The sequence below is a fragment of the Carettochelys insculpta genome, chromosome 9 (assembly GCF_033958435.1).
Source record: "Carettochelys insculpta isolate YL-2023 chromosome 9, ASM3395843v1, whole genome shotgun sequence".
NCBI lineage: Eukaryota > Metazoa > Chordata > Testudines > Carettochelyidae > Carettochelys > Carettochelys insculpta.
This window is the reverse complement of record NC_134145.1, coordinates 47,759,533-47,831,621: the sequence shown is the minus strand read 5'-3', so window position 1 is coordinate 47,831,621 and position 72,089 is coordinate 47,759,533. Positions and strand designations below refer to the sequence as shown.

Genomic DNA, 72,089 nt, shown 5'->3' with positions numbered 1-72,089 from the left:
TCTACATTAATGATGCCTCTTTTGAACCCAGCCCTGAGTGTTCTGTATTTTTGAGCTTCTCAGCCAGCATTCATTATTGCCATGTCTTGAACCAGACGTATGAGTGAATTAAATGTCTTGATGGCCTCTCTGTCTTTTAAGAAGTTTTGTGGAGATAAGGCGGCTTTTAGACTTGGTCTTAGGCTTTTGCCAAAATGATGTTCTGGATTTCACATCAGTCGTACAATTAATTTCCTGAGGTTTTTCCAAAGCTACATATTAAGAATGGGGAACTTGTTTTGTATACTTTGAATTGAAGAAGAGCCTGAGGAAGAAGGGGCTTCTGAAGAAGGGTTTTCTTCCAGAAGATCCCCAGGGGCTGCGCATCTGCACATGTATTCTGCAGTCCAGAAGAGCTTCTTCCGGACTCTGAATCCTGTGCCTATATGCTAATGAGGATGGGAAATTTACATCCATGCCTTATAAGCATCTTCCGGACAGCTCATTACCATGTTGCTTCAGAAGAAGCAGCACGTGAAGACACAGCCATAAGGCTCTGTGCCCTTCTCCAGCTTATTTTCAGCACTGATTTTCAAATGGCTCCTAAGTACTAATATGCAAAGGCACTGGAAGAAGAAATCTGGGTTAAATACTTGTAAAATGAGAGTTTGAAATTGCCCTTCATATTCACACTTCCCACTGACTTTACCCATGAGCACCCATGGCAACAGACCTGCAAGCAGCTCACCTTCTGCCCAAATCCTACACATCCTGGGTCTGGCACTTGCCATGTCCCCCACAGGAAGGACTCCTATCCATGCCTCCTGGAGGGAGGATTGGGAGAGCTGTGTGAGCAGCAGATGTCACATGCCAGGGATAGCCACTTCCCCCCCGCCCCACAGGCTTCCCTGCATGGCATCAGTCTCCCCATGCAGTATCGTGTAGCATTGAGAGTGTCTGCTGCCTGACTGCAGGTCTGACCCTGAGCCATGAGAGGCACTGCCATGTGGGTCATTGACCTCAGACAACTTAGTGATGGCTTGCTGCAGGAAGGAGGCTGGAATAAGGCAGGCCTCTGCAGTAGAGCTGGCCAGAGGTGTGCCCAGCATGGTCAGGTTTCCAGCTCTGTCAGGTCCCTCGAGGCCAATTATTTCGAAATACAAGCCCCTGCCCATGCACACTTGCACTATTTCAAAATAACTATTTTGAAGTGGGAGCTTATGTCTCTTAAAACCAGGACTACATTTTTTTAAAATAACTCCCAGTTATATCAAAATAACAAATTGTCTCATACGCATGGACAAGCTGTTAATCTGAAATAATAGGGGTTATTTTAAAATAACCCCTTTAGTGTAGACCAGGGCTTTGAGAGAAGGGATAGAAAGTGTTGGAATGAAAGGAGAAGCAGGCCAATACTTTTAGGAATGAAGGAGTATACGAGCCCTTTACTGCCATCACACATTTACCTCAGACCACCAACACACATTCTGAATGGCAACGATTTGGAACCAGTTACACTCTCTTACTTGTCTTAGTATGTAAATTCACAAATCTACCACTACTTCCATAATGCCCCTGTTATGCAATGTTAATTCTCATGCAATGAGGCCCCCTGTTTCGAAATAGCCCCTTCTCCCTGTCTCCACAGCACCTTTCCAAAACAGCTATTTTGAAATAGACACATTTCTGATAGAATTAAGTTTACCAATTTCTAAATGTCAACTTTTATTATTATTATTATTATTATTATTATTATTATTATTTCAAAATACAGGTGTGTCATGGAGACGCTAGGTTAGTTATTTCAAAATAGCTCCTTGTAACTGGTTTGGCTACTGGAGGGGTTCCTCCCTGTCCGGGTCAGGGGGTAGCCATTCCACCCCACTGCTATAGGTACTAAAAAAAAATCCCAAGTCACTAGTTCCTAAGTCCAGTCTTACTACTGGTGAGCAAAAGCAGCAATTCAAAACCAGGCCTTGCAACTGTTATGTGAGAGGCAGCAGTTCAAAAAGCCTCAGTCAGCGAACCTGTTGGGGGCGGAATGCAGACCCACCCACTCCACTGCATCACAGCCCATGGGCCCTGGTTGCAGCAGCATGGTGTGCTGCGAGGGTCAGCGGGGAATCCAGACAGGAATACACTGACCCAAGGCCCTTTAACAGTTCTTGCTATCCCCTGGGCCACTCCAGGTCTCGCCCTTGGCACATACCCAGGTGTCCCATCAGTGTCTTAGTGTTGCCAGGGTCACCTGGGGTCCAAGAGGTCCAGGCCAATCGGCAGCTGTCTGCAGGTCCTCAGCCTGTCAGTCAGGGAACATGGGGCCAGCCTCTGGCTTCCTTGGAGGCTGGCTTCGAACTGAGCCCAGAGGCTGGGCTTTTATAGTCCTGGCCGCGCCTCCTGACTTCTGGTCAGGTGAATGAGAGGGGCCAGGCTCTGTCCAAAATGGCTCCCAGAGAGGTTTCACCCCCTCTGGGTCAGTGGGGGGCCACTCAGCCCCACTACACTGCTGTTAGACATACCCTCAGAGAATTACCAGGTCCTCTATTGCTAAAGGGAGAGGACACTACAGGTTGCCAATTACACCAGAGAACACAGTTCTGCTTAAAATACAGCACTTAAATTTATATAGAGAGAAAGCAATTTAGGGTTAGTTAATAAAAATCAGTTTCAAGTGATGGCAAGTTAAAATACTAGAATCATAATAACTAATATTATATCTCCTGTCTACTGAACATTGTCTCAGTCAAAATTCTCTGAATATTTAACAACCTCTCTCTGATCCTTTTTTTTAAAAAGCAAACCACTTGTCATCTTACTTACTAAATGAAAGATGCTGAGTTAATCTCTGTACCTACAGCTGCACATCCAAATTCATGATCTTCATTTGTAAATTATATTCCCTCCTGCTGGATTATTTTCTGCTGTAATTTCTGCAACCGTCCCCCGAAGATTTCACAATCCCATTATTATCTCTAAAATCAGATTGCAAGCGGGCAGGCATTCTGAACAGTACAGCTCTCAATTTATTGACTAACAGACTGCTAGATAAACATCTGCCTGAAGTAAACTTGGTTTTCAACTTCTGGTGACTGGCTTTAACTCACAGACCATAATATCGTAATTTTGTCAGTGTATATACACATATAAAAAAATCTCCTTACACATTATCGATCCATGTGTGCATGTAATGACGACGATAACAATTGTGATATAGACTTTCAGTAGAGGTTTTACACAACATTTTTGTGCACGCTAGTAGGTGGATCAGACCCAGAGGGATTCCTGTAATCCTTACATGCGCTTATGCTATCGATCAAATGGCACCAAGAGGTCACTGTGCCTGCATGACTAATTTTAGCTTTCTAAGAAGAGCTGTTGCAAATTGAAAAAATAATTATTAGGCTCAGAGGGGTAAACTTTACATGCTTTCAATGCACTTACAACAGAGAAGGCAGCCATCCACATTCCGGTTTGCCTAGAGCCTTTGCATTGTTTTTATATTCAGCTTTATACTCAACAAATTATAAGTATGATGAGGCTCTATAGAGGATATCAACCTTTGATCACTGGGAGCAGGCGCCAATCTGGGAGGAAAGGGAATGCATTTTAGACTTCACTCAATGACCTCTCAAGGTCCCTTCCAGATCTATGAGATCAGTATATCTCATTTTTAAAAATCTTTCACTTGAAAATGGAAACAGAAATGAAATAGGCAGCGATGGACGACATATTGCACTGATCCATACAAAGCACAGTTGGACCCAAGTGTCTCAGAGAGACTGATTGAAGAACTGAAAGAGATATCTCCCCCAAGCATCGAGAGCGAGACCGATATTTCAACGGAGGAAGTAGAAAAAGCAGTGAAACGACTAAAGAACAACAAGACCCCTGGAAATTACAAGATCATGGGAGAGGTGATCAAATATGGCAGAGAAAGCACGATTCAGCAAATACACCGTCTATGGAATATAGCATGGAAAGAAGGGAAGGCACCAAAGGAATGGAAAAGATCTGTGCTAATGACAATACCCAAGAAAGAAAGTACATTGGAGTGCAAGAACTACCAAACGATTCCCCTAACAAGTCATCTAGGTGAGGTGCTCATGATGATAATGACTGAGAGATTAAGATCGCAGATCGAAGAACATACAGCAGACAAGCAAGCAGGGTTCAGAAAAAGAAGTACCGTACAGCAGATATTGGCACTAAGCGGAGAAAGCTCGACAAAAGAACAAAAACACATACATTTGCTTCATCAATTTTCAAAAGGCATTTGACAGTATAGATCAGAAAGTGACTTGGGCGGTGTTGGAGTCATACGGAGTGGATAGCAGACAAGTACAATTGTTGAAAGATATCAGTGATAATGCAGAGGCAGCGGTGAGAACATGCGGGGAGTTGGGAAGTTGGTTTAAAACAAGTAGAAGTATGAGACAAGGAGATCCGATATCGCCAAGTATCTTCATCGCACATCTGGAGAAAGCAACGGACAAGGTCAAGGAAGAGGTAGAAGGGATATCTGTGCACACGAAAAGAATTAACAACTTGAGGTTCGTAGATGATATAGTTATCATTGAGGAAGATGAGGAGAAGCTAGCGAAAATGGCGTGGGTGTTAAATGAGGAAGAGAAGCGGTACGGACTGCTTATGAACATCAATAAAACAAAAACAACGGTATTTGGAGATAAGGAAATAGAAAGGAAGATCAGTGTGGATGGTATTGAACTAGAAATGACAATGAAATTGAATAAAATGGACCATGAATTTGGTATGGCCCTAGTCATCACCAATTGTTCGGTGTAGAAAAAACTATATATAAGAAATAAAGTGTTGAAAAATGAAATGAACAAAATACTCAGAACAGTAATACTGGACTATTAGGGTAACAGATTTGATTTCTTATATACAGTATGTTAATAATGAATTTAAAATTAGCTAAGGTTTGAAAAATAACTAAAGTCAACAGGTATATTCTAAATCGTAAATGGGACTTTTGATATGTATGCAATAAAATTATGTTCTAGGAAAACTCTGTGTGTGTGTGTGTGTGTGCGTGTGTGTGATAAAAATTTTAAAAATTTAGGTTGCAAAATGTAATATTAAAAAAATTAGGAGAAATGAGAATTATGGTTGGCCGTGCAACCTTAATTTAATTCCTATGTTTGTATTCATTATGATTCTATTAAATTACATGATCATACACTTTGACACCTCTCACCTCCACCACCATCCCAGATTCTTTCCACACTCAGTACAAAGGAGACATACTCAATGAGTAGTCAGTGTTTTGTTTCATCCACATCATTAAGTAGCTGGTCCTAAAGTTCACCTATTGCACACAAGTCACACCCCATTTTGAATACACCATTTGTTATTTACTCCTGGGATTTCCTGTGAAGCTTTTCACTTATATAAGCTGTGTGCGCTGCAATTATACATTCATTTATTTTCATGAGAGCCCTCAGAAATGTTTAAATATATGTGAGTGGATATATAAGAGCAATCATGAAGACATAATTAAGGTTGTGCATTGATATTTGCAAATAAAAGGGAATGTCTACAAGACAAAGTTATGTTGAAATAACACCCTTTATTTCAACATAACTTTGCAAGCATCTACAAGACACAACAGCTATTTTGAAATAACTTTGAAATAGCAGAGAGCTTATATTGAAATAGGTAAACATCATTGTATGAGGGATCACACCTCTTCTGAAATAAGTATTTTGAAATAGGGGCTCTGCAGACAGGGGATAGAGCCTATTTCAAAATTAGCTACAGCATGTCCAATGGCTCTATTTTAAGATTGGTTCTATTTCAGCTGGATGCTCTATTTTGAAATAGCACTCAGCTATTTTGAAATGCATTTTGTGTGTAGCAATGTTAATTCGAAATGAGATATTCCAGATAATCTCTTCTGGAATAGTTTATTTAGAAAGAGTGCTGCTGTGTACACACATACAAACAAGTTTAAAAATCCTGTATTTCATAGCTTAGTTATCTAATTTCACCAGAAAATTTAAGTGATTTCTCAGAGAAAAATGATTTTTCGATGATTCCATAAAGATTGAGGAAATATTTACTAACATTTGGAGAGAGAACATTCATGCAATTTATTTGTTCTTTCAAAATTGTCCCAACAAAATTCAATCCGCACATACAAAATGATTAGATCAGAGTTATGTCACTTTTCATGGTTGTGCCTTATACACAAGAATTTATTTATTCCCTTATTCCTCACAATTTAAAGTAACTTTGTGGGCTGGGAGGAATGGAGGAAAATGTCCATGTCCACCCAGTAAATTCTACTCTGCAGCAGAGCCTTGCTGAACTCATAACACTTCTTGCTCTCTTTCTAAATCTCTACTTGAGATTTTTTTCTTTTCAAAGTTTGAAAATTTTGGAGACTCGTGGGCCTCTTTAGTCTTTCCTCTCTCCTTGTTCTTTCTTTTCTATGTGTCTGAAGGATAAATGTATTTCTCCTGTTAACTGGTGAAAATTTGAAAATATTTCTAAAAATAAAAAGCAAAAGAGGTGTGAGATTCAGATAGTATTATGTTAGAGTCACAGTCAGGGCTTCTGGTATGTTCACGTATCGGTTGAACCTCTCTAGTCTGGCACCCTTGTGACTTGACCAGTGCCAAATGAGAGAATTTGTTGTACCATGGGAGGTCAATACTGTCTAGCACATTATCAGTACTTCCACTGCTTACTGGGTTATTAGAAGACATTTAGGAAAAAAATAGAGCTAAATAACAGCAGAGAATACTGAGAGCCACACTCGGGGCTGTAAACAAACTTTATGGGATCATGGGAAACTTGGCATGCACATTAAGAGTGATCATGCCATGAATTAAAATCATGCTGGATTCCAGATGTTATTCAGTAAACGAGTTCTGTATTAGAGATGTTCAACCTCTATCACTTTCAGAGTGGCAGTTGTGTTAGCCTGTAACTTCATAAATAGCAAGTGGCCCTGTGGCACTTTAGAGAATAACAAATTTATTTTAGGTCATTAGGTTTTGTAGGAAGCACACACATCCTTGCTATATAAACCCGGATTCTGTTTTTCCACTGCATTCATCTGACGAAGAGGATTTTTTCCCATGAAACCTCATGACCTAATAAATTTGTTAATCAGGACTTCTTGTAACATGTACCACTTTATAACGCATTGTGTTCCATAGAAACACAGGACCCAATCTCTTTTAGAACCATAGTTCAACAGATCCCATTCATTTTCTGTCAGTGAATCAGATTCTGAGAGGTTAAGTCAGATTAAAATCCAGTCCTATTACATCTTAAAGACTAACACTTTTATTTAATAGGTACTTGTTAGTCTGTAAGGTGCTACATCACTGATTGTCTTTTTTGTTTGTTTGTTGTGAAGCTACAGACTAACATGGCTACCCCTCTGATCCTAATGTCCTTTCTCAAGTTCTTAATCTCGTTTGTTTCTTTTTAGAAATTACATGTGATCCTCCATCAGTGACTAATGGAAATTACATGCCTCAGGAGAAATTTTTCAGAGACCAGGATGTTATCACCATAACCTGTAATCCAGGGTTTTACTTTATTACAAACAATAGGAGGAACACAGCACAATGTGCACAGAATGGGTGGTTACCTTCTCCACGCTGTACCTGTAATTTGGTTTTAATTTAACACATTTTTAAACTTTCAACAATAATACAAGGATTATTAGAAATGACAATGTAAACAGAAATGAAATAGACATATTTGCACATCTTACCTTGATGGAATTGGATAAAACTCCTTTGAAAATAAGATGATATGGTATAAGTTGGTTAAGCAGCAAATTATACAGCCAACAGCAGCCAATTATACAGCCAACATATACATCATGATTTGTTTGACAAAATGTGCAAGACTCAGCCTTCTACAGGCAAGATTTGTAGCTGTGTATATTAGTTATCCAAGTGGTAGAATGCCTGGAAGAAGGTCGGTATGCTATACGAATGGTAAAACAAAACCTACAGGTCATAATTGGATTCTGAGTCATCACACACACCATAGCCCTACTTATGAACCATCTTTTTCTTCCCTCATTAACAATTTCTGAAAGTGTGAGATCTTGCTTGGTAGGAAAAGTTTACTGGTGTCAGAGATAACATGAGTCCGATCATCAGACAGTACATGTCCTGAAACATCATTTCACTTAGGGTAATGTTCAAATAATAAAGTATGGAAGCTGAAAAGAGAACTAGAATGTGAATATTCAGAACTAAGCAAACTGGAGTTTTCTTGCATGTACTTTGCAATAATATTATATTTTATTTTAAACTCTTGTTTTAAAAGTGAGACCCTGTGACTACCCAAATATAGAAAATGGAGAATTGCAATCCCATTATGAATACTACAGAGAACAATATTTTCCATCACAGATAGGACAGTCAATTCGATACACATGTCACCATGGTTATCTGTCTAAAAACTGGGATAGAAATGTCAGATGTACTAAAGATGGCTGGGATCCCATGCCTCAATGCCTCAGTAAGTAAAAATACATTTATATTTTCTCTAAAAACTCTACTGTACTATAAATGCCAAGAATTCTATAGCGCAATGGGGTCACTGGATTTCACCAGGACTTGGGAGTTGGTGGGTATTACTACATCACTGCTCCATTCTGGCTCTTGCTTTTCCCGAGCCATGACTCATCCAAGGAAAAGTGTGCTTCTTTGAACACATTCTCTCTACACCAGGAAGCAGCAGCATTAGAAGGTACCAGGAGGGGGAGCAGGCCTGGTTGTAGGATTTGAGGAGGGGTTTGTTGGTTTTTTGTTCCTTTGTTCTCCTTTTCCTTCCTCCTCATTGCTGGTCCCTCCACAACATATCTGAACTTCTTGCAAGGGAATAGTCAAGGACTTGGTATTCTTCTGAGAGTGAGAGAGTGAGCAGAAGGTGCTGAGTCTAGCAGGTTTAGGAAGGGTGAACAAAGATCAGTAATAACTTGCACTGGGAGAGACCTATCAGGAGGAGTATTTTGTGTTGTAGATTGTTCCTGAGATGGAGAAGCTGAGATGGTCCTTTTGCCTTGAGGGTTTTCAGTTGTCAGGAAACAGTCTGTGAGTGTGAAAGACTTCGGAAGATTATTTTCGCTTATGTGCCATTGCCTATGCATGTACGTGCCTACACATATACACCCACTCACATGCATGTACATGTGCGTACATACACTTTCTCCTGCTGCTTTGTAGGTAACTTGTTTATTAGGGCATGTCTACACTACAAAGTTAAATCAACTTAATGTAAATCAACATGTGACCAACAGGTAATTAAGTCGGTGAAGTGTGCCCTTGCTAGTAGGGTTTACATTGATGCAGGGAGCAGTGCACTATTGGAAACTCTCACACTGCAAGTAACTTCAGGGGAAATTGGGAAGGGCTTGCTGTGCTTCTTAGGACTAAACATGGTTGTTGTGTGAAATGAGAGCTAGACTTTGATCTCCCAGGTTCCTGTTTCCTCCCCTTTTTCCTTCCTACCTTGATATCAACAGCAAATAATACATACATTCTTGTACTTGTCTTTAAAAGTCTGGCTTGGCACAGCATATGCTATAGCTTGAGAAGCCACCAGAACCTGCTTTTCCAGAGGTATATAGTTTTCCTCACTTCCCTTCCACACTCTGTTTCAGAAACCCACGGTGATTCCTTGAGATTCTCCTGTGATCTTCTGCCAGAGGCTTTAAATAGGGTCCAGCCTTGGTTTAACTACACATTCTATTAGCTTGATCCCTCCAGGATCCCAAAGCAATTTGTTTGGCAATTGCCTGTTTCAGGCTTTGAAAGGCTTCCTGTTGTCTAGCTTCCCACAAACACTTATTATTTTTCTTTATCACCTGTTGCAAGGCTCTAGTACTGTGGTCTGCATTTGGGATGTGGTGGTGAGTGCATTCCATCTTAACATTTTATATACTACTGCATTTGGAATTACCCACTTTCCACTTATCAACAAGACACCCAAGAAGGTAACCTCCTGTGTAGGCCCCTGAATCTTGCTAGCTTTAAACTTAAACCAGACTGCATAAGATGCTGCAAAATGGCCTGGCCCACTGCATGAACTTTTTCAGGGCTATCTCCTCTGGTCAGAATGTCATCAACATAATGCCACATGGTAAGCCCTTCAGGGTCCATGAAACCCATCAGTCCCTCTGTAATAATGACCTGGCATACAGTGGGGCTGTGCACCCACCACTTCGGGTATCCAGGTGAACAAATACTACACTCCTCCCCAGTGGATTCCAAACTGTCCCCATGATTTATTGTGCAATGGAATGGCAAAGAATGAATTTGCTACATCCAACACTGCCATCTCCTGGAAATTTGCACATTCTATAATGCCAAAGATTTCCTTAATTTGGAGGGCAGCAGCAGTAAAGGTCTGCAGCAGCTCAGTAAGACCTCTAAATTCAACTGTTAATCTCCGGGTATGATCAGGCTTACACACTGGCCAGATAGGACTATTACACTCTGCCAATTGCCTTATGATTACCCATTCCATTTCCAGCTCATGAAGAATGGCCTGGATTCCTCTCTTAGTATCTGAGGCCAGTTTATATTGTTTTAACTGAAGAGTTTGTTTGGAAAGAGGGACAAAGGCAAGGCTTCTTTTTACATGTCCAAACATGCTGCCTGAGTGGGTCATGGTTCAGTGGGTAAGGTAGTGATTTAGGTATTAGCAATCATGGGTTCTAGCCTGTGCCGAAGTGGGATAGATGGTTCACTCAGTGGTTTGTGCGTTGATCTTATAAAACCAGTGTTGTGAGTTCAGCCTGAAATGGGTGATTTAAGGATCTGGGGCAAATAGATTAAGGAAAAAAATATCTGTCAGGGATGTTGCATGGTCCTGCTGTAAGTGTGGGAGATGAGACTTGATGACCTCTCAAGGTTCTTTCCAGGTCTATGAGATATATGTATTTCACTATAATATTATTATTTCCTTTTCCTTGATATCTCTACTTGGTTCAGTTGGGGCCCAGCAGTGACACTGGCAATAGCCTTTTCAAAAGCCCAAGTTTGTCCATTTAAAATCCATTATCTTCCTGCCAATACATCAATTCCTAAGACATTACCAAGGCCAGGTGCTTCAACGGCATGTAGCTGTACCTTTTCCCCATTTTCTAATTTCACTGCTACTGGATGGAGGGTCCCAGTTCCCCTCCCCTACTACCCTGTTTAAATGTAAGTACTTGGAGGCCTGAGAACATGTGTGGCCCTCCAATATTTTAATTTCTGCACCCTACTGAAGGTTGCCCTGTTTTATTCCACTTGCAACTTCAGGTCATCCATCATATAACTTCATTTCATAATTGTCTATAAAACATTCACTCTTATTCTAACTTGTCAAATTCTGATGGTTTTCACAATCATACAAAATTGATAAACAAAAGATGGTTTAACAAGTCAAATTTTGCAATGAAACATGGCCTGTCTTTAAAGCATATTACTACAATAAAATTTTGCCAGTAATAATCTCTATGCCTCTAACTAGACACTTGCCATTAGGTACATAGCTAGTGTGTAAACAAAGCCTAATTCTGAATCTTATTAAAAATCTTAAAATTATTTTATTTATATGAATAATCAACTATTCCTACCATAATGAACAATTGCATGTACTTCATGTACAATACAATATGAAAGAAATCTTTTTTTTTTACTTTTCTTGGAAATTAGTAATAATACTCTTTGGAGGATTCCAGTAGTGATGAGAGATGCAGCTAAAATTGTGTCCCAACCCTTTGCATTTACACACTGAAAAAATAAGTATTGTTACTTTTGGCCTCAAGAAATTTTTGCCTTCCAATACAGCTACACATTTTATGGTAGGACTCATCAACACCACTTTCCATTTTTTTTGCTTGCTCTTCAAAATCATGAAACTGAAACATTAAGCTTAACAAATATCTGCAAAGAAGACCACGAATTAACAGCAGCAAGAAGATCCAGACCTACCTTTTGAAGTGACATGCTAGTTTTGTCAAACATTTCTTGAATCATATTACATAAGATACTCAAATTCAGTTTTCACTCAGGACATTTTCTTCTATGATTGTGCTTGTCCATCATTTCTTTCAAACAATGTTGAATGGTCTTGTGTCGTGGGGCATCTGCATCCCATTCCCACCTGGAGTGGGGAAGGGGTAGTTTTGCTCCCTGTGGTCCCACTTTCTCATCCAACACAACATAGACCAACAACCAAAGTTTGTTTCTATGGTCTGTCTGAGTCAGTTAGAGTGGCCCTCGCCTCAGGACAGTATGGCCCAATAACCAGAATAAACCACAGTGGCCTTTTGCCCCCATAGGTCCCCACCCCAGGTACCTAATGATGGAGGTGTAGCCCACCACCAGGTCAGCACGGAATCTGACTGCAACATGCTAACTCTGTCCAATGGGAGATACCACTCCCTTGTCCTCTCTAGATTTCTTTCTACCCTTTGTTCTGGGACTGCCATTTGTGGGTTGCTGTGGTTGCTTGGCTCCTCCGCAAATCAGACCATCTTGGTCTCCCTGATCTCTGGGCTTCATGTGCAAGCAGGACTTCCTGGCCAAAGTATCAGGAGTTCTTCTGAAGGAGCTTTTGATACGTGCCCTTCCTTTAAGGCTGTCTATCCTGATTGAGCTGGGTCACTGCCTTTTATGTCTGGTCCCCAATTTGAGCATACCCAGGAGGATTGTGGGGGTTGTGGCCCCCTCATCCCAGAGGGTGGGATTAACATTCTCAGTACTAGTGCAGGGCTGGTGTGCCTCATCACACTCTGTATTTATTTTACAACATTCATCAAGACAGGGCCATCTCACATCTGACATCAGTTTTAGACATGGATTGTTCCTTGCTCACTCTTGGTAAGATTGTTTCCCAGAAACTGCCATTACCTGGGCAGAGCCACAAAAAGAATTTCTGAACAAAACTGAAAAAGCAGCAGCTCTGTGCTGGGGCCTGTGGAGGATGGGATGGCAGAGTAGTGGTGCCTCTCCTCTGGCAGTGGCAGCTCTGTGTAGGAGGGTCATTCCCCTTCCCTGGCCACAGCCCCAAACCCAGAGCTGCCACTGCTGGGGAACAGGTACCCCTTCTCTGAGCCACACACATCCTCACCTGGCCCTGCCTCAAATAGGGAACATGTGCCGCACCCCTGATTGTGCCTGCTGGTGCTGCAGTGACCATGGAGAGACACCTCTCACCTGGCCCCAAAGTGCTATGGTGAGAGAGGGCTGAGGTATTTATAGAATGTCTTCTTGTTACCCTTTATGTCTCTAGTTAGTTTGAAGTCATTTTATGCCTTTGACCCTGCATACATACCTGTGTTGTTTGCTTATATCCATCCTTCATAATTTGTCTTAGTCCTTTGCCATATTTTCTATCTTTCCTACATAGTGGAATAGCTTCCTTTTCATAGACTCATACACTTATAGAATCCTAGGACTGGAAGGGACCTCAAGAGGTCATCGAGTCCAGCCCCCGGCCCTCACAGCAGGAGCATCTACTGTCTAGACCATCCCTGATAGATATTTATCTAACCCGTTCTTAAATATTTCCAGAGGTGGAGATTCCGTCACCTCACTAGGCAATTTATCCCAGTGTTTGGCTATCCTGACAGTTAGGAACTTTTTCCTAATGTCCAACCTAAACTTCCCTTGCTGCAGTTTAAGCCCACTGCTTCTTGTGCTATCCTCAGAGGCCAAGAAGAACAAGTTTTCTCCCTCTGCCTTATGACACCCTTTTAGATACCTGAAAACCGCTGTCATGTCCCTCCTCAATCTTCTCTTTTCCAAACTAAACAATAATTCTTTCAGCCTTCCTTCATAGGTCATGTTCTCTAGATCTTTGATGATTCTTGTTGCTCTTTTCTGGACCCTCTCCCATTTCTCCTCCTCTTTCTTGAAATGAAGTGCCCAAAACTGATCACAATACTACAACTGAGGCCTAGGGTTAAGGTCAGTGTTTTGGGCCCTCAATAATGTTCCTTTGAAAAACTGCCAACTCTTTTTTGTTTCTCTTATTAGTCTTGCTTCTCTTGGGACCTTGCCTACCAGCTCTTTGAGTGTACCAAAATCTGCCTTCCTGAAATACATTTCCTTTATTTTGCTGCTGTGCCCTTTACCATCCCCTCAAATCATGAACTCTATGATTCTATGGTTACTTTCTCTCAAAATGCCTTCCACTTTCAAATTTTCAGTCAGTTCCTCCTTCTTTGATAAAAACAAATCGAGAACATATTCCCCACACTAGCCTTTTCAACCTTCTGAAATAAATTTAAAAAGTCTTCAACACAGTTCAAAAAACTTATTGGATATTTTGTGTATTAGTTTCCCAACATAGAACTGGACAGCTGAATTTCCCTGTCACCTCCAAATCCTGTGCTTTGGATGATTTTGTTGTTTAGAAGAATCGGTATCCATTTTTTCTACCTAGTTTTGTGGGGTCTGTAGTATACCCCTAGGCTGTCTACACTAGCCCCAAACTTCAAAATGGCCATGCATTCCCTATGAGCAGATGGGAATAAGGGGACTTTGAAGGAGCTGGGGTCCTTTCGAAAAAGAGCCCCATCTGAATGAGCTGTGCGGCGGTGAGCCGCTTCAATTTCGAAGTGCCGCGGTCGCCTGCATGCTAATGAGACACTGATGAGAAATCTGAAGGAATGGCTGACATAGAGAATGCTAGTGAAAAAGGGGTAGGTTTAGAAGTTGAAATAGGAAAAGAGGAAATTAAAATTTACTTAGAGAAATTAGATGTCTGCAAATCACCAGGGCCTGATGAAATGCATCCTAGAATCCTCAAGGAGCTGATAGTAGAGGTATCTGAGCCTTTAGCAGTCATTTTTGGTAAATCGTGGGAGATGGGAGAGATTCCAGAAGACTGGAAAAGGGCAAATATAGTACCCATTTATAAAAAGGGGAACAAGAATAACCCAGGAAACTACAGGCCAGTCAGCTTAACTTCTGTGCCAGAAAAGATAATGGAGCAGGTAATTAAAGAAATCATCTGCAAGCAACTGGAAGGTGGTAAGGTGTTAGGGAACAGCCAGCATGGTTTTGTTAAAAACAGATCATGTCAAACCAATCTGATAGCTTTCTTTGATAGAATAACGAGTCTTGTGGTTAAGGGAGAAGTGGTGGATGTGGTATACCTAGATTTCAGTAAAGCATTTGACACGGTCTCACATCATATACTTATCAACAAACTATGCAAATACAACTTAGATGGGGCTACTATAAGGTGGGTGAACAACTGGCTGGATAACCGTACCCAGAGAGTAGTTATTAATGGTTTTCAATCCTGCTGGAAAAGTATAACTAGTGGGGTTCCGCAGGGGTCTGTTTTAGGACCAGTTCTGTTCAATATCTTCATTAACGATTTAGATATTGACATAGAAAGTACACTTATTAAGTTTGCAGATGATACCAAGCTGGGAGGGTTTGCAACTTCTTTGGAGGACAGGGTCATAATTCAAAAGGATCTGGATAAACTGGAGAAATGGGCTGAGGTAAACAGGATGAGGTTTAATAAGGACAAATGCAAAGTGCTCCACTTAGGAAGGAACAATCAGTGTCACACATACAGAATGGGAAAGGACTGCCTAGGAATGAGTACAGCAGAAAGGGATCTCGGGGTTATAGTGGACCACAAGCTAAATATGAGTCAACAGTGTGATGCTGTTGCGAAAAAGGCAAACATGATTCTAGGATGCATTAACAGGTGTGTTGTGAACAAGACAAGAGAAGTCATTCTCCCGCTCTATTCTGCGCTGGTTAGGCCTCAGCTGGAGTATTGTATCCAGTTCTGGGCACCGCAGTTCAGGAAGGATGTGGAGAAATTGGAGAGGGTCCAGAGGAGAGCAATGAGAATGATCAAAGGTCTAGAGAACATGACCTATGAAGAAAGGCTGAAAGAATTGGGCTTGTTTAGTTTTGAAAAGAGAAGATTGAGGGGGGACATGATAGCAGTTTTCAGGTCTCTAAAAGGGTGTCATAAGGCAGAGGGAGAGAACTTGTTCTTCCTTGCCTCTGAGGATAGAACAAGAGGCAATGGACTGAAATTGCAGCAGGGGAGGTTCAGGTTGGACATTAGGAAAAAGTGCCTAACTGTCAGGGTGATCAAACACTGGAACGAATTGCCAAGGGAGGTGGTAGAATCTCCATCACTGGAGATATTTAAGAAGAGGTTAGATAGATGGCTTTCAGGGATGGTCTAGAAAGTGCTTGGTCCTGCCATGAGGGCAGGGGGCTGGACTCGATGGCCTCTCGAGGTCCCTTCCAGTCCTACTCTTCTATGATTCTATGATTCTATGAATATGTATTTCAGCGCTTCATTAGTAAACTTCAAAATGGCCATTTGCATGGCCATTTTGACGTTTGGGGCTAGTGTAGACATAGCCCTAGAATGATATCACCCTTGTTTTTCACCCCTTTTAACCTACCCCAGAAACTCTCAACACATCTGTCTCCTATGTCCATCTCCATCTCAGTCCAGGTGTGTACATTTTTAATATATAAAGCAACACCTTCTACTTGTTTACCCTACCAATCCTTCCTGAGTAAGCTGTACCCTTCTGTACCATTATTCCAATTGTGTATTATCCCACCCATTTCTGGGATACCAACTTTGTCATAGTTCTGTTTATTTATTAGGACTTTATTTTCTTCTTGCTTATTACCCATACTACTTGCAATTATATATCTGCATGTATGATATTGATCTGATTTGCCTCCCAGTTCTGCAACATCCTTCCTTTTTCGCTGCTGTTATAGTCCATGTTCCCTCCCATTTCCAACCCAACTCCCAGGTCTATATTTTTTCCTCTCCTGTAGGCTTTGATTACCTGCCCCTTCAAACCCTAGTTTGAAGCTCTCCTAAATAAGTGAGCCAGTCTGCATCTACATATGGTCTCCCCGTTCCTCAAAAAGGATGCATATAAACTAATAACACAAGTATGTAGGGGTAAAACTCATAGAATCCTAGGACTGGAAAGGTAAAGGTAGGTAAAGGGCGCTGGACTCCTTTACCTCCTGAGGTCCTTTGTAATTTGACCTACTTTCCACTTTTTGTGGACTCCTTTCATTTTTTTACCTTCTGGTTAAATTATGGTGGTCTCCTTATATACTTCATATATTTCCTACTTAGTGGATTAGTTTGCTCTTGTACTCTTAACAATATCTTCTGCCTGACCCGACCAGCAGGTAGTTGGTGGAATGCACTCAAAGTTAGAGTTCTGCTGGGCCCACCTTTTATACCCCTTTAGGTTACGTATTCTCTTTCTTATCTATGGTGCCAGATCGTACTTGTCTGTCTTTTGTGACACCAGTTTGTTACAAGGGCAATTCTTACTTAATTTGCACTTGTAAGACAGGAGATAAGCAATTTAGGAGTACAGGACATTCTTTTGTGTGGGCGGAGACTTCCTCTTCTGGGATGTCTGTGTGGTCATCATATCCATCAATGCCAGCTGGGGTGATTTCCTGAGGTCCCCCCCACCTTGTTGACAGTTTGGCCTGTTAGCCTTTTATCTGTACTTTCTGTTTCTCAGGGTCACGATAAGCTAGCACATCTGGGCCTCAATGAAAGGCATCAAAGACAGTGCTGTCAGCAGCCATTTCTGTGCCCTGTGTGCTCCTCAGTGGGGGAGTGGCAGCGAGCAAGCTGGCTTGTAAGGGGGAGACTTTGTCTGGCTACATCAGACTTCCAGATGATCCTTGACAAAGCCTCCTTAATGTCTCACATACTGGCTCCTAGGAGGTAGCATACCTCCTGAGATGCCATGTCTGGCAACAAACGGGTGATTCCATCTCCCTCAGAAGAGATTCCCCAACCTCCACTACCATATGCTTCCTTCTGAGAGTAGTGGCTGTGAACATCCTAGCCTTGGGAGAACATGGTGTCTCCTCCTCTTGCTTCAGGGGTGATTCCTCATCCATTGTTTCCAGAGCAGCATACTGATTTTCCATTATCATTGTGGATGGGTTTGAAATAGGAGTGGAGCATTGTCTGCTGTCAGTGGTAACCAGCAGCCAGTGTCCTCCCTGTGATAGAAACATCTCCTTCCCAGCTGATGTGACAGCAGTCCTCTGGAGCTGGATAGCTTCCTCAGCCTTGTATGTCTCCATATGATATGATATGATATGATATGATGAAGCTTTCTTGATGTTAATGAGGTTATGATATAAATAAATCCATGCAGTCACCTCTCCTTCAGAGGCACACTGGGCAAGGTATTTTGGCTGATGTAAATCCATATATCCTCAGTAATTTCAATGGAGTTTGCTGTTTCATGCCAGCTGACAATTTGGTCCAGATAGCCAATTCTTTACTGGCATGTGTTGTCATTTATATCTTTACACAAGTGATGTCACAAAGTCATGGCAGAGGAAAGGTCATGGTCATTCATGTTCAAAAATAATTTTTTTTCAATAAAATGTGCTTCCACACCATGCAGCATGTGCTGTTATTTGAAAGATTTTTTTTCAATTATCTACATTATGTGGCACTGAAATGACTGGAACCCTCAGTTAACTGGCAGTTCTAGCTGGGGCTGGCTGCCGCTGGGCCAAGGGCATGGACGGAACTGGCTCTGCCACTGGTTGCAGCAGGGCTAGTGGCCCAGCCTAGGGTGGTTGCCCTGCTGGGCCCATTGGAGCGGGGCTAGCGGCCCTGCTTGGCTATCCAGAAAATATGGTTATCCTGTAGCCCCTGTTCCCCAGTGATACCTGAAAATCAAGCCTCTACTATAGCTAGTGTTGAAGAGGGTGGTTTGTTTGTTTTTGTTTTCTTTGTTCTTTCTTAAATGTTCACTTCCGTTTGATACTTGAATGTAACCTTTTTTTTTTTTGTTTTCTTTAGGAGTCTGTTCTACAGATCATTTGGAAAACGGTCAATTTTCAGCTAGTTACTGGAAAACCTACATAGAAGGTGATGGAATTGACTATAGCTGTGACCATGGATATATGCCTGAAAATCCAGAAGCCAAAGCTAAATGCACAAGGAATAACTGGATACCTCCTCCAAAATGTATCGCTGAAAGTAAGCACTATTTATGTTCTATTGAGGGGTTGGTTAAAAATTCGTAAACATGTTTCTGTTATTATCTGCCTGTGATAAATGCAAAAATTCCAGCCCTAGCAGGTGACTTGTCATGACAATGTACGTTTCTGACCTGAATAACTGTGTGATTGTGTTTCTGCGACACTGAGAATTCTTCACCCCGCTGCTTCCCACTGCTTCCCACCCCCATTTGCTGTGTCATTTTTTCAAAGTTGGATTGAAAGCCCTTGGGAAAGTTACCAGCTATGTCTTTGTCTTCTGTGATGAGATGAGCACATTTTGTGAGGTGTAAGAGAACATAATAGTTCCCAATCCTGTTCATCCTTACCCCAGTAGCATAACCTTTCTTGCTCCCTTATTCCCACCCCTCAGCACTTAGCACTGGGAGAGACTAGCCTCCCTACATACAGTCCTGTCCAAAACCTTAGATGCCTGGTGGCGTGGCTAGCTATTTACACCACCTTAGCTGAAACTCTATTTTTAGTGTGCTAGTTTCAGCAGTTGGTGTGGAGCTAGTCTACAGAAACTAAACCACTCCATACTGGACAGGGAAAGATGGAAAGGAATAGTGAGACAGGCATCAGATGCCAATGGGAGCTGAGCCCACGGTTATTGATGCTGCTGCTGCTGAGTTTGATCAGACCTAAGCAGGTATTCCTTCTGCAATTTACGTTTTCCAGCTCAAACGTAGACATAACTAAAATCCTAGTGCTTGACATGAGAGTCACCCCTAGGTATCAGGAGAAGTGTTTGCAAAGAAAGTCCTGCTCTGCCCCTGCCATCTTGGGACTGACTGTGTTCAGCACAAGTGGAATCTTCAGAAAATAGCCAAGCTGCAAGAATCCAAACTCACTTGTCTTCATAGATTTATAATTTAGCCAAATTTGGGGGGCATTTTTCTGAAGGCAGCAAAAGGCACGGCTTCGACACCAGGTGGGCATCACAGCCAAATTCTGGCTTTTTGCTTCAGACCATGAATATGCTAGTGGTTCCCAACAGAACTGCAACTGCAACTTGGCTTGGACAAAACATCAGTCTCCAAAACAGCTAAACCATTTCATCATAAACTTTTCAAAACAAGTAAAGAGATGATGCCAAGGAAGACATGATACATGGAAAAGTTGCAAGCAGTTAAAGGGGGTGGTTATCTGTGGGATCATAGGCAAATTTAATAAGCGATGTCACAACTAGCTCTTTCTGAGATGGCCAATGGTGACAGACACTGGTCTTGTGTGTGTTGGGGATAGTATGGAGGCAAAGAAGTCCAGAGAGCAATTGTGCCCCAGGAAATCCTGTCCTATCTCTGCTTCCTGCCAGGTAGGAGTTCTTTGTGCATTGGTCTGACTTTGGGGCTGATGCAGCATGTTCCTCTGTCTATGCCTAATCTATACTTCTGACTGCTGCAATGCTGGTTAAAGCCATGTCTCCACCTTGGTCCTCTGACTGCCCTTCCTCCATGGAGTGGCTTGTACAGTTTGTCTGGAAACTCCAAATATTTGAATGACAAGCAACAGAATCAAGTCATCAAACTCCACAACAAAATTCTCTCTCTCTCTCTCTCTCTCTCTCTCTCTCACACACGCACACACACACACACACACACACACATCCTGCCTTATAACCTCACTCCTTCTCTGTCTCAACTCTCCCCAAATGCCGAAGAAAATGGATGAACTGTGCTGTGTATCCTGGAGATAAACAAATTCAGGCACACAGGGAATCCCAAAATGAGAGTTTCCCTTGGGGATATTGCCTTGGCAGAAACACTGTTTCCTTCCAACTGAGGGAATCCACCATGCTGTAGTGAACACAACTATGAAAGACTGCATTGGGAAAGGCTGTCCTTGAAGAAAATGGATTAAGTGATAAAGTATGTGTGTTGTTTCATCACCGTCTTTCTCACTGGTGAGCCCTTTATGATTTTCAGGTACATTAAACTATGAAGCTGCTTCTCCAAATTATGTATACATACAGCTCATGCAATGAAAAGAGAACTTTTTTACAAAATAACAGCTGACAGTGTTGGAATCAAAACTACCATTTTCTGTCCAGCCATCTTTGAGACTGGCTTTCACACATCTCTATCAGGAACGATCATGAGCAATAACACTGCAAGGCACACTGATGATTTCTTATCTTCCCCTCCCGCTCACTGAAAGTCTGAAGGAATGTGGTGTTCAAACAGTTTTTAAATAGCTGTCCTCTATTTCATTTCAGGGGCACTTCTTCTCATGGTCACCTAATGTTTGCAAAAAGCTTATAAATTATAAACTTATAAATTATAAGCTTATAAATAAACCCTATTTATCTTCAAACAATGCTATTCTCTATTTTAGAAACGTGTACAAAAGTTACGATACAAAATGGCTTTTTCTCTGATCAAAAGACCGGATACAATTTAAATGAGAAAGCAAAATACAGATGTTACACTGATTACATGACTCCAGAAAGAACTGAGGACGGGACTACAAGATGTCGCAAACAAGGATGGTATCCCCCTCCAAAGTGTATCAGTGAGTACTTTAATGATTAAAGAACTCTCTGCTTCCTCACACTGCTCCTTTCTTCCTGACTAAAGGGTGACAAACTTGGAATTTAATGTTGAGAAATTCATAGGGCTTTGGAAGGCCAGAGAGCTGCAAACTGCAGCAGGGCTAGCAGCCTGCAGCCTGGGCTGTGAAGAATGGGCCGAAGCCAGGGCCAGGGCCAGGTCGAGGCTGCAGAGGGAGCCTGAGAGGGGGCTGAAGTGCTTGACATGAGAGTCACCCCTAGGTATCAGGAGAAGTGTTTGCAAAGAAAGTCCTGCTCTGCCCCTGCCATCTTGGGACTGAATGTGTTCAGCACAGGTGGAATCTTCAGAAAGTAGCCAAGCTGCAAGAATCCAAACTCACTGGTCTTCATAGATTTATAATTTAGCCAAATTTGGGGGGCATTTTTCTGAAGGCAGCAAAAGGCACGGCTTCGACACCAGGTGGGCATCACAGCCAAATTCTGGCTTTTTGCTTCAGACCATGAATATGCTAGTGGTTCCCAACAGAACTGCAACTGCAACTTGGCTTGGACAAAACATCAGTCTCCAAAACAGCTAAACCATTTCATCATAAACTTTTCAAAACAAGTAAAGAGATGATGCCAAGGAAGACATGATACATGGAAAAGTTGCAAGCAGTTAAAGGGGGTGGTTATCTGTGGGATCATAGGCAAATTTAATAAGCGATGTCACAACTAGCTCTTTCTGAGATGGCCAATGGTGACAGACACTGGTCTTGTGTGTGTTGGGGATAGTATGGAGGCAAAGAAGTCCAGAGAGCAATTGTGCCCCAGGAAATCCTGTCCTATCTCTGCTTCCTACCAGGTAGGAGTTCTTTGTGCATTGTTCTGTCTTTGGGGATGGTGCATTATGTTCCTCTGTCTATGCCTAATCTATACTTCTGACTGCTGCAATTCTGGTTAAAGCCTTGTCTCCACCTTGGTCCTCTGACTCCCCTTCCTCCATGGAGTGGCTTGTACAGTTTTATGCTAGTGGACCCAAGAACAAAACATCCTGGTGGGGGTCCCATTTCATCCTGCTCAACCAGCCCAACAAATTACATCAGATGTGTTGCTTCTCAGATGGGGAGTGCATTGCCAGCAGTACCATGTTCAAGGTCGATGAATCAAGGATGAACAGAGACTACATATCAATCTCCTCAGACTACGTGTGGTCTTCAATGCTTGCAAATATTTTATCCTGCATATTCAAAACAAAACCATCTAAGTCCTTATGGACAATCCCACAATGATATTTTATATCAATTGTCAGAGATAAACTGGATCATAATTGCCTTGTGCAGAGGCCATAAAATTATGGATGTGGTGTATTGTGCACAACATTGTCCTTATGGCATCATATCTGCCAGGCACAAGAAATACACTTGCAAACTCCATCAGTCATCACTTCTACCTAGACCACGAATGGGAGCTCTATCACAACATGACCCGACACCTCTTTAAGACATGGGGTCACCCAGCTATTGATCTCTTTGTAATGCCACAAAATCCAAATGCAGGTGAATTTTCGATAGATTCAGCATGAATCATCCCCATAGCTCTGGCTTGGCACAGGCAGATCTGGTTTCACTTAGTCTATCACCTATCTCTTCCTCCTCCTTACCAGCCCTCTGGACCTACTATCTCAGAACGGGGATTTGACGCTCCACCCCAAACCACATATCTGCCATCTGATGGCCTGGTTTCTGTGTGGTTCCCAGAAGATGCACAAGTACTCTCAACAAGTGTGCAATGTTCTGTTATAGAGCAGACGAGAAACAACCTGCAAGACCAAACTTTCCAAGAGGAACCACTTTTCAGTCTGGTGTTCTGAAAGGGGCGTGCAACCTACAAAATCCCCATTGCACATGATTCTGGACTATATTCTTCCCCTAAAGGATACTTACCTGTCACTTTCCTCACTACAAATCCACCTTTCTGCAATAACAGCCTTCCACCCACCTTTAGAAGGCTTCTCGGTGTTCACCCACCCAATTGTAAAGAGGTTTTGGAAAGGCCGACAAAACTTTATTCCTTCATGTAAATCCATATTTCCTACTTGGGACTTGGAACTTGTCCTTTATACCTGGATGGAACCACCATTTGAGTCAATGGCCACATGTTCACTAGCCTAGTTAACAATGAAAACCCTGTTTCTAGTTGCTATAACATCAGCTCATAGAGTAAGCAAGATAGCTGCTTTGACTGACTCTCCACCAGATACAATTTTCCCTAAACACAAAGTAGTTCTATGACTCCACACTTCCTTTCTTCCCAAAGTATGTTCCCCCAATTTCACATCAGTGAACCCATAGGCCTCCCGACCTTTGATCCTAAACCTCATGCCTCTCATACAGAAGCCAAATTACATGCATTAGATGTCAAAATGACAACATCCTTCTACACAGACAGAATGGGATTGCTTAGGGGATCTCAAAGGTTATTTTTATCTGTCACCAAGAGGTCAAGGGATTCCCTCTTTCATCCCAACATATATCTAGACTCATATCTGCATGTATAATACAATGGTACGCTATCCAAAACTGACCTTTCCCATCAATGGTAACTGCACTCACTTTTGATTAACTTTATTTTCATTTACTTTCCAAAAAAGGCTAAAATAATCCAGTTAGAATTTTATGCAATAGTCTTGAAATCAATATCCTGTTTCTTTGAGAGACTCTTAGGGGTTTTGTATGTAATATTCTTTCAAAACTGGACATGTAGTAAAATAATTTTCTAGTAATAGTTTTCTCTCTAACAGGTTCTTCAAAGAAAGAAAAATAATTTTAACCCAGATCTCAAGATCAAAACCCATTGACCATTATCCGTAATGTTCAGACCTGATGTCCTTTGCCAGTGTTTTAGCATTGATTGACTGATACAAGTAATCACTTTTTTATCTTTCTTCACAATGATATTTTAACTAAATTTTGAACAGTAATGACAGATGGACACATAGGTTCAAACTCAGACTGAACTACATATGAAAAAGCAATTGCCGTCCAGCACAGTTGTACGGCCAATATTGACTGCTCTGATTAAAGTTTAAATTCATACTAATTATTTTTCCTTTTAAAAATTAAATGTTTGTATATTTCATTTACCACTGTCTGCTCGTTCTTTTTTTTTTATTAGGGGGGCATATTATCACCATCATCCTGAAGTTAAGATGGCTTTGTAGGTTTGCATCCATTTTTTTAAATGTTTCAGTCCATAGCTTTTGTCTTCCTCCACTGTCTCAGGACTCTGTGTGAGAATGAGTCATCAGCGAACACCAGATGGGACTGTGGTCTCATTTCTCTTTCTTGAGTGGGTTCTTTTGCAAGGTCAGCTCCTCCTGTTCTCTGGCCCTCAAAGTGCTGCTGGCAGATGGTCATCCAAACAGGGTCTGAATCAATAGCACACACACACTCACATTCACACTAGCCGTAGTTCACTTCAGAGAAAGCAATTTCTTTTCCAAAGAAACAACCAGGAGTTCTTGCAGATTCATGGTGTCTGAAAACAATTACTTACTAACTTTTATACTTAATGTAGACCGAGCAGCTGCAACAAAATTACAGGATTTAAAACCAGTGATGACTGAAAGTTACAGTATATATGATTTTTATGGGACTGAGCAGAGGATTTATACAACATGGACTCCACCCCAGGGATCTCTAACCTTCTACCCCAAACCCCTGATCTCCAGCTGACCCTGCCCTCCCACTTTCCCTCCAGCAACCCCCAGTTTGTTCCTCCCACCCCACCCCTACTAGGCCTGGACATCCCTCCCCACACTCAGCCTGAACATTCCACCCTCCTCTCAGCCCAAGAACCCCTGGATACCCTTACCCAGACAGAACCCTACAGCCCGTTCTGCAAGGCCCCACCATCCCACTCCAGCCCAACCATAGTCCCCTTCTTGGCCCAAACACACATCCCCTCAGCCCACACACCACCCCACTCAGCCTGAAAGCCCTCCCACTTGTCCCATACATCCCACCCCCTGCTCATCTCAAGGACTCTCCATCCCACCCATGCTTTTCCCAAAGGTCCCCCAGTACCTTAGCCCAAACACTCCACCCTCCACTGGGCCCAAGCTATTCTTGCCCCACTGCTCTCCCTCCAGCCACCTCCAGTTCATGCCCTCAGCCTTCAGTAGGCCCGAGATTTCCCCACAGCCCACTCAGCCCAAACAGGCCACCCCCTGCTTGGCCTGAACATTTTCCCCCACCAGAAGTGGGGATTACCTTGGCGAGGTGGAAGCAGCAGCCACTGTGGGTCACCTCCCCGCCACCCACAGCACTCCCCATGTGGAGCTTAGCTTCAGCCTCCCAGCTTGCTGAGCCCCACTTCTCTGTGGGCATCTGAGAGGTGAGCCCAAGGATACAGCAGAGCACTGTGAGGTGAAAGTGTGGAAAGGGAGGCCATGGTGAGGCCACTGCCACCCACTGCCTCAGGTACCCTAGCTAGGCAGGTCATGGTGGGGACCAGGGGTCAGGTGGGGACAAAGAGAGGAAGGAGAGGCCCATGGGGGAGGGTGTGGGACATGCTGGGCAATGGGGTATTTTGCCACATGTCTCTCTCAAGATCTCCTGTTTCAGCTGTTCCAGAGGAAAAATTGTAAAAGAACTGAGTTTACTAAAAGTACACAGGAAACATATGCTTGTCGCTGGATGCTTCACCATGTTCTCAGTTGTGATTGGTGTATTTTTGTTGTTGTTGTTTTGTTTTCATTTGGTTTTGCTTGGTTGGTTGGTTGTTTTTTCCTGTGATTTTATAGATGTATTCCAGTAATAACTCTAAATTTCACACATCTCCTGAAGAGGCATATGAACCAAATAAAATTCAGCAGCTACAACATTGGCCACAAATACTGGGCCACACAGCCACAGAATCTTAAAATTATAGGGCTGGAAGGGAGCTCAGGAGGTCATCGAGTCCAGCCCCCTGCTTCAAGCAGGATCAACACCAACTAAGTCATCCCAGCCATGACCATGTCAAGCCAGGACTTAAAAACCTCTAGGGATGGAGATTCCACCACCTTTCTTGGCAACGCATTCCAGTGCTTCACCACCCGCCTGGTGAAGTAGTTCTTCTAATATCTAACTTACTTCTCTCATTCTACAACTTCATACCATTGCTCCTTGTTCTGCCATCTGTCACCACTGAGAACAGTTTCTCTCCATCCTCCTTAGAGCTCCCCTTCAGGAAGTTGAAGGCTGCTATTATACCACCCCTCAGTCTTCTCTTCTTCAAACTAAATAAGCTCCAGTGCCTTAATCATTTGCATTGCCCTCCGCTGAACCTGATACAGCACCTCCACATTGTTTCTATACCGGGGACCCCAAAAGTGGACAGAATACTCCAGATGTGGCCTCACCATTGCCAAATAGAAGGTAACAACCACATCTTTGGATCTGCTCAAAATGCTCCTTCTAATGCACCCCAATATGTCATTAGCCTTCTTGGCTTCAAGGGCACACTGTTTACTCATATCCAGCCTTTCATCCACCATAATCCCTAGGTCCCTTTCTGGTCCTTTTCTAGATACTGCTGTTGAGGTAGTCGATCCCCAGCCTATAGCAATGTTTGGGATTCTTCCGTCCCAAGTGCAGGACTCTACACTTCTCCCTGCTGAACCACTTCAGATTTATTTTGGCCCATTCCTCCAATTTATCTAGGTCTCTCTGGATCTTATCTCTCTCCTCCAATGTATCTACCTCGCCCCCTAGCTTAATATCATATGCAACTTGCTGAGGGTGCAATACAGTCCTTCATCCAAGTCATTAACAAAGATGTTGAACAACACCAAACCTTGGGGCACTCCACTTGAAACCGACCGCCATCCTGATATGGGGTCCTTCACCACTCCCTGTTGGTCCTGACAGTCAAGCCAGCTTTCTATCCACCTTACAGTCCACGTATCCAATCCATACTTCCTTAACTTATGGGCAAGAATGTTGTGGAAGACAGTCTCAGAAGCTAAGCTGAAGTCAAGGTATTTCACATCCATGGACTTCTCCATGTCCACACAGCCTGTTACCTCATTATAGAAGCTAATCAGTTTGGTCAGGCAAGACTTGCCCTTGGTGAAGCCATGTTGACTACTTTTGATCACTTCCCCCTTTTCTAAGTGCTCCAAAAGGGATTATTTGAGGATCATCTCCATTATTTTCCCAGGGACTGAGGTAAGGCTGACTGGTCTATCATTCCCTGGATTGCTCTTCTTTCCTTTTTAAAGATGGACGCCACATTTGCTTTTTTCCTATCATCAAAGATCTCTCCCAATCTTCAAGAGTCTTCAGAGACAATGGCAAAAGGCTCGGCAAAGATGTCTGCCAATTCCCTTGGTACCCGTAGGTGCATTAAATCCAGACCCACGGATTTGCGTACGTCTGGTTTTTCTAGGTAGCTCTTAACTCATTCCTTCCCCACTGAGGACTGCCCACACCTTCCCATGCTGCATTGTCTAGCACTGTAGTGTGGGAGCTGTCTTTGTCTGTGAAGACTGAGGCAAAAAAAGCATTGAGTACTTCAGCTTTTCTTACATCAGCTGTCAGTAGGTTACCTCTCTCATCCAGTAACAGCCCCACACCTTCCCTGGCAACCCTTTTATTGTTATCACGCCTGTAGAAACCCTTCTTGTTATCCTTCACATCCCTTGGCAGCTGCAGTTCCAGCTGTGCTTTCGCTTTCCTGATTACTGCCTGGTATTCTCCAGACATATATTTGTACTCCTCCTTAACTGTCAACTGTCCACCTTTTCACTTCTTATGCACATCCTTTTTGAGTTTAAGCTGGCCAAGGATTTCCCTGTTAAATCACACTGGTTGCCTCCCATAGTTGCATTTCTTACTATGCAGCAGGATGTTTTGTTCCTGTCCCTTCAGTAAGACTTCTGTAAAATACCGCCCTGAACTCTTTTTCCCCTTCAACTCATATCCCTGGCCATCAGTTCTCTAAGGGAGTCAAACTCTGCTCTTTTGAAATCAAGGGTCTGTATTTCACTGCTCACCTTTCTTCCTTTTGTCAGGATCCTGAAATCTACCATCTCATGATCGCTGCAGCCCAGGTTACCACCCACTTCTATTTTGCCTACTAGTTCTTCCCTGTTGGTCAGCAGCAGGTCAAGTTGTGCACAGCCCCTGGTCGTTCCAACAGTACTTGTTCCGAGAAGTTATCCCCACCATTCTCCAAAACCTTCCTGGATTGTCTGAGTGCTGCTGTATTGGTCTCCCAACAAATGTCTGGATGATTAAAGTCTCCCATGAGAACCAGGGCCTGTGATCTGGAAGCTTCTTGTAGCTGTCTGAAGTAATCCTCAGCTACCTCATCTCCCTGATCTGATGGTCTATAGCAGACACCAACTACAACATCACCACTGTTGCTTCAGCCTCTAAGCTTAACTCAAAGACACTCACTTTTTCCCTCCTTATACTGGAGCCCTGAGCAACCATACTGCTCCCTCGCACAGGGCATAACTCCTCCTCCTTTTCTCCCCTGCCTGTCCTTACTAAACCGTTTATACTCTTGCATGACCCTGCTCCAGTTATGCAAATCATCACACCAAGGAGGGCTTTAAACTAGGTTCGAAGGGGGCAGGGGAGCAAAGCCTGCAGGTAAGTGGAGAGCATATATACCTGGAAGATGAACTTGAAATGGGAGGGAGTAAGGGCTACACTGGGAGAGTAAAAAGAGGGCCAGGGCAAAACTGGGAGGTGAGACCAAATCAATGTCTGAGATGCCTATATACAAATGCAAGAAGTATGGGAAATAAACAAGAAGAATTGGAAGTACTAATAAATGAATACAACTATGCTATCATTGGCATCACAGAAACTTGGTGGGATAATACTCATGATTGGAATGTTGGTATTGAAGGGTACAGCCTTCTTAGGAAGGACAGGCAGGGAAAGAAGGGAGGAGGTGTTGCCTTGTATATTAAAAATGTACACACCTGGACAGAGGTGGAGATGGACGTAGGAGATGAACGGGTTGAAAGTCTCTGGGTTATACTCAGAGGAGTTAAAAACAAGGGTGAGGTCCTACTAGGCGTCTACTACAGGCCCCCTAGCCAGGTGGAAGAAATGGATGAGGCTTTCTTTAAACAGCTAACAAAATCATCCAGGGCCCAGAATTTGGTGGTGATGGAGGACTTCAACTATCCAGGTATATGTTGGGAAACTAATACAGCAGGGCACAGACTGTCCAATAAATTCTTGGATTGCATTGCAGACAACTTTTTATTCCAAAAGGTTGAAAAAGCTACTGGGGGGAAGCTGTTCTAGATTTAATTTTAACAAATAGGGAGGAAATTATTGAGAATTTGAAAGTGGAAGGATGCTTGGGTGAAAGCGATCATGAAATCATAGAGTTCACAATTCTAAGGAAGGGTAGAAGGGAAAACAGTACAATAGAGATAATGGATTTCAGGAAGGCAGATTTTGGTAAACTCAGACAGCTGGTAGGTAAGGTCCCATGGGAAGCTAAACTGAAGGGAAAAACGGCTGAGGAGAGTTGGCAGTTTTTTAAAGGGACATTATTAAAGGCCCAAAAGCAAGCTATCCCACTGCGTAGGAAAGATAGAAAACATGGCAAAAGACTGCCTTGGCTTAACCGGGAGATCTTGCATGATCTCAAACTAAAAAAGGAATCGTATAAGAAATGGGACAAATTACAAAGGATGAATATAGGCAAACAACACGAGCATGCAGGAGCAAGATTAGAAAGACTAAGGCACAAAATGAGCTCAAGCTACCTACAAGCATAAAGGGAAACAAGAAGGTTTTTTCCAAATACATTGGTAACAAGAGGAAGACCAAGGAGAGGGTAGGGCCATTGGTCAGTGACAAGGGAGAAACAGTAACAGGGAATTTGGAAATGGCAGAGAAGTTTAATGATTTCTTTGTTTCGGTCTTCACTGAGAAATCTGAAGGAATGCCTGACGTAGAGAACGCTAGTGAAAAAGGGGTAGGTTTAGAAGTTGAAATAAGAAAAGAACAAATTAAAATTTACCTAGAAAAATTAGATGCCTGCAAATCACCAGGGCCTGAGGAAAAGCATCCTAGAATCCTCAAGGAGCTGATAGAAGAGGTATCTGAGCCTTTAGCAATCATTTTTGGAAAATCATGGGAGACAGGAGAGATTCCAGAAGACTGGAAAAGGGCAAATATAGTACCCATTTATAAAAAGGGGAACAAGAATAACCCAGGAAACTACAGGCCAGTCAGCTTAACTTCTGTTCCTGGAAAGATAATGGAGCAGGTCATTAAAGAAATCATCTGCAAGCAGTTGGAAGGTGGTAAGGTGCTAGGGAACAGCCAGCATGGTTTTGTTTAAAACAGATCATGTCAAACCAATCTAATAGCTTTCTTTGATAGAATAACGAGCCTTGTGGATAATGGAGAAGCGGTGGATGTGATATACCTAGACTTCAGTAAAGCATTTGACACGGTCTCACATCATATACTTATCAATAAACTACTCAAATACAACTTAGATGGGGCTACTATATGGTGGGTGAACAACTGGCTGGAAAACCGTACAGAGAGAGTAGTTATTAATGGCTTTCAATCCTGCTGGAAAAGTATAACTAGTGGGGTTCCACAGGGGTCTGTTTTAGGACCGGTTCTGTTCAATATCTTCATTAACGATTTAGATATTGGCATAGAAAGTACACTTATTAAGTTTCCAGATGATACCAAGCTGGGAGGGGTTGCAACTTCTTTGGAGGATAGGGTCATAATTCAAAAGGATCTGGATAAACTGGAGAAATGGGCTGAGGTAAACAGGATGAAGTTTAATAAGGACAAATGCAAAGTGCTCCACTTAGGAAGGAACAATCAGTGTCACACATACAGAATGGGAAAGGACTGCCTAGGAATGAGTACAGCAGAAAGGGATCTCGGGGTTATAGTGGACCACAAGTTAAATATGAGTCAACAGTGTGATGCTGTTGCAAAAAAAGCAAACATGATTCTAGGATGCATTAACAGGTGTGCTGTGAACAAGACACGAGAAGTCATTCTCCCGCTCTACTCTGTGCTGGTTAGACCTCAGCTGGAGTATTGTGTCCAGTTCTGGGCACCGCAGTTCAGGAAGGATGTGGAGAAATTGGAGAGGGTCCAGAGGAGAGCAACAAGAATGATCAAAGGTCATGACCTATGAAGGAAGGCTGAGAGAACTGGGCTTGTTTAGTTTGGAAAAGAGAAGATTGAGGGGGGGACATGATAGCAGTTTTCAGGTATCTAAAAGGGTGTCATAAGGCAGAGGGAGGGAACTTGTTCTTCCTTGCCTCTGAGGATAGAACAAGAGGCAATGGACTTAAATTGCAGCAGGGGAGGTTCAGGTAGGACATTAGGAAAAAGTTCCTAACTGTCATGGTGATCAAACACTGGAAGGAATTGCCAAGGGAGGTGGTAGAATCTCCATCACTGGAGATATTCAAGAAGAGTTTAGATAGATGGCTTTCAGGGATGGTCTAGAAAGTGCTTGGTCCTGCCGTGGGGGAAGGGGCTGGACTCGATGGCCTCTTGAGGTCCCTTCCAGTCCTACTATTCTATGATTCTATGATTCTATGAAGTTCCCATTATTCCAACCACCTCATACTACTTTGACTGTGACAGAGCCTGTCATTTTCCCTGTTTGTTTTCCAGGTTTCTTGCATTTGTGTACAAGCACCATAAAGAAGTGGCTGATTGGCCCATTTTCTCCCATTCACCCATTTGTTCCCATTCAACATCGACGTTGCGCAGCACCACATCGAAATAGGCGCAGCGAGGGAACGTCTACACGCCACAGTAGCACACATCGAAATAAGGGTGCCAGGCACAGCTGCAGACAGGGTCACAGGGCGGACTCAACAGCCAGCCGCCCCCTTAAAGGGCCCCTCCCAGACACACTTGCACTAAACAGCACAAGATACACAGAGCCGACAACGAGTTGCAGACCCTGTGCATGCAGCATGAATCCCCCGCTGCAGCAGCAGCAGCCAGAAGCCCTGGGCTAAGGGCTGCTGCACACGGTAACCATAGAGCCCCTCACGGGCTGGAGAGACAGCGTCTCTCAACCCCCCAGCTGATGGCTGCCATGGAGGACCCCACAATTTCGATGTTGCGGGACGCGGATCGTCTACACGGTCCCGACTTCGAACACTGCACTCTATAATTATCTGAAGATTTTGGAGAGAAATTGGATCTACATTTAAACTCTACAAACTCTCCATGTGACACGTACAGTTTCTGACTTGAAACCCCACTTTAGATCTATGTTGTGTGATCTCATATCCTCTTGTGTGATGACACAGGGGTCTGCAAGAAAAGAAGAATTATTATTAAAATGTTATACACATCTAAATAGAAAAATCCGACCTTGAAACTGAAGGTGATCCCATGATCTAATAATTAAAGGCCATTTTGCCCTGTGTAATTCTTACTGAAGCTCATTGACTTCATTATCTGATGTAAATATCATTCCAACAAGTGTGGAACTAAGCCCTACAAGATAGCAAATAGTTTTGTGTCTCCTCCTGAAAGTCTCCTACTGGAGATGATTATCTTAAATTAATGGCTAATGTCACTGGTTTTAGACCATTTGTAAGAAAAGCTTAGCATTCCTTTTAGTCATGAAGCAGTTAGAAAATAAAAGCATGAAACTAATGGAATGTTTCCTACCTACAATGAATTTCGGGCAGGTCTACTCTACAAAAGAAATTCAGCCTAAAATACATAACTCCATCTATGAGAATTACATAGGTGGACTCAATGTATCTTAAGTTGAACTTCCGGCACATCCCTACTGTGGGAGGCTGACAGGACAAACTTTCCCATTGACTTCCCTTACTCCTTGCAAGGAGTACCAGAGTCAATGTGGCTGTCCTCACAATTCGATTTAGTGTGTTTCTACTAGGCATGCTAAATCGAACCCTGGAAGATCAAGCTCCAGAAGGCCGACATTCGGATAAGTATAGACATGCCCTTGGAATCTTCACTTAGCATAAAATATAAATTAGAACCTTTTCCAGTACCATTTAGTTGAAAAAAATAATGTTGACTTCTCTAAACCAAGCTCTGAGGTAGCAGGGCTCTTTAGTGGCCTGTGGGATGTCAAGCCCATTGAACTGGGTTGTGGGCAGGCAGCTACGAATACTCTTTCTAGTTAGCGGGTGATTCTGTGATGACTAATCTGAGGTAATTTAGGCAGCCTTTGATGGACAGAGCCATGTGGAATCCCCAGGGAGGCAGAGGAGGTGGTGACAGCAGTTGAGGAGGGGCTGAGGAGAGACATGTTTCGGAAAGAGGAAAAATGAGGGAAGCTGCCAATTTTTAAAAAATGCAAGTAACTACAGCAATGTTCTTTTTTTCTTGTTTTCTCCTGTATGTGGTGGTTTTGAGAAGACAAGCGATGCGAACTTGGAATTACACTGTTCCAAGATGAAGGGCTTGCGCTATTATAGAGGTTCCTCTGTAACCTCAATCATTCCTTTTCCATCCCTTCCCCCACTTCATGCTGATCTACATTTGCCATCCTCCCATGATGGGCTAGCCTCCCCCATCTGTATCTCCAATACAAACCCCTTTCTTGGTCTCCCTCCCATAGCATCTCCTCCCTCATTCCCCTCCCCCAAACACACATTCCACACCAGTCCCTGACTCTCATCAATATTCTTGTTCAGTGCCTTTTTTGAAAAAAAAAATGAGCTGGTACGAATCTGGCTCCCCACCTGCCCCCACCACCCCAGCTAATCCCATGTCTGAAGCTGCCAAGTTGCCAATACTGAGTACTGGCAAGTACTGACACAAAAAAGCACTGCTCTTGTTCCTGTTGGCTAAGGTAGCATGACAGCTGTCTCAGGTGTCTCCAGACCCTGTCACTTCTTAGCTTTGTGGAAAGTAACTTCTTACGTCCCCATTCCTGATCCCACTACTGTAAGAAATCAACATTTTTTTTCACTCATGGAAAGTGGAGAACTTGGAGCTGCTGAAAACTTCGTAGCTACAGTTTATTCCTTCTGGAGCGCTGTGATTGTAATACTCACACTTCACGACAACCTGACCCTTACTAATTCTGCTAGTGTGATGTGGCCTCTTATAGGTTCTTTTTTTCCCAACACACTCTTCTGGGGGTTGAGCTTTTAAATATGGTGTGCTATGTCTTCCTTCCCGCTCATTGTAAATGTTCCTAATTCCTTTTACTTGTTCCATCCTAATTCATGAGGCTATGACACATTCTTGCAGGTGTATTTATTTATTTAAGTATTTACTTTGGTCAGCTTGATTCTTCATGCTGCTAGAACTACGACATTGCCTATCAAAATCAAATGTATAGCCAGCTGTGCACGTTAGGCTAGTTAGAGAGGCAGCTTGCTACCTTGATGCTGGATACCTGATTATATAATGTGCTGGCACTTAGCTATGTGTAGGAGGAAATATGATTTGAAACAGATAACATCACTCTGTCCTTTCCTTTCAGCTGGTTTGTTAGTCATAGATCGAGTTTGAAAACTACCATTGGAACATGCTGAAATGAAGAATGAGGAGAGAAGTTTGTATACATTTTCGTGGAAATATTTTCCCAAACTCTACTTAAATACATCGTTAAATCTACATCAGTCACTTAGAGCTTAAAAAAAAAGTGCAGTGACAACGATGAAAATAAATCTCCACAAAATTAAAAATAAATGACATTATAATGGGAAGAGATGATGTTTTATAAAATTTCGTTATAAATTGAAAACATCTTTAACAAGTGAATATTTCTCTTACCTAAACATACTGGTGCATAAGTCCGAATTCCATTATAACAGAATGATTTCCAGTCTCCTTCGATTACATAGTAGTGCTGGCATCTGTATTCTACAGAAGAGCCAAATGCATGTTCTTTTAGGGAGAAAGTAGTTATGTCTCCATTCTCAATAACAGGTGGACGACCACACTTTTTCTCTGTACCTAAATGAAAATATTGGTAGTTTCAATGCACAAATACAAATCTGTTTGGTTTTGCTATTCTGTATATTGATAGCTGCAGTATTTACTTGTCACAATGCTCTGAAGCTTTGGCTTCTGAGGTCTAAATCAGCTCTCACTGAAATCAATAGTTTAGTCCTGGGCCAAGATTAATACCGGTATACATCTAAACAAGATCCTAAATGTTCCTCTGATACACATTTATGCAACGTTATATGGTCACAACATCCTTTATTTTGGAAATCACAGCATAAGATGCATTGAAAAGACACACACTTTTTCTATGGAATTCAGACCTGGATCATTGAATTAGTTTTGAAATGATTTCCCTCCCTTTCAGACCCCTCTCCCCGCCCTTCTCTTAATTAGATACAGGTTGCGCCTCTCTAATCTGGCACTCTCTGGTCCGGCAGCATCCGTGATCCACCATCATTTTAGTTAGTTGTCTGACCACTTATCGTGGGTGTGGCCAGGTTCCTGTGGCACCATAGATGTTGGTTATAGCCACTAGTACTGGCTTTCAGTGTTCTGTGCTGTTATTTAGCTCTAATTTCGTGTACACAGTGTGTTTTTGGTTTAAAAAAAAGAAAAAAAAAAGAGGAGCTGGTACTCAGCCAGTTCCCCCCTACGCCTACCAGGGTTCCTGGGTCTTGGTCTGCCCGTGGGGCTTTAGCTCCCAGCCAGTGGGGCTGGCACGGTCCCCTGTCACCTGGTTGGGGTTCCCACAGCTGGCGGTCTGGCTCTGAAACTGCTGCAGGACGCAGGGGCAACGGCTCCAGCTCCAGACCCACATTGCTGCAGAGCCAGCAGGGGCTCCAGCAGCCCTGCTAATGGGATCCGTCTGGAGCAGGGAGCTCCCCCAGCAACCCCAGCCATGGGAACTGCAGCCTGGAGGGCAGGGGGAACCCTGCAGCCCCGCAGCTGGGTGCCAGCTGGGACACAGAGCCCTGCCAGCAGCCCCAGCTGGGAGATCGCCAGCTAGAGGGGAGCACTGGTGTGGAGGTGCCTGTACTCAGTACCGCCACAAAAAAGCCCTGCCCCTTCATGTATTCTAAGAGCTCAGTATGCAGTGGAAGGGTTGGTAATATTGGCTTCCTGTGGTTTGGCAAATTCTCTGGGTCAGCACTGGTCATGTCCTCAGAGTTCCGAACTAGAGAGGTTCAAGAGGTAAAGCATTTTGTCTCTGTAAGACAAAACAGGTATGTTTCTGAAGGAAGTATGTTCACTGTCCATGTTTGTGTTTTTCACTCTTTCCCTGCTCTAGCATGAGTGGGGCCAGATATTTTAAACATATCTTGTTAATTAAATAGAAAAAAATGAATAGGATGATTTTCTCAAAATCCTGAATTACCAGTTCCTAAATCAAGCTGAACGGAAGGCTGATTTGCTTAAGTCAGCCAAGAACAAACATTAACTCACAACACATAGGCACTCCTCCTTGTTGCTCAAATGCATTTGAGAAAAAAGAACTGATTCAGAACTAAGTCTATTTACCAGATATACAAGTGGGTAGAGCCATGTGCCCATCCACACACTTGATGTGGTAGGGGACTTTAAGGTCAGAATGTTCACCACAAAGAAATTGGGCTGCTCGGTTACTTTGGATCAAGATCGTACGTCTTCGGCCATTAGACAGAAGCAATTTGTTTGTTTCCAGCTGTTTCCTTGTAATAATACATGGTGCTTTAGATAAAAAAGAACAACACGAAAAGTCATTTAAAAGTTTAAATATCTCCCACACAAATGCAATACTGTAGATTCCATAATTCTAGGGTTCCTTTACCTTTTTTGTTTCCAATGTAGAGAATGAACGGGTGTAGCAAAGAAAAAAATGGACTACTTTCAGATGTGATTTGTCTTGTTTGTTAGGTCAGGGAACTGAAAATCAGAACACCTCTTTTCTATTCCTGCAGCTGCTATTAACTCTCTGAATGGTCTTGGCAATTTTCTGAATTTTGTTGCCACAGTTTCTCCATTTTTGTAACGAAGACAATAACTTGCCATTGTTAAAAATGTATGAAAGCTACTGTCATATAAAGTACTGATAATCAAAGCCAATAGGATACTGATTCTAGCTATACAGTCCTACCTGCTAATTTGCCATTTAGTACGTATCAAGTAAACAATTCTGATTATTATTCTGCTCTAACTTAAAATTAAATAGTGTATTATGCTCCAACATGGGTCATTTTGGACTTGATACCAGTGAAAACAATGGACATTTTGCCATTGCATTGTATGTGAGCAGGCTCAGAAACTATGAGAGCAATGGAAACATTTAATAGCCATCCCTAGAGTAGTAGCCATCATTAAATATTATGAGACAAGAAAAGATAGTTACGCCCCACCAGTTTTTGTCCATTGACTGAAGAACTAAAACATTATCCTACCCAAGCACTTTGGCGGAGCTGTCCATTTTTCTCCACTGCATGTTATCCTTTCAGGTCCTGACAGAGTGTACCCAGGATAGCACCTGTATTGCACACCATCACCTTCCCTATATTCTGCTTTCTCTTCACCGACAATTTCTGCCAAATCAATGTCAGGTGGATGTGGACACTCTTGAACTGCAAAACACACGTCTGTTAATCCATGACTGGAGGTGGTCAATGAGCAACAGAATTAAAGAAGCAAAAGTATTGCATTAATTTTTAGGTGTTTAATTCTTTGGATTAAAACTATCTCTCATATTGTGGCTAATGCTGTAGAAACACGATGTGCTTGTGATCTAAAGTGGGTTCTATGGGGCTGGAAAAAAACATGTAATTAACTTGGGGATATTTGCATCATCAAAGTTGATGACAATAAAGGTGACACATGAAAGCTTCATGAATACTTGATGGAACTTGAGGAAACACTGCTTCTCTCATTCCTTTCTTGTGTTTGAACATTACTTTAATTGATGGCCATCATAAAAGAAGTCCAGTGAATTAATAAAAGTAAACTCACATTGATTCTGTCTGTTATTAGTGTCTTGACCTTAAAGACAATACATCATTAAGGGATAAGAATAGTTGTTGAAGGAGGCCTAAATAACCAGAGTAAGTTAGGGTACGTTGATTTAATTTGCATAACTTTACCCCATTATCTTAGATTATAGCTCATATTTCCTAAAAGCTTTTCCCACCCTCACACTTTCATTTACTCAGCTATTATTAAACTAAGTGAGAGCTTTGTTGCTGTCTTCAGTGAGTACAGGACCAAGTTCCAAACGAATAGCAGCTGTATTTTAGTTAGGCAGCACACCCTCCTTCCTCTTCATGTTTTGGTATAAACTTTCAGAGACAGTAAATCATCCTCAGAACTAATGTTGATCCAGAACAACTTTCTAGACTCCCTTTTTGTGGAGAGGGAGCAGGATAGCATTTCAGTACTTCTGATACTTGTAAAGCACGTCACAGGTTATTCAGGCTAAAAGATCAACTATGCTTTTTCAGAAACCCGTTATCACACCCCTGTTAATTCCAGATTCTTTCTGGCCTTAGTTTATCAAAAAGGCAAGTATAAACCTATCAGTCTACTTCTCAAGTATGGAGTAGTGTCAGTGAAAGGATATCAACGTGTGTGGTGGTGTGGCTTGTCCATTTGTGAAGGAATGTCTTGCAAAGCACTGGTTAGCAGATGTCACAAAATCACAGAAAAATTACCTGCAGAGGCAGCACAAGCAGCAGACTGATATTTAGCTAAACAATGAAGAATAGCTATGCAGTAAGAAATACCTTATTGTTATAATCTATTCTTTCTGTTGAAATTGTGTGTATTGGCACTTAAAAAAAGTAATAAGCATCTGCTCTTCCCTTATTTTAAGTACTGCGAGAAATTTTACTTTGTTTTGTATTACCAAACTGGAGAGTTGGCATCTGTTCTAACAACGCAATATATACCACCTTATTTATAGAGCTGATTGATTATTAAAATACTTAGTGGTTTTTCAAATCAACACAATGGCTATTTCTACACTACAGCCATCCTTCAAAAGAAGCTGTCCTGGAAGATCTCTTCTGAAAAAACTGCTTTCAAAGGAGCACATTCACACACAAAAAGTGGATCAAAAATCAATCTGCTCTTTCGAAAAAGAGCAGCCACACGGCCCCCTCTCTTTTGAAAGACCGGGCCAGGGATCAAAAAAATCCAGCAGCACAAGGACTGCTCATTTAAAAAAGGGCCCCTGAGGCATCTACACATATTTTTTTCCAAAAGAATCTTTCAGCAAAAGGCATTCTGCCTCATCTGGGAGAAGAAGAGGGCTGTCGGAAAGAGAGCTGCATTCGTCCGATTTAATTTTGAAAGAATGCATTTTGTGTGTAGATTCTCCCCAGCTTTGTTTGGTTTTTTTTGTTTGTTTCTTTTTTCTTTTTTTTTGTGTTTGTTTCTTTTGAAAAAGGACTGTTTTTTTGGAACTTACTTGCTAGTGTAGATGCAGCCAATGTGTTTGAGGGGGAGGCAGGGAAGCTAGTGGAAGCTTTCTTACCAATACATTTAGGTACTGGAGACCAGCCTTCAGAGGTACAGGTAGTTTCATTAATTCCCCCTTCAGACTTATATCCATGATTACACTGAAAGATTGTTTTTGATTATCTTCATCCATTATTTTCCCATTTGCTATCCTTCCGCACTGTATTGCTGAACAAAATCAGAACAACACCACCACAAATAAGATTGTAGATAATATACAGGAATACACGGTATTGTGTAAGTCATATTGTACCACCATAGTAGCTAGCACTGGTGCCTGTGGCAGGAAGGGGGACAGGGGGGACTGATGCCTGTGCCAGTCACCCCGTGCCCCTCCTTCCACAGGCATCAGTCACCCTTGTCCTCTCTCCTGACATTGTGGGATGCTGATTGACTGTGTCCTTCTAGCCATCACTGAGGTGGAACTTGCAGGCTATACATTCTTATGGCAAGAGATATCAGAGGCTGCCAGCAAATCTTTTCTTACATGTTATTTTGCTCTTAGCTTGTGAGCATTGTGCAGTCTTTGAAGAGACTATGTAATTCTTACTTTTTGTGATAATGGTCATTTGGTGAGAGAAGGGTAGAAAACAGTAAAGAGTTTGCCCTTCCACCTTAATATCTGCAGTTACAGCTGATCCATGGTGCAGAGTTGCTTCATGGGGATTTGGCATTGGTTTATTGCTGAGATGTCTGAAAGAGGGGATAGACCGAGTACCTCTTGTAGACAATAGAGTTTTGTAATAATATCCTATAATAGATATGTCATACCCATCACCCCAGATTAGGTCTCAGTGCCTCTGGGTAGTACATATACATGGGAGATTACATGCATAGAGTTTAACTATAGGAACTATAACTCTGCTGGCCCTTCTTCTCTGGTGAGCACGAAGGATGGGTTTCATTGTTGAGATTCACCAGGCAGACTGAATCTGTACGTGATGCCAAGGCAGAAAGAGATCAGAAGGATCCCTGCGATTCCATATGATCACACTGTTGCTCCGAGGAATAACTAGAAAGCAGGTTGGGATGTGAAGGAGATAGCATAAATAACTACAGAGTTGAACTATGAGGAGTTGTTGTTGGAATTTGATTGTACACCTTACAAAACCAATTCTATCCTTCTGCCTATGTGAAGCAATTATGTAGTCCTGGGGGACAGGGAGTGAAAGAGTGAATGGGCAAGGAATGTGAGTGTTTGAAGAGAGAGAAAAACTGAAAGGTTGTCTCAGTGTCTAGATGACCAAAGTGGGAATTAAAGAGTTGGGAGCACCAAGACAATATCCAATGGGCCCTCGGGAAAAGGGAAACCGTGCAGGACAGATAGATGGCCTTGGAATTAAAGGGCAAGAACCCCCAACTAAAAAAAGATAACACAATTCGAAACAACACAAGAGAAAAGGCACCAACACGTTGACAATGAAATACAACTTCCAGATAAACAGATGTTACATGAAGTGGTTATAACTGATTAAGAGGTGATGAAGCACAACTCATAGAACTGAATGGAAGAAAACTCCTATAAAAGATGGGGTGTCTTGCATGAATCTCCAGTTCTTGTCCTGTCAAGCCTAGAGAACCAGCCCGACTCCCCATTTCCTCACATTGAATCACCAGTCCAATGACCAGATATGAGCAACAGAGTGGTAACTATAACATCAACGAGGTGGTTTGAATATTTGTCCGTGTGTGCGTGTGCATGTGTGCGTATAGTACAGTATATGCAGACGCTAGATAATGTTACATTGTCAATAAATGTGATGTTTTGCCTTATCCCCCCGAAGAAGATCCGGTCTGATTATTTAAGGTTTTACACTCTTGTAACTGCTGTCTTCCAAAACTGGGGTACATAAAGTAAGTAAATAAGCAGCACACAGCCGAAGGACAGTGGTTAAGTGTAGTACATCCTGTGCTATTAAACTGTGATGTATCTCTCTTTGAAGGACAATAAAGAGAAAATTAACCTTATTTAAAGCTCACTTACGAATGCATCTGGGCACAGGAGACCATCCTGAAGCAGTACACTCAATTCTGTTGTCATTTTCCGCTATATAGCCAGCATTACATTCAAATACTCTGTTTCTTTTCTGGAAGAATAAAGGTGGCTTTATTCTCCCATTTGCTATGTTACCACATGAAGTAGCTGAAAGCAAAGTAAATTTGTAAAGTCAGACATATCATATGTAACCCAAAAATCTCTGACCTTAGATGTTGCGGCTATTATTTAGCACAGTAGAACACATTTAAAAGAGAATGAAAAGCAATTAAAACTTCGTTGAAGCCATTTGGAAAAGCTGAGGCACCTTTTCTGAGTGAACTGAAATGAAAACTCTCCTTGTAAAGGCAACACTGCAATTACTGACAAGAGCTAATTAAAATATCAAAATAGGTAAAGCAACTTATAGTAGTTGAAGGCTTCTTTTAATTGAGCTGTCACCATTGCTAATTAAGCCTGCCTGCTGCCCTGGTTTTCCCAAAAAGCATTAATACAAATATGGTTAGGCAGCATAGAACACATAGGCAAGTGCACCTATGTGACAGAAGAGAACCTGCTCTAGGAACCTGAGTAGATAATGGATTTTTCATATTGTTGACACAAAGAAAAAAAGGCAGAAAAAGTTCTAGATTGAGTCAAAAATATGTTTGGCTTTTTAAAAAAATGTATTTGGTGCAAATTTTGAATAAAAATTGGGGTGTACAAAATGTTTGCTTTTTATTTTCAGCAGTTTGAAACACTTACTTTTTAAAATGTCAGGAAATTTTAAAACAAGATTTTGGTTTCTTTAGAGCAAAAAATTTAAAAAATGCAAAAGAAGATGTTCTGAGTTTTAGAGATTTCTAAGGTATTTTTACAGAGTCAAGTTGGCAAAATCAATACAAATTTGTGAGATGTCTGAGCTGCCAAATCTGCATTTTTCATTGAAAAATGTTTTGGTTGAATAAAGCTACCCAGCTCTAATGAATAGAACTCACCTGTGACTGGTGGAGTTGGGTGAGGTGAGCATCTCAAGACCACGTCCCCAGTGACCTGGTAGTATTCAGTCAATATGAAATATTATGCAAAAGGGACAGCAATGCTGAAGACAATTGTGTATTGCTGGCCTGTTCAGCTAGTCTAAACTAGCTAGCAGCTAAATGTGGGAAGGAAGATTTTTATGCATAACTGTTACAAAATGAGAGTTACTCCATTATCATCTTCAGAACAGGCTCTGCCCCTGAAGCAGTGGTGCTGATTTACCTTACCCCTCAGTTGCACTATCAAGTCACCAGTAGCTTTTCCTATCTCAACAGACCAAGTTGGTGGTATGTGCACTAAGTCTTTTCCTTCGAATAATCCCTTTACCTTTTTGTAAGAATATCTTTTGCTTGTACCTTAATGTCTTACCTAATGCCATGTCACACGCCCATACTACCAGAATGGCAATATATCCAGGCTGAGTCATCTCCGTCCTTCGAAAGCTAGGCCCGCAGTTCAAAGTGCTGGTGTAGTCTAGCACTATGCCCTGAACTCTGTCCCTATCAATGTCTTTTAAAGGCTGAATGAACACTCCACACTCTGTCAATATTGCAGCAGAAATGTATGCAAATTTTAATTTAAACGTGCATTCTAGTTATTCAGAAAAATCAATTTTTTCCAGTAATTCCCCTCCCACCTGTTTTCTTGAACAAGTGAGCCAGCTGACTCCCATCCAGCTCTATGGGCTCCAGGCCAGTGAGGCTCCTGGGAGCTAGGCCAGGGTTTAAAACAAAACATTTTGGTTTCTGAACAAGACTGATCACAACTATGGTGAAGACAATGGCAGAGTCCATTCTCTTATCAGTTGAAGTCAATGGGAATTTTCCTGCTGACTTTAATTGGCTTTGGATCATGCCAACTAAAAAGAGAGAAACTCAGTGTGGAATGGAAGGAAGTACTTACAATAATTTGAACGGTATTCTTTGTAAAGCTCACTTAAGGCTCTCTCTCTGTGCCTCTATACACATAGGAAGGTGGATGGATACTTAGTCTCCGAAAGCATTTGTTGAAAACACAATTCAGAGCGACATTTTGTTAGCTTTCAAAAGTGTTTGGTTTACCTTATGGAGTACTGAAATGATCTTGCTGAGTTATATTGTCATTCATGTACCCTTGGTTTTCTGCACTGTACACTAAAAATGATTAAAATGTTCAATGGATTCGACCTACACATGGGGCTTGTCTACTCTTCCACCTTCTTTCGAAGGAAGGATGGTAATTAGGGTGTTGGGAGTTTACTAATGAAGTGCTGCCGTGCATGGGCAGCACTTGATTAACCAAATTCCACCGGCAGCGACACGCGTCCAGCTGCGGTTCACCCCACCGGGACATCTAAGTGGCAGCTCAACTTCAAAGTCCTCTTACTCCTCAAAGGCTGTGGCCACACTTAGCCAAAACTTCAAAATGGCCATGCAAATGTTCATTTTGAAGATTACTAATGAGGCACTGAATTGAATATTCAATGCGTCGTTTGCATTAGGATGCTTCCAGCATCAGCACTTGGAAAGCGCCACTTTTCAATGCTCGCGGCTTGGTGTGGCTACATAGAGGTCCTTTTCAAAATGACCCCGCACATTTTGAAATCTCCTTAATCCCCTCTCCTGAGAGGGATAAGGGGATATCAAAGGCTGGGTCTACACATGCCCCTTTCTTTTGAAAGGGGCATGTTAATGAGCAGGTTTGAAATATGCTAATGAGGCACTGCAATGAATATGCAGCTCCTCATTAGCATAATGGTGGCCGCGGCGATTCACAAGTGCAGCTTTTCACATCGTGTGCCGCCCGTGGAGATGGGACCTTCTGAAAGGACCCCCCCCCAGTTTTCAAAAGCCCTTCTTCCGATCACCAGATAGGAAGAAGGGCTTTCGAAAACTGGGGGGGTTCTTTCGGAAGGTTCCATCTCCACGGGCAGCGCGCAATTCGAAGAGCCTCACTTTTGAATTGCCGCAGCCGCCATTATGCTAATGAGGAGCTGCATATTCATTGCAGAGCCTCATTAGCATCTTTCAAACCTGCTCATGAACATGACCCTTTCAAAAGTGTTGTAAATTCCTCTTTTAGAGAACATGTCCCTGGCCGTGGGCTGTGAGGCTTGTGTGTGCCTTCCACTACCCTTTACCAGATAGCCTCGAGATATTGAGCATTTTAAATCAAAAATTGTATTTTCTGCTTTTAACAGTATTCCCTATCAGTCCACTTAAGAATAAAATAAAAATAGGGAAAGATTTATTTTAAAATATGATGTAAAAGTGCTTAGGTAACTAGGCTCAATATAAGGTATAGGGAAAAACCGTTGGGATTGCCAGTTGGTAATGCATATGTATTAGCTGATTGATTATTCATGAGCGCAGGTTTGAATTCCGAGGCTCTGATAGGACAAAATAGGATGCTTATGAATATGTATGTAGAATGTGCATCTTGGTTGCCGGGGCAACGCAGGTGCGGACCTGACGCCTGTGGGTGTTCAACCAGGTCCATCGTGGCTCTATAAATTCTGGAGCGCAGCCCCGGCTTCGGGAGTTCGCCGGAGGATAAGAAGAGGAGCGGACGGAAGAACAAAAAGGACTGCGTTCAGAGCTGGACATTGCTAGTAGCCGAAGGTTCAGAGTGGAGAGCTGAAGCGGACCTGCGAGTCAATCATCACTCCCCAGCCGCCGCGGGATGCAGAAGCCTTTTCGAAGAGCTCTGGCTACGAAGCCTTTTTGAAGAGCTCCAGCCTAGAAGATCTGAAGAGACTGAACCGAACTCACTAACAAAGACCTCAGGACTTTGCCTGAGGCAGGCTCACCGAGCAGACCGCGCCGGCAGGTGCCCTGCCTGGTGAGCCATGCAAGCGGCCTTGCTGCTTTAGCCGCTGGTCCCTGCTGGCCGGCGGTGGAACCGCAGGCTGCTCTTTATAGCCAGGGGGTTTTTGTTTACCACGTTGGCCTTTTCCCCCTGGCCTCTCTTCTCTCCTTGCTTTTCTGTCTGCCTGTCCGCGGCTGCCGTACAAGCGCGCCATGAGGGCCTCCTTTCCTAGCACCAGAAGGAGACCTGCGGGCCCGGCGCCCGGACGGACAGAGCAGGAGGGTATAGGTATTTAACATCAAGCCTCCACACAATATAGGCATTTAGGTTGGTTAGTTTGTTGTCAGTCATGGAACTAGGTTTAATATTCTTTGTATTATCTGTAGCATTATTGATAGTTACATTGTTTGTTGTTATTCCTTGCTGCTGCTACGTTTACGGCAGACCTAGGAATTCCAATATTGTTTAAATAGGGCGCGCCATAAATTTTGTAACTCCCGCTTCTTAAGCCGTAATTGTAAAGCACAGGAGGCGGTCTTATTAGACCTAGCCTTTATATTGAACATACAAATAGAAGACTAGGATAGAAATCATATAGACTATAGCCATTAGTAACATATTCGGATATTCAGAACTGTTAGCTCCCTCTTTTTAAGTAGAGCTCGCTTGAGTAGAGGTAAGAGCATTTAGGGGATAACCCGTTAAAGGGAAAACCCCAACATTTAAAATCCTGGAGGGATAACCCGGTAAAGGGCAAACCCGATAGGTAAATTCATTTTGAATCTCAGGTGTCTGAGGAGACTGTACCTATATATTTCGACTGAGCTTGGGACAGTGCAGTAAAGGGACTCCCGTAACTGGGGGAACGACATAGGCAGTTCCAAGTGGCAGTTTTTGTTAAGTATTAAGGCAAATAGCCCCAACAGGGAAGAACCCCGCGAGTTATTCTTGGAGGCCACTGTCCTGTCTGGCCAACAGGGCAACCTCACTTCATACTATTCTAGACCATCTGTTCCCCTAGGTAGCTGGGCCCGGGGTTGAGCGCCTTCAGTTATCCAAAAGAGGTACTGAGGAAGAGCGTAAGGATGCTTTGGTGAAGGGACTACAATATAATATATACATATATAACATTGCATTGTAGTCCCCTTAGGTAGAAAAACCTTTTACAAAGAATATAATATAATATATAAAGAATACACTATAACATAATATACAGTTCTGCTATAATCTTCCCTTACAGCATTCGATGAAGAGCATTTCATTATGCATCTCTCCGGACGCCAAGTAAGTTAGGAGGGTTTAGAATAGAGACAATTATTATAATAATACAATATATTAGTCTGCTAATCATCAAATCCTGTGCAAGGCTTGGTGAAGTGGGGGAGTAAATAGTTGGATCCATAGCACAAAGATATTTAAATAGTTTATCCTAAAATACACATATAAAAAAGAAAATAGCATACTATAAAAAGAAGTAATTTATTATAAAAGAGGTACTATAATATAAAAAGAATCCTGATCTTGAGAAATAAAATCTTTTTGTGGGAAAGTTGATCCTTGTCCGTCATCTTTTCTGGGGAACAGCACAGCTCATTCACTCACCCTGAAAACCCCACTGGACTAGGTCCCGTGACAATCGTCTGGCCGCTGGTGGAACGCCTTAGGTGACCTTACAGGCCTTTTGGTTACCTCTGAGCTGTGCACTCAGTTAGCATCATTAAAAAGAAAGGGGCACATGTAGACCCAGCCAAAATGTGTGGGGTCCTTTCAAAAAGGACCCCCATGTAGCTGCGCCGAGCGGCAAGCGTTCGAAAGCGGTGCTTTCGAAGTTCTGCAGCTGGAAGAGTCCTAATGTTAATGAGGCGCTGAATATTCAGTTCAGTACCTCATTAGTAATCTTTGAAATGGACATTTTTTTGAGGAGAAAGGGGACTTCGAATTAGCCCCTTCACTTCGAAGTACCGGTGGGGGAGCCGCAGCTAGACGTGTGCCAGTACTTCTAAGTCTAAAACTTTGAAGTTGCCATGGAAGGGATTTGCTTAATGAAGTGCTGCCTTTGCATGGCAGCACTTCATCAGTAAGCTCCCAACACCCTCTTTACCATTCTTCCTTCAAAAGAAGGTGGTAGTGAAGACAAGCCCATGGTCAAACTTGTACTCACTAGGCAGTCTCCTGTCTTAAGACCATCCTGAAGGTATTGCTAGACATGAAAATTGTACTCATTTTCTACCTTCATTAGGAGGTCAAATACTATTTATTTGTTTGTCATTGACTGGCCTCTTGCTGCTAAAACAGGCTGCGCTGCAATTTGGCTCTGAGATATTGGACTTGCTCTCTTTACACAACAAAAAACCCAAATGATGAAAGCACACAAACTCAACTGGAGTCCCAAAAATCCAAGATTACAAATAAATATACAAATGTGTATATGTAAGCATAGAGGATCTAACTTCCAAGATATTAATGCTCTTACTGAATTCTAGTTAACACAATCAGCCCCACTAAAGAGCTCGCAAATTATTCAAACGGGTACACTAGGGCTCATTCCAAGCTGGAGGGTCATCTTTACTTTCAGCCTGATTTTTTTCCCAAGCTCACTGGGACCATAAAATTTGAAAACACACTGGCAGAGCGGGGAAGAGGGAAGATGTGGTGGGGACGGCCACATAACTCGGTAAAATTCTGGACCCTAATAAATTAATGAGAATTGTTCAGCTGATTTTAGCTGAGCCTGGATTTAACATCTAAAGTTAAGGGTAAATTTCTTTTGGAATATTCCGAAGCACATAGGCACTGACGTCCCACTGAAAACAAAAGCAGTTAGGAGCTTAAACACCCTTTAGTTACTCTTTGTAAAATAATAATATCTATGACATATTTTGCTGGAGACAAATAGTTTTGAAAGCTGTTTCATTAATACTGCTTCAAATAGAATCTGAGTTCCATGTTTGTTGTTCAATGTTTGTTACAATTTTATTAACAAATATTCAGAAAGCTTGTGTCTGCACTAGCAAATTCTTTCAAAAGAAGTGGGCTCTCCATGGAGCTTCTGCACCCAAAAAGAGTTCTTTTGAAAGTAAACTGAAAGACTGCAGTGCTCCTTTCAAAAGGACTCTTCCACTCCCTCTTCAGGAAGAACACCTTCTCTTGAAAGCTTCTTTGAAAGAAAAAGTGTCTCGAAGCTTTGCAGAGCCCTGCTTTTGAAAGAGCAGTCCTCATGGCACCCAATTTTTTGATCCCTGGCCCATTCTTTGGAAAGAAAAGGGGCCGTGTGGACATTCTCTTTCAAAAAAGCAGATCACTCCTTTGATCCATTTTTTGATGTGGACATACTCTTTCAAAAGACAATCTTTTGGAAGAGATTTCTGAAGGAGCTTCTTTCAAAAGATCTCTGTAGCGTAGATGCAGCCAAAGAGTCTATGTGTAAAACTACCTTGGAATCCTGCAGTCTTTACAAACTGGAACATAATTATTATGAAATTCATTTGTTATGTGTGCTAATTTTTGCTATTTGGAAGTAATTAACTTCCTTCTGAAATGTTTCACTCATTCATCAGTGAGGAGAAACAATAGTGTGGTTTCCAAAAGGAAATGAGGACCTTTTATGCACAATTTGAGCAATAGTCCAGCTAGCATAACACACTGTTCCTGGCAGTGCTCAATGCTTCAGTAGGAAGATTTAAGAAATCCCATAAAAGGCAAATACAGAATAATTTAGCCATTGTGGAAATTTGTTCCTGACCACCAATAGTTGCATTTCCACCCTGAAGCATGTAGGTTTATGTGTGTCCAATCCAATGTTCATTGAAGACAATGGAAAGACTCCTTCTGACTTTAGTTGGTATCGGAATAAGTTTCATTCTAGCTAATGTAACTGTAATGGAACTTGCTAACATCCATCCATCCACGTTTTGTGTGTGCTTGCCTTGTGCACTGGTGCTCGAAGTTCTTCCCTTACCAGTACCCATAGAAGAGCACCTCTTGCAATATCCAGAGTGGAGTATCCATGGTGCAGTACAACGGATCCTGCCCCACCCACAATGCCTTCTTCCTGTCCGTGATGGAGCACAGAACTGTGTTTGCTCCAACTGGCCTCTGTAGCCCTCTGTTCAGACAAAAGTGTTTCATGGCTTTTGTTTATGTAGAACCCTAGTAGAGTAGTATCTAGCTAGTTAAAGATTTTCTTCTCCTTTGGGATTTTGCCTGAGTCAGAGCAAGTCCCAATCCCCTGGCCTCAAAACCTGAAACACCTGCAAACAGCCCAGGCCAGAAAGTGAACCCACAAGAGTCGCTTGCACTGCCTAGGTGAAGGTTACATGAGAAACAAGAGCAAGATATGCAAGTCCTTCAATACAAGGACCAAAAAGGAGAGGAACATTCGCCTTTGCGCCCACCTTATGGAATCAGCCCTCATTCTGGTCCCAGTGATCTGATCTGATATGGTGTGGAGCATTGTGGTCTCAGTGTGCAGCACACCAGCAATACCACATACTAGCTGACCTCGGTCTCCACCAATGGCTGCAATAAAGAACCTGAAGAAGAGGGTGCAGGACAGTTCACCACACTGTCATACACAGTGGAATAAATCTGCAGCTGAGCAAAGACCCATGTCAGACAGCTCTCACGTCCCCACATCCTCCAGGTCCCCAGCTCAGGTGGAGCAAAGCAGCCCAGCCCATTCCATGCATGCTTCTCCAGACATTAGTCGGACCCTCAATAAGATCTAGGTTCCCTCCATGCTGAGGCCCTGCAGGTACATGAAAGCATGGAAGAAATGGTTCCAGCACTAGATAAAATTGCCTCAGTGACTGGACTGAGCATTAACAAGGGAAAGACCAAGACAATGAGGATCAGGCAGTCGAACAACAGCACTTTCACACTGGGAAGGGATGACCTGAAAGATGTGGAACAGTTCCCCTCCTTGGAGAACACAATGGGCAGAGATGGAGGAGCAGACATGATACTAGTGCCGTAATAGGAAAAGCAAGAGCTGCATTCAAGACTCTTCATTCCATATGTTAATTGCAAATAATATCTGAGAAGACGAAACGGTGGCTCTTCAACACAATTGTGAAGAAAGTGTTCTCGTATGGATGCAAGACCTGGCATACTAAAAACTCTTCAAATCACAAGCTACAACCATTCATAAATAGATGCCTGAGGTACATCCTTCACATCAAATGGCAACACTTAGTCAAAAATGAGGAGCTTTGGAACAGAGCAGGACAAGAACCACTTGACACTGAAAAAAGAGAAGAAGGTGGGGATGGCTCGGCCACTCTCTCAGAGAAACTTAGGTGGAGGTTGGCTGGCCCTGGCTTAGGCTGACTTACTCAAAACCCAGGACGAGTTACCCAAGTTGCCTCCATAATAACAATTTTTCTCTCTCCAATCTTCAAAACATGCTTTACCACATTCAGTGCAGTTTCATGCCAGAATTCAAAGTGTCTGTTTGAGAAATAAACTTCTGATCAATGCTTGAAAAACATTTGTACGTGCAGAAGGCCAGACTGCACATGGAAAATATATGGCTCAAAACTTGGCTTCGCTTGAATATTTTTACTGGTAATTAAGTCAAGGGACTCCATGTGATTGTAAAGGGTAGTCTAGGAATTTTCTAAATGTCTGTGGCTAACCCGCAGGTGTGATGCCTAAAATGTTGCCAACGTCAAATGATGATAGTATTCTGGGACAAATATTTGAGGAGAGTTTAAGCTAGCTTTCATGAACTTCAACCAGTTTTAGTTAATTGGTAATCAATTAATTTCAGATAAAAACTCTAGTATCTCTGTTTTGTCTAGTGCTCCTGCTGGCCCAGCTATATGTCATCCTGCTACCTTTTTGAGGATGGGAGGAAAGGATGGGGTCCATACCGGGTGCTCGCGAACAGGGTGCGTGCTAACAGGAGGGAGTTTTGAGAGGGGAGTTTAGAGGGGGAGCTTGGAGGGAGCCAGTGACTTCTATTGCCCTTAAACTTAAATCCTTTATAACAACCTCTATCTGAAACATTTAATTAACCCTCATATATAACTAGAGTAGGAAAAGGAGACAGAAGCCCAGCAGCAGAGTGGGGGCTATCCTGTTTATTGTGTCGAGTGCAGTATGTATGACTACCTACCCTGTGGGTGGGTGGCGTATGTGTGCGCTCGATGCAAGGAGCTCCTGGCCCTCAGAGACCGAGTGCGTGCTTTGGAGGCCAGGGTGGCTGAACTGGAGGAGCTAAGGAAGGCAGAGGTGTTTGTGGATGAGACTTTCCGGGACATAGTAGGGCTGTCCCACCTCCAATCTGACAGTCCTGATGCTGTTACGGAGGATGAAAGGCTCAGGGAAGGAGAGCAGTCAAGGGGAGCAGAGGGAAACCATCCCATAGTTGGGACCCTCCTTCCAGAGGGGGGTGATGTATCCTCTCGTGCCGAGGATACTTCTCCGGGGGAGGGAGCGCCAGCTGTTAGGAAGAAGCAGGTTTTAGTAGTGGGGGATTCGATCATTAGAAATATAGATAGTTGGGTTTGTGATGACCGGGAGAATCGTATGGTGACTTGCCTGCCTGGTGCGAAGGTTGCGGATCTCTCGAGGCATCTAGACAGACTTATGGGCAGTGCTGGGGAGGAGCCGGTCGTCGTGGTACATGTTGGTATCAATGACATAGGGAAGGGTAGAAGAGATGTTCTGGAGGCCAAATTTAGGTTACTAGGAAAGAGACTGAAATCCAGAACATCTTTGCTGGCATTCTCTGAAATGCTTCCAGTTCCACGTGCAGGGCCAGATAGACAGGCAGAACTTCAGAGTCTCAATGCGTGGATGAGACAATGGTGTAGGGAAGAGGGGCTTAGATTTATTAGGAACTGGGGACACTTTTGGGGTAGGGGGAGCCTATACAGGAATGATGGGCTCCACCTAAATCAAGGTGGATCCAGACTGCTGGCATTAAACATTAAAAAGGTCATAGAGCAGTTTTTAAACTAAGAGGTGGGGGAAAGCCGATTGGTGCGGGGGAGCACCTGGATCGGACGGAGACTTCTCTTACACGAGGCTCCATAGATAGGGATTCCCTAGAAGTTAGTCAGATAGGGAACGTGGGAAATAATATATGGGCAAGATCAGATGTGAAACAATCGTGCATAAAAAAATCCAACGCGTCTGTGAAAGGCGGACATATAAATAGTGGTAGTTTTCTAACATGCTTTTACACTAATGCTAGGAGTCTGTCTAATAAGATGGGTGAACTGGAGTACCTCATATCAAAGGAGGAAGTTGACATAATAGGCATCTCAGAAACATGGTGGAATGAGGAAAATCAGTGGGACACTATCATACCGGGATATAAATTATATCGGAAAGACAGAACAGGTCATGAGGGTGGCGGAGTGGTACTATATGTGAAGGATAATATAGAATCAAATGAAGTAAAAATCCTAAAGGAATCAAAATGTTCCATAGAATCATTATGGATAACAATTCATTCCTCTAATATGAATATGGCATTAGGAATATATTACCGACCACCTAACCAGGACAGTGATAGTGATGCTGAAATGATAAGGGAGATTAGAGAGGCTATCAAAATAAAAAACACAGTAATAATAGGAGATTTCAATTATCCCCATATTGATTGGGTGCATGTCACCTCAGGACGGGATTCAGAGATTAAATTTCTTGATGCCTTAAATGACTGCTTCTTGGAGCAGCTAGTACAGGAACCCACAAGGGGAGAGTCGATTCTCGATCTAGTCTTGACTGGAACGCAGGATCTGGTCCAAGAGGTAACTGTTACTGGACCGCTTGGAAATAGTGACCACAATATAATAACTTTTAATATTCCTGTGTTGGGAAGAACACCGCAGCGGTCAAACACTCTGGCATTTAATTTCAAAAAGGGGAATTACACTAAAATGAGGAAGCTAGTTAAACAGAAACTAAAAGGTAGAGTAATTAAACTAAAATCCCTGGAAGCTGCATGGAAACTGTTTAAAGACACCATACTAGAGGCCCAACTTAAATGTATACCCCAAATAAAAAAACACAGTAAGAGACCTAACAAAGAACCACCATGGCTAAACAGCCATGTTAAAAAGGCAGTGAGAGAGAAAAGGGCAGCTTTTAAAAAGTGGAAGTCAAATCCTAGTGAGGAAAATAGAAAGGAACATAAACACTCCCAAATTAAGTGTCATAATGTAGTAAGAAAAGCCAAAAAAGAGTTTGAGGAACAGCTAGCCAAAAATTCAAAAAACGATAGTAAAATGTTTTTTAAATACATTAGAAGCAGGAAGCCTGCTAAAAAAGCAGTGGGGCCCTTGGATGATAAAGATATAAAAGGAGCGATCAAGGAAGACAGTGCCATTGCGGAGCGATTAAATGATTTCTTTGCTTCAGTCTTCACGGCTGAAGATGTTACAGAGGTTCCTAAATCTGAGCCAGCCTTTTTAGGTGACAAATCTGAGGAACTCACTCAGATTGAAGTGACATTAGAGGAGGTTTTGGAATTAATTGATAAGCTGAATAGTAACAAGTCTCCAGGACCAGACGGCATTCACCCAAGGGTTCTGAAAGAACTCAAATGTGAAATTGCGGAGTTATTAACAGTGGTTTGTAACCTATCCTTTAAATCCACTTCGCTACCAAATGACTGGAAGACGGCCAATATAACACCAATATTTAAAAAAGGCTCTAGAGGAGATCCTGGCAATTATAGACCGATAAGTTTAACATCAGTACCAGGCAAATTAGTAGAAACACTAGTAAAGGGTAAAATTGCAAGGCACATAGAAGAGCACGAATTGTTGGGCAAAAGTCAGCATGGTTTCTGCAGAGGGAAGTCGTGTCTAACTAATCTATTAGAATTCTTTGAAGGGGTTAATAAACATGCGGACAAGGGGCACCCAGTGGACATAATATACCTAGATTTCCAGAAAGCCTTTGACACGGTCCCACACCAAAGGCTTTTATGTAAATTAGGTGGTCATGGGATAGGAGGAAAGGTCCTTTCATGGATCGGGAATTGGTTAAAAGACAGAAAACAAAGGGTGGGAATAAATGGTAAATTTTCACAATGGAGGAGGGTAACTAGTGGTGTTCCCCAGGGGTCAGTCCTGGGACCGATCCTGTTCAACTTGTTCATCAATGATCTAGAAAATGAGGTAAGCAGTGAGGTGGCAAAGTTTGCAGATGACACCAAGTTGTTCAGGACAGTCAAAAGCAAAAGGGATTGTGAAGAACTACAAAAAGATCTCAGCAAACTGAGTGATTGGGCAGCAAAATGGCAAATGAAATTTAATGTGGGTAAGTGTAAGGTAATGCATGTTGGAAAAAATAACCCAAATTACACGTACAACATGATGGGGTCAAATTTAGCTACGACAGATCAGGAAAGGGATCTTGGAGTTATAGTGGATAGTTCTCTGAAGACATCCACGCAGTGTGCAGCGGCAGTTAGTAAGGCAAATAGGATGTCAGGAATTATTAAAAAAGGGATCGATAATAAGACAAAAGATATCATACTTCCCCTATATAAAACTATGGTACGCCCACATCTCGAGTACTGCGTGCAGATGTGGTCTCCTCACCTCAAAAAAGATATATTGGCATTAGAAAAGGTTCAGAAAAGGGCGACTAAGATGATTAGGGGCTTGGAACGGGTCCCATATGGGGAGAGGCTAGAGAGACTGGGACTTTTCAGTTTGGAAAAAAGGCGATTGAGGGGCGATATGATAGAGGTATATAAAATCATGAATGGTGTGGAGAAAGTGAATATAGAAAAATTATTTACCTTTTCCCATAATACAAGAACTAGGGGACACCAAATGAAATTGATGGGTAGTAGGTTCAAAACTAATAAAAGGAAATTTTTCTTCACACAGCGCACAGTCAACCTGTGGAACTCCTTGCCCGAGGAGGCTGTGAAGGCCAGGACTCTATTAGGGTTTAAAAAAGAGCTTGATAAATTTTTGCAGGTTAGGTCCATAAATGGCTATTAGCCAGGGGTAAAGTATGGTGCCCTAGCCTTCAGAACAAGGGCAGGAGATGGATGGCAGGAGATAAATCACTTGATCATTGTCTTCTGTTCTCCTTCTCTGGGGCACCTGGCATTGGCCACCGTCGGCAGATGGGATGCTGGGCTCGATGGACCTTTGGTCTGACCCAGTATGGCCATTCTTATGTTCTTATGTTCTTATGTAAATATGTGCTGAAAATTCTGCCACCTTCAGAGAGAGAGAGAGAGAGAGAGAGAGACTCAGCGACTTGTTAAGCAAAAGCTGTTGTGCGTGCAAAAGCAGGGGTCTTACATAAAGCAAGAGGGACAGGAAATATAATTTGGGATCCAGGAGCACCTTAGGAATGTCAGAGAGAACAAAGAAGGGTGTTTGTGACATTGAGAGGGATCACCAAGAAGTTCCAATCATATTGTGGTTTTGGCTGTTTAGCAAAACAGAACATTTGTGGCTTCTGAACACTGGCTATAGGACAGCTGCTATGCAAGATTAACATGTTCATTATAGGCAATTCTTGAAACTTTTCTAAAATCAACGCCCATAGGGAGTTTGTCTCAAAAATTCCTTTGACACTGCAGATATTGGGCTGGAACACATGGTGCAAATTTGGTAAATTCAGTCCAAGATTTCCAGGATATGTTTCCCTTCTCATAAAAAGAGTCAGCTTTCTAAATGGTAGATGCTTATCATGCTTTTATGTACAGAAGTTCAGAACAAACAGTGGGGCGGAGCAACACAAAACTCATATCCCTGAAGTCCCCCTGGACTCAGCTTGGGTACTGCAATGGCCTCTTCAAAAGCATTAATAAAAGATTAGCCATTTAGTTCAGTTCTGTGGAGTGAATAGTTTTTGGCTGGACAGTACAATGCACTGAATCAGACTGGTAGACAAGCATTTGTTTGCTGAACAGTGCATGGTTAACTAGTGCTGACTGAGTGCCAACACCAAAAAAATCCTCCTGCTGGAGAAGAGGCATTGGTGTGAATAATCTACGTCTTCCTCTTGGATCACACCAACTTATGTTGATCTGCCTGGTGTTCTCAAGTGAAATGAAGTGTTCCAGTATGCCACATTAACAGAAAAGGTTGTGCCAAATGGAAAAGTCAGACATGTGGGAATATCAGTTTAGTGAGTGTATGTAGTGCAGGGTTCTGAAGAAAGATGGTTTATAAAATCTGATGTAGTTACCAAATTTTTCTAAGCAGGAATTTTGGAAAACTCCATCAAACACATCTTGTACATATGATTCTCAATCTTTCCAACACCAGGAATTCCTCTTTTAATACTGGAATAACTCGTAAAATCCATTTCAAGCTTTTCAGGTCCCCAGGGTACTTCAGACCCACAAAAACTCTGTACAAGCTCCCTGGGGTAGCAGAGGGTAGTATTTAAAGAAACCTTGGCGCTGAAGAACTAATTGATTATTTTGCATAATGATGTTTTCTGAAGACCAAAAAATGTTTAAGTAACCTCGGTTTACCTGATATTGATCCATGAGGGATTTCTCTAATCCCACAGTAAATATCACGTTTATCACGGAACAAATATTTTCCACATCATACTGGGAAGGGAGAAATTCCATTCAATCTAAGAGTGCCATGAAAAAAAAAGTTTGGCCTGTAAACTCCCAGTGGAGTTTCCATATGTTATTTCTGGTGGTTAATGTTGGAAGACAGGAGATAGAATAACGGAGGAGAGTTAGAAAACACGATCAGTCTTAAAATAATTGCGGGGGACGAATTCAGAGAGAAGAAGAGCTCAACATCCGCCATCACAGGCACTGGATTTAATTCATTACCCCTCATGATTACTTTACTGACATGTATCATCACTCAGCTTCTCTGGGCTTCCTGTGCTAAGGGACAAAGTAAAATACAAAATGAGCCGAATATTCAGTAACACTTCAGCTTAATTCTTCCCTGATGTTTGATGATATTATATATACTCAGTACAGCTCATGGTAGAGTTGAATGGGAGAGCCAAGGAGAGAATGTATCTAAAACGTGGTGATTTTCTTGAGCTTCGCTGCAGATCAGGATATGCACTTGCAAGGAATTCATCTCAATCTACGTTTATGGTGCAGTGCATTGGAAGTCCCACTGTCTATCCAGGATGCAAACGTAGGTAGAGCTGGGCTGTAATACAGGGGAATTCTGGGGACGCTGCTGAAAGACTCAAATCATGGTGAATTCCTTAGAGACAGGTCTACTTATAGTCCAAGACCGAGGGCTCTCCACTATGAGGTGCATCAAGCCTGTCAAAAGGGCCCTTCTATTCACTGCTCTGGGTAGCAAGAAGTCACGCAAGCAGCCCCCTTAGATATTGTATCTTTCCTATGCCACCACCAACAGCACTTCTAAAACAGATGGGAGGTTAGGAAGACCAAGCTCACCATATCACAACAGGCTCTTCTAATGCCAAAGGACCAGCCACATTCCCAGGTTAAGTGAAGACACAGATCTAAGCCAAAAGAGCACACTTTGCCACACTGGTATAATCCAAAATCTAAAGCGCTATCAATAAAAGGAAAGAAAGAAGGAATAAAACTAAAAATAATTAAAGGAATGAAATTGCGCCTACCAAGTGCAAGTCTTTGGTGCGGGATTATAGCAGAGATGGTGCTGTTACTTGTCACTTGTTAACAAGCAAATATCATGTTCCTTTTAGGGTTTTTTTTTTGTGTTCAGTTCCAGTATTAAGAGGATTTTCTACATATCCCTTGAGATTTTTCCTATTCTATCAGAGCACATTCACAGTAGTGTTGTGTAATGTTTGCGATCAGACAGCACTTATTCAAAATCCCTGGTGCAACTATTCTCTATTGCTACACTTAATTTAGAAGCTACTGGGAAGTGTGCCCCCCCCCCCGCTATTGATTATGGCAATACCACTGGAAGTTATCATGTAATGAAAGGATTTGAATATGTTTACTGTGAGTCTGGCCAATGGACGGATCCACCAGTTTGCTTAGGTTGGTATTAATACCTATGATATGAAAAACTGATGAATTATACAGCTGTGTTGTTTTGCATTCTATGGGCACTGTTCTGAAGTTACACCTAGTGATATAATACTAGATTAAATCCATCAGTCTGCATGAAGGCACTTTTCTTTCACACTAGAGTACGTGAGGGGAAGACTCATATTCTCTATAGAAATATCGCTGAACAATTTTTAAAGAAAAGATCAGCAAACACATCATTATGAATATTTGGAATGTATGCATCCCCCAAATAATATCTCAGTTAAAATCTATAGAACTCCATTACAATGGAGTAGAAATGATGCTGCTATAGACAGCAGTGGATTCTTCTTCTGTCCAGGGCTACGTCTACACGTGCCCCAAACTTCGAAATGGCCACGCAAATGGCCATTTTGAAGTTTACCAATGAAGTGCGGAACTGCATATTCAGCACTTCATTAGCATGCGGGCGGCAGCGGCGCTTCGAAATTGACACTCCTTGCCGCCGCGCAGCGCGTCCCGACGGGGCTCCTTTTCGAAAGGACGCCGCCTACTTCGAAGTCCCCTTATTCCCATGAGCTGGTGGGAATAAGGGAACTTCAAAGTAGGCGGCGTCCTTTCGAAAAGGAGCCCCGTCGGGACGCACCGCGTGGTGGCAAGAAGCGTCAATTTCGAAGCGCCGCTGCCACCCGCATGCTAATGAAGTGCTGAATATGCATTTCCGCGCTTCATTCGTAAACTTCGAAATGGCCATTTGCGTGGCCATTTCGAAGTTTGGGGCACATGTAGACACGGCCCAGGGGAACTCCAGCTGGCATAAAACTTATGTAGTCTGCTCTGCACCATCCTGTCTAGAGTACACTGCTGTGCCGCAATCACTAGCTTTGAAGCTGCTTCTTTGTGGTTCTTTACTAGTTCTTTACTATGGTGAACTGATCATGTGGACTGGTATGTCCTGGATGTATCTTCTAGATTTAATATTAACAAATAGGGAGACTCTGGTTGAAAATTTGAAAGTGCAAGGCAGCTTGGGAGAAAGTAACCATATAATCACAGAGGTCATAATTCTAAGGGAAGGTAAAAGAAAGAACAGCAAAATGCAGATGATGGTTTTCAGGAAGACAGATTTTGGTAAACTCAGAGAACTAGTAGGTAAGGTCCCAAGTGTAGAAAAATCCTCTTCTGAGGTGATTTATATGTCCCTGTCCACGAGCCGTGGTGTCTGTGTGGTTGCCCTGCATCCTGACCAAACAGCCCTTAAGCTAAGCATTTAAAATTTATAATCTGCTTTACCAGCAGTGGTGACATATTTCCCTCATGAACCACATCAAAATTAGATAAATTGAAAAATATATTTACTGTTAAAATGGTGTTTAGATACACAAAATGGCCGCTGGAAAATGACAGTTAAAGAATGACAGTTGCAATTAATATTCGGCGGGCCATAAATATGTATGAAGTTATGGTTTGAAAGGTTTCAAACTGATTGGTTAATTTAGAATCCTTATACATATGTAGTAGTCAAATGCCCCTTTGATACATTGTGGCACTGAGGAGGACCTAGCAGGCAGAAGTTGTCAAACAGGTCCACCCAGGCAGCATATATTCAGGAGAGCAGCCCTGCTTGGGGCATTCTGGACCAGACCTCGGAGGAGAGCAGAAGAAGAAGAAAGAAGACTACAGAGAAGGACTGAGCTAAGAGCTGGACTGAGCCTGTAGCCGAACATCGCTGGCGGAAGAGCCGAAGCTGACCTGCGTGTCAGTCATCGCTCGCTAGCCGCCGTGGGCCGACGAAGAACAGAAGAGTTCCAGCCAGAAGACCAGAAGAGCTCCAGCCTATACAGAGCAAAAATCATTAGTAAGGCTCCGGTTCTTTTATCCGGAGGGTTTGCCCGGCAGACCGCACCGCCCAAACAACGGTGCCCTGCACGGGGAAACCGCAGCAGCGACCCTGCCCTTCCAGTCACCGACCTTAGCTCGGGCCGGTGTCTGAAATATCACGGTCGTTCCTGAAAAAACACAGGAGGTTTTGTTAACCAAGCCGGTTTTCCTCCTGGTTCTCTTTTTCTTCCTTCCTCCTTTACTATCTGACCTGACGCGGCTGCCGTACAAGCGCGCCGTGAGGGTCATAACTTCCTAGCTCGAAGAGAACTACAGGCCCAGCGCCTGGATTACAGAGCAGGAATAAGGAGGTATTTGCGGTCTGGGTTTAAAGTCAATATAAGTAATTAGGTGAGCAGTTAATGTTTTTATATAGTTTTGTAACAGAGAGTGGATTGGGACTTCCCCAAGTCCATGATCTACGTCTTATATTTTGTACCCCTTGTCTCTTTGTAAAGGCACAGGAGGCCAATGCTATTGGTCTAGCCTAAAACTATTACATGCACACAGAAGAATAGTTAGGCAAACTGCTTTATAATTATAATCCAGAGCTATAAGCTCCCCCCTATTTAGGAGGGTAGAGCGGTCAGGGATAACCCTATAAAGGGAAAACCCTGGTGTTCTTAGTAACCCTTTAAGGGTAATGAAGGTCTGCAATAAAGGGCTAGCATAACAAGGTGGTCGAAATAGGCAGTACCTTTTTGAGGGGATAACCTTTAACTAGGAAAACCCCACTATTTAACTAAGGGGATAACCTCTCAGAAGGAAACCCCACATATACTGGGCTCTCCCCTGCTTGGCCAGCAGGGCAACCCACTTAACTAGAGAATTGACCTAGCTTAGCGCAGGCAAATTCTTATTCTAAGTAAGATCTGCTCCCCGCGGTAGTCGGCCAAGGGTTGAGCGACCTGGTGAACCTCAGGAAGATCCAGGAATAAATAAATACAATATTCAGCTCTGAAGTTAATCTTTCCATTTTACAGCACGCATCGAAGGCTGCACGGCCCGGCCCGGAAGCGCAGTAAGTAGCTGAAGGGTTAGATAGCAGTGCTGTTATAGCAGTTACCTATTGTTTAAGGCTATAAGACAATTAGTATTCAAATCCTGTGCTTATTTCAGAAAAACAAGGGTCCACATATCTTGTGCTACTTAGCTTACCATAATCCATACTTTTGTGTTATAAAGTAAACCCTTTCTCCCTGTTTGAACCTGACACCTTGTCTGTATTTCTTCCTTGGGTAAACACACCGCAGCAGCGCAGTTCACACACCCTGAAACCCCGTTGTGACTAGACCCACCGTAGACGGCGAGCAGGGTCGCGGGGTAAAATCCTGGGAGCATTGGAAAGGACTTAGTTTTAGTCCAGTCCATTGCTCTGGTGTGACTGACTTAGCCTAATCAATATTCAAATTTATTCTTACGTCACTCACATCCTCGATACCAAGAAGCAAGACTAATAGCAAAAACAAGTGAAGAGAGTTGGCAGTTTATCAAAGGGCCATTATTAAGGGCCCAAAAGTAGGCTATTCCTCTGTGTAGCAATGACAGAAAGTATGGCAAAAGAGCGCCTTGACTTAACCAGCAGATCTTGCACGATCTCAAAAACATAAAGGAGTCAAATAAAAAGTTGAAGCTAAGACAAATTACAAAGGATGAATATATGCAAACAGGACAAGTATGTAGGGTCAAGATTAGAAAGGCAAATGCCCAAAATGAGCTCAAACTAGTTAGAGACATAAAGGGCAAGAGGAAGCCATTCTGTAAATATGATAGGAGGAAGACGAAGGACAGGGTAGGCCCACTGCTCAGTGAGAAGGAAGAAACAATATCAGGAGACTTGGAAACAGAAGAGGTATTTAATGACTTCTTTGTTTCTGTCTTCCCCAAGAAGTCTTATGATGATTGAATGCCAAACATACGGAATGCTCGTGGGAACAGGCTAGGTTTTGAACAGTGATTCTCTACCAGAGGTACATGCACACTGGGGAATGCTCAGAGCTCTTTCGGAGAGGGCATTAACTCAGTGTTTTCAACTTTTTATGGATAAAAATATTAGACTTGTTATGGATTCATGAAGGGCAAGGCAAGCCTGACAGATCTGATTAGCTTCCATTATAAGCTAACTGGCTCTGTGGACATGGGAAAGTCAAGGGATCTGATCTACTTAAACTTCAGCAAAGTTTTTGATACAGTCTCCTACAATATTCTTGCACACAGGTTAAGGAAATAAGAGCTAGATAAATGGGCTGTAAGGTGGTTAGAAAGCTGGCAAGATGGTCATGCCCAATGAGTAGTGATCAATGGCTCATCTACAAAAGAGGAAAAAGAACAACCCAGGAAATAACAGTCCAGTCAGTTTAACTTCTGTGCAAGGAAAGATAATGGAACAAGTAATTAAGGAGTTCATCTGCAAACATCTTGAAGAAAATAATTGGCCTTTTGCATACAGAAGTTTTGTAGCCACTGCTGATTGTCTCATAGCTGCAAAATGATGTAGTTCCACCAGCATGAGCTGGTTTAACAGCTCCAGAATGAGTGCTCCAGATTATCATAAGGTAGATTTTTATGAAATTCAAATATTCTGCAGTGTTGCTTCTCAAAAAATGAGCTATTTTGTTTTGAGAATTTTTCGTTTTGCTGTAGACTGTTTATCTAGATTTTATCTGCTTCTTCCAACCATAAATTTAAATTTTTGTAATAATTTCTCTCAATCTAATTCAACAATTTCTATATCATAATCTACTTTATACCCTTTTTTAGTGTTTTACTTTTAGGTAAATAAGAGTTCCCCCTTCTTCACAGGATGAAGTCATCCCTCCCTTCCTCTTGACAGTGTATGGGGCAGTTTCAGAAAGAGAACACAATTGCCAAAATTCCCAGAAAATACTAGGATCTGAGAATGCCACTGACATCAAAACTAGTCATATAGATTTCAAGTAGCAATCATCTTCCTTAGCATGAGCAGCACCAATACTGTGTGAAATTGTTCCAGACTGAAATTCTCCTCTTAGTTCTGACAGAATGGAAAAATGAAAATATTCTGATGCACTATAAGGAGTATTTCCATAAAGCCACACCATTTATCAAAAAAGCTAAGTGGCAGTGACTAAAATTCAGCCATGCCTTCTGAAGCTGGTCCACATTGTATTAAACAGCCAGGGTGCTGCAGAGATATTGAGCATGACCCAATGGATAGAACAGGGAAGGAATAGGGTTGTGAATTTACCTGATCTGTGAGAGTCTTGAGTCCCAGTTTTAATGAATATTTTAGTTACGTTTATAAATAATTAGTTGGACAAAGTAGAGCAGCTTAATAAGACAGTCTGAGAAAACATAAATTAGAATGGGATGGACAACAAGTGGCCCAGGGGAGCTGAGCAATGGGAGCTGCAGGAAGCGGAGGCCCAGCCTGCACCACTGCCCACAGCTCCCAAGCACCAGGAATGGTGAACCACAAACCACCTATTTCCCACCCCAATGCCAGAATAAGCCATTGCCTAGTAGTTCGGACAATCAATGCAGGGGATGGGGGGCATTATTTTACATCCCCACTCCGTATAAAGGTATGGGGATAAGTCACCTTCTTGGGCACATGCTCTAGAGTATAATGGTGAGAGTTTAATGAAAAAAAGGCTGATGTGGCATAAGCACCTAATTCCAGAAGAGGGTCCACCACTGTGAATTCTGCATGCAGAAAGGTGCCCAGCTCCCACTCAAAACCAAGGGTTAGGGCACACTTTGTCCTTTGCATTCCCCACTATCTGTCTTTCTCAACTTGCTGGCTTTGGTGAACTGCACTCTGAGGATATGTCTATGTTTGAATGGAATGTTTGATGCCCAGCTCCCAATGATTAGTACTGCACAGTGTAGAACCTAAAAGTAGGAGTGTGATGCAGCCACACCATCAATAGCTTAAGCAAGCTACAGGAGAGGTGGCTGGGGGTATGGCAGAGCTGTTCTTGGGGAAGCTCGGCTGAGGGAGTGCCTGTGCAGTGCTAGCTGAATACAGCTATGGCAAATATGTCTATTCAAATGGAGCATCACAATTCCAAGCTGTAATGAAGCCCTACTGGCAGGTGTATTACTTGCCCCAGACATTGAATAACAAGTCCAGGTATTTAAGATAAAGGCAGAAAATCCACTAACGGTGGGAGAGTGGCAGTCACTAACTCTGGCAATAATGTGAACATTTGCGGGCGTCACACAATTTTGGGGAAAATGGTTGGGATTTTTCTCATCTCCTCGAGTAAAGGAATGTGCTTATTTGTGTTTGCCCCTGCTCTGGAATGTGGATAATACACACAGAAGCCCATAAGTGTTCACTATCACTTTTTTAATTTGTCATTCTGCCTTACATGGTGTCTGATACACTCATTGCTTCTTCAGTTTGTCTAATTTCCATTTTGTTGCTTACAATGAAAGGTAAGCATAGGCAAATTATTCACCTAATATCAAGTCGATGCATCACAGTCCTATTTGTTAGCTAGTGACAGAGAAGGAGCCGTGTTAGTCTATATAGTATCAAAACAAAAAAGCAGTCAAGTAGCACTTTAAAGACTAACAAAATTATTTATTAGGTGAGCTATCGTGGGACAGACCCACTTCTTCAGACCATAGCCATACCAGAGCAGACTCAATATTTAAGGCATAGAGAACCAAAACAGTAATCAAAGTTGACAAATCAGAAAAAAAATTATCAAGGTGAGCAAATCAGAGAGCAGAGGAGCAGGGGGGAGTGGGGAGGTCAAGAATTAGATTAAGCCAAGTGTTCCAAAGAGCCCCTATAATGTCCCAGAAAGTTTGCATCCCGGTTCAAACCATGTGTGAATGTGTTGAATTTGAATATGAAAGAGAGTTCAGCAGTTTCTCTTTGTAAAGCAGACTGGAAATTCTTCTTCAATAAAACACAGACTTTTAAGTCATTAACAGAATGGCCCGCTCCATTAAAATGTAGACTAACCGGTTTGTGGATCAGGAATGTTTTGATGTCTGTTTTGTGCCCATTAACTCTTTGTCTGACAGAGTCTGAAGTCTCTCCAACATACAAAGCATCTGGGCATTGTTGGCACATGATAGCATATATAACGTTAGTTGAGGAGTATGAGAATGTGCCCACGATTTTGTGAGTAACCTGGTTTGCTCCAGTGATGGTATCACCAGAATAGATACGTGGACAAAGCTGGCAGCAGGCTTTGTTGCAAGGAGAAGTCCCAGGACTGGTATTCCTGCGGTGTAGACTGTGGCTATTGGTTAGAATCCTCATAATTTGTTATTATTAAATTATTGAATTATTAAATCCTCCTATTTGTTAGCTGTAAGCTTCCATCTTTGTCTCAAGTTTTTAACAAATCCTAAAATGTTGGATTTGTTCATAAAAACAGGACCAAAATAGATTTTTGAAAAAAGTTACTAAATGAAACTTACAAATCCTTAATATTAGAATTTTCGGTATTTTCTCTACAACTGTGTTAAATGTTTGGATAACAGTTTGATTCCGTGGATGAAAACATGTGGCAGAACCATGACCAATCCTGATGGTCAGAACATTAAAAGTCCTCAGTCTATAAACAAACCTCCTTATGTGGCAATTGAGCTATAAACCTCCCAGACTAAAGATTCATTGTGAGACTTCCAGGAGCTTCCAATCTGATAGCTTTCTTCGATAGGATACTGAGCCTTGTGGATAAGGGAGAAGTGGTGGATGTGGTATCCCTAGATTTTAGTAAGGCATGTGAGCCTGTCTCACATGATATTCTTATCAATAAACTAGGCAAATGCCACTTAAATAGGGCTACTTTTCGGTGAGTGCAAAATTGGCTGGATAACTGTACTCAGAGAGTAGTTATTAATGGTTCTCAATCCTGCTGGAAAGGTAAAACAAGGAGTTCTGCAGGGGTCTCTTCTGGGACCAGTTCTATTCAATATCTTCAACAACAAGTTAGATATTGGCATAGAAAGGAAGCTTATTAAGCTTGTAGATGATACCAAGCTAGGAGGGGTTGCAATTGCTTTGGAGGATAGGGTCAAATTCAAAAGGATCTGGACAAATTGGAGAAATAGTCTGAGGTAAACAGGATGAAGTTCAATAAAGACAAATGCAAAGTGCTCCACTTAGGAAGGAACTATCAGTTTCACACATACAGAATGAGAAGCGATTGTCTAGAAAGGACAGTTCAGACACTCGTGTTCAAATACTTTCAAAGACATACTGCATGAACATTATATTTAATTGCTAGATGGATTCTGATTCTCTGATCTGGGTTAAGATTATTTGCTTGATGTTTCTTTTTATTCACCCTCCTGTCCGAGAAAGAACAAACACCAGAAAATTAATTCAGAACATACTGATTTTTTGATACAAACAACACATGCAAATCACTTATGGATTTCTCACGGAATCAGGGCACTGATTTCAGCGTACCTCCTGCAAATTCACAATGGGTAAGGTTAGCCATCTTTGGAAACTAAACAGAACAAATATAATTACTGTTACGCCTGAGCTGCTGTGATTCAGAAACTGTTCCAATTTAAAACTATTATTTTACACAAAATTAACCTAAACCAGCATAGAAAAACATTCACATTATAATTTCATATACATTATTGTGTTTTAACAAGATCCTTGCTGTAGCTACTAGAATTGAAACCTTGTGGAATTTTTTGAAACAGGGATTTTCAGCCTGTTTCAACCTATGACTTTAATCAATTTCTTTCAGCCTGCCCTCTTCATTGCCATGCATGAATCATTTCCTTCTCTCCCCCGTGCTACAAAGTAGTACACTTGTGGTGTAAGAATTGCCATAATAATATAGGAGTAATCCTATTGAAGGAGGAAAAGTAGCAGTTATACGTCTTTTATAGCAGAAAGCAGAATAATTACAAGCTGAACCTCTCTTGTCTGGAACTCTTTTGTCTGGCAACATCCATAATCCAACATAATTTTAGTTAGGCACACAACCACTTATCATGTGAGTGACCAAGTTTCCTGTGATCCTATAAAGTTTGTTTCCAGCCACCAGTCTTGGCTCTCAGCATTCTGGAATTTACCCTAAATGTCTTCTAAGAGCCCAGCAAGCAGTGGAAATGTTGGCAATGCTGCTCAACAATATTGACTTCCTGTGGTCCAGCAAATTCTCTTGTTCAGCACTGGTGAGGTACCATGGTGCTGGACTAGAGAAGTTCAACCTGCAGAATGATGCAAGATAAAACAAAATGAATCTTTCCATCAACTGGGTTTTGATAGCTCACAGTGGCTATGTCTACACTCGCCAAGAACTTCGGAATGGCCATGCAAATGGCCATTTCGAAGTTTACTAATGAAGCACTGAAATACATATTCAGCATCTCATTAGCATGTGGGTGGCCACGGCACTTCGAAATTGATGCAGCTCGCCGCCGCGCAGCTCATCCAGACAGGGCTCCTTTTCAAAAGGACTTCTGCGACTTCAAAGTCCCCTTATTCCTATGAGCAGATGGGAATAAGGAGACTTCGAAGTAGACGGGGTCCTTTCGAAAAGGAGCCCCATCTAGACGAGTCACGTGGCGGCGAGCCATGTCAGTGTCGAAATGCCGCGGCCACCCGCATGCTAATGAGGTGCTGAATATGTATTTCAGCGCTTCATTAGTAAACTCCAAAATGGCCATTTCAATGGCCATTTCGAAGTTTTTGACAAGTGTAGACACAGCCAGTAAGCGTGTTACTAACCTACAGGAAGTTTGTACAGCCTGGGGATAGAGAGACTTGAATCAATTGAGCTAGTTTAAGGAATTTATGATTTATGCTTTAACATAGGGCTCTGGCATCCACACCACAGTGTGCACAGTCATGTCAAAATAATCCTATTCCAGAGTACCTAACACTTCAGGTGCATCTACACTTGCATTCCCCTTTCGAAAGATGCATGCAAATGAGGCAAATTGAAAATGCAGGTGAGGTAGAACTTTGCATATTTGGCATATCATTTGCATATCCTAATTTCAAAAGAGCATGAAATAAATGGAAGAAGGATTCTTTCAAAGATGGGTTTACTTTCAAAAAAGCAGCATCTACACTGGCTTTCTTCTTTCAGAAGAAGCTCTTTTGAAATTAGAATATGCGAATGAGTTGTCAGATATGCAAATTTGCGCCACATTTGCATTTTTAATTTACCTCATTTGCATGCCTCTTTCAAAAGAGGAATGCAAGTGTAGACACAGCCTTCCTCCTGTCTGTCCCCTGCCCAGTGTCAACACACCAGCCTTATGCATATGTTTCATTATGGAAAAACTCTACAGTTTCCTGTAAAGTTGCTATTATTTGGATTCATGTGCTCATACAGAGCATATACACTGCATAATTAGGCCCCTGGATGACTGTCTCAGCAGAATGACAACAGTTTGAGAAAGCTTTATACCAAACTTCCATCTACTCTGAGGCTATGTCTACACTAGAGGGGTTGGTCGATAAAACTGGCAGTTTATCAGCAAAACCCACTCAGTGTTTACATTCCCAAGGTGTCCTGTCAAAGGTAAATCACCAGAATGTGGCAGTTTTGACGACAGTGTTATCCCACTCCCCACAAGGCAGATCATCTCTGTGACAGAGATCTGCTGATATAAAGCCTGTCTGGACATTCTGGCTGCATCTACATGGAACCGCTCTCCCAGCATCTCCATGCTAATGAGCAGCCTCGAAATTGCAAATGGCTGCTCATTAGCATGGTCCCGTGGCTCATCAGTATAGCTGCTCAAGAGCTCGCTCTCAGCAGAGGGGGACGCTGGCGGTGAAGAGGCCGTGCGGATGTGTCCCTGCTCTCAAAAAGCCCTTCTGAATTTCCAGGCATAAGGGGCTGGTGACAGAGGGGCTTTTTGCTGGCAGGGGCACGTCCACACAGCCTCTTCACCACTGGCACTTCCCTCTGCCGAGAGCGAGCTCTCACTCGGCAATGCTAATGAGCCAAGGGACTATGATAATCAGCAGCCATTTGCAATTTCAAAGCTGATTATTAGCATGGAGCTGCCGGGAGATGGGTCCATGTCGACCCAGCCTCTAGGAGGTCTTCTGTCAACAGAAAAGGCCTCCAGGCTGCCATACAGGTGCTCTAGAGGATTCCTTGTCCACAGCCATCAATGCTCTATGGTTCCTGCCTCTGGGCTTTCTGAAAGCCGCAGGGAGCCGGAGAAACCTTGTGGCAGGAAGGTGAGTATTGCAGAAACAGTGCCACGTGGTTCCCTCCAACATGCCTATAGCCACGCCAGCCAGCAGCTTGGCTGAGCAGCAGATGCCACACAATTCCCCTGGGCCCTAAGGGACTAACTGGAGGGTCCTAGGACCTGCCACAGGGCTAAAAGAGGTGGGCTTGCTCCTGGACCAGCACCAAGGTACAGACCCTGTTGTACCCATGGAGTGAAGAGAAGACCCTCCTCAACCCCAGAGCCCACAATGACAGCTGGAGAGCTGGGACAGAACCCACCACCTGCCTCCACTGCACACAATACTTCTTCTCCACATATGCCCATCAACACCCTGGGACCCAGCCCCTGCCAGACCTAGAGACAGAGATGAGGTCTGAGGCAAGCAGCAGCACCCTCATCATGACCCTACAGTTGGTCTTCACCAGACAGGCCAGACAGGCCACCACCTGTCTTCAGAGCTGGGTAAGTTTCCTCTGGTAAGTACACAGTGTATCACACACCCTAGGACATGGGAGGTGGGCAAAGATGGCGTGTCCTGCAAGCATCAAGGATACGGGGACCTGTACTGTGAGTTTGTATTATTCTGACTGGTCCAATAGTAACAGAGAGGGAGCTATCTTAGTCTGTATTCTAACAAAACTGTATTCTAACAAAAGCAGTCATCTAGCACTTTAAAGAGCAACACAATAATTTATTAGGTGAGGAGCTTTGGTGCGACAGACCCACTTCTTCAGATCTCACTGGTCCAGATCTGATCAGCTCAGCTTTCAAGGGGCTATCCCTGGAAATGAGCTAGCCCCTCATGGCAGATGGCACTTCGGCTATTAGCTGGTCCAGATCTGGTCAGCTCAGCTTTCAAAAAGGAGCTAAAATATCAGCTTCAGAGAGCAAACAAATTAATGTACATGAGAGTGGAAATCAGTGGCCTCAAGGAGGAATTGGATCATCCACAGAATTTAGATAAGATCTGACACAATGATGCCATTTTATTTTTAAACTGAGAATTCCAGAATAAAATAAAGAAATCTTTCAGTCAGATCATTCTCTGATATTGCAGCTTATTTACCTCTTTTCTTACACTTAGGATATTCCAGTTTCCCTTGAACACACTCTACTCTAAATGCAGAAGATGTTGGATCCCTCACATATCCATTATTACACTCAAGTTCAACCAAGTCTCCACCTTGCACATATATTTTTGTCTTTGAGGTCCATTTCAGATGAATATTGCGTTTTGCCATTTCTTCTGGGGATGTTATACATGGCTCTAGAAACAAAAAAACATAGTTTCAGCACACACATGTGAGTCTCTCACTGATCATTTGACTCACTAATTGTATTGAGACAGACCCGGTGCCTTCATGTTCTACATAGCTAAATAAAGCAGGGCAATATTTTTAGGATACATTTGAAATGCAAATGAGAGATGGTTAGGTTGAGAGAGCAAGAAGATGTTCTAGAGAAGAAGGCTTTCATATTAACTGGAAGCATACTGTGGAAAGGCACAGAGAGGAGACTGAACAGAGAGACAGATGGCCTTAGAATCTATTTTACCATACGTCTACATGTGAAGCCTACTTCGAAGTAGCTTATTTCGATATAGTGACATTGAAATAGGCTATTTCGATGAATAACGTCTACACGTCCTCCAGGGCTGGCAACATCAAAATAGGCGCAGCGAGGGAACGTCTACATGCCAAAGTAGCACACATCGAAATAAGGGTGCCAGGCACAGCTGCAGACAGGGTCACAGGGCGGACTCAACAGCAAGCCGCTCCCTTAAAGGGCCCTTACCAGACACAGTTGCACTAAACAACACAAGATCCACAGAGCCGACAACTGGTTGCAGACCCTGTGCATGCAGCATGGATCCCCAGCTGCGGCAGCAGCAGCCAGAAGCCCTGGGCTAAGGGCTGCTACACACGATGACCATAGAGCCCCGCAGGGGCTGGAGAGAGGGCGTCTCTCAACCCCTCAGCTGATGGCCGCCATGGCGGACCCCGCAATTTCGATGTTGCGGGACACACAACGACTACACGGTCCCTACTTCGACGTTGAATGTCGAAGTAGGGCGCTATTCCTATCCCCTCATGGGGTTAGCGGCTTCGACGTCTCGCCGCCTAACGTCGATGTTAACTTCGAAGTAGTGTGCACGTGTAGACACGGCTCATATGGCCTCTTTGTGCCATTCAGCTGACACAAGTGGATCAGAACTCAGGCATAGCAGGCCAAGAGATTAGCATACTTGGAGAAGGCTACCAAAGGCATGGCCAGAAAGCTGACACACTGGCAGTCAATCTTCTGG

At 42.6% G+C, this 72,089-nt stretch overlaps 1 protein-coding gene and 1 pseudogene across 1 annotated transcript in view; both read right to left on the bottom strand.

The window, feature by feature from the left end:
• Positions 1 to 24,776: 24,776 nt before the first annotated feature.
• LOC142017948 (complement factor H-related protein 2-like) lies at positions 24,777 to 43,417 on the bottom strand (annotated as a pseudogene).
• A 26,792-nt stretch (positions 43,418 to 70,209) lies between these two features.
• The window catches only part of LOC142017490 (complement factor H-related protein 2-like), a 9,601-nt gene continuing 7,721 nt past the window's right edge, over positions 70,210 to 72,089 (bottom strand). Inside the window, exon 6 of the mRNA XM_075002394.1 lies at positions 70,210 to 71,051. Within this exon, the coding sequence (XP_074858495.1) occupies positions 70,843 to 71,051 (209 nt within the window). The 3' untranslated portion in view covers positions 70,210 to 70,842. The remainder of the gene's footprint in view (positions 71,052 to 72,089) is intronic.